The sequence below is a fragment of the Dryas octopetala genome, chromosome 3, assembly GCF_963921425.1.
Source record: "Dryas octopetala chromosome 3, drDryOcto1.1, whole genome shotgun sequence".
In the NCBI taxonomy this organism is placed as follows: Eukaryota; Viridiplantae; Streptophyta; class Magnoliopsida; order Rosales; family Rosaceae; genus Dryas; species Dryas octopetala.
The window spans coordinates 18,558,188-18,630,276 of record NC_141368.1 but is presented as its reverse complement, the minus strand read 5'-3'; the positions used below and the strand labels follow the sequence as shown (position 1 = coordinate 18,630,276).

At 36.1% G+C, this 72,089-nt stretch overlaps 4 protein-coding genes across 6 annotated transcripts in view; all 4 read right to left on the bottom strand.

The window, feature by feature from the left end:
* Positions 1-5,348, bottom strand: part of LOC147291558 (condensin-2 complex subunit CAP-D3-like) — a 6,539-nt gene extending 1,191 nt beyond the window's left edge. The window contains 9 exon segments of the mRNA XM_086237439.1: positions 1-106; positions 193-319; positions 432-546; positions 641-728; positions 866-957; positions 1,087-1,581; positions 2,281-2,849; positions 2,852-3,005; positions 3,780-5,348. The exon segment at positions 1-106 is cut by the window's left edge and continues 69 nt beyond it. Coding sequence (XP_086093565.1) covers positions 1-106; positions 193-319; positions 432-546; positions 641-728; positions 866-957; positions 1,087-1,581; positions 2,281-2,849; positions 2,852-3,005; positions 3,780-5,303 — 3,270 coding nt within the window. The 5' untranslated portion in view covers positions 5,304-5,348.
* A 2,429-nt stretch (positions 5,349-7,777) lies between these two features.
* Positions 7,778-10,437, bottom strand: LOC147291557 (MATH domain and coiled-coil domain-containing protein At3g58370-like). Its single transcript, XM_086237704.1, has 4 exons — positions 10,313-10,437; positions 9,910-10,079; positions 8,407-8,583; positions 7,778-8,277 (listed from the first exon to the last, which is right to left on the bottom strand). Exons 1-4 carry the CDS (start codon positions 10,435-10,437, stop codon positions 7,778-7,780), a joined length of 972 nt encoding a protein of 323 aa, XP_086093830.1.
* Positions 10,438-29,213: 18,776 nt separating this feature from the next.
* Positions 29,214-29,936, bottom strand: LOC147291556 (protein FAR1-RELATED SEQUENCE 5-like). The gene has a single exon (XM_086235976.1). It carries the CDS (start codon positions 29,934-29,936, stop codon positions 29,214-29,216), a length of 723 nt encoding a protein of 240 aa, XP_086092102.1.
* Positions 29,937-52,845: 22,909 nt separating this feature from the next.
* Positions 52,846-63,174, bottom strand: LOC147291555 (uncharacterized). Of its 3 annotated transcripts, XM_086238353.1 has the most exons (11): positions 63,048-63,174; positions 62,316-62,393; positions 61,661-61,870; positions 61,221-61,312; positions 60,899-61,006; positions 59,533-59,639; positions 59,277-59,332; positions 58,939-59,116; positions 57,596-57,679; positions 54,929-55,213; positions 52,846-53,847 (listed from the first exon to the last, which is right to left on the bottom strand). In XM_086238353.1, exons 3-11 carry the CDS (start codon positions 61,838-61,840, stop codon positions 52,988-52,990), a joined length of 1,950 nt encoding a protein of 649 aa, XP_086094479.1. In that variant the 5' UTR covers positions 61,841-61,870; positions 62,316-62,393; positions 63,048-63,174; the 3' UTR covers positions 52,846-52,987. The 3 variants fall into 3 exon arrangements, with proteins under 3 accessions (XP_086094479.1, XP_086094481.1, XP_086094480.1); XM_086238355.1 differs by lacking the exon at positions 57,596-57,679; XM_086238354.1 differs by lacking the exons at positions 62,316-62,393; positions 63,048-63,174 and adding an exon at positions 61,988-62,237.
* Between the last annotated feature and the right edge of the window lie 8,915 nt (positions 63,175-72,089).

Here is a 72,089-nt window from a genome sequence, read left to right as displayed (position 1 = left end):
TGCACATAACTTTGCAAAGGTAGCCAATAAGTGCTCTGGAGCCATTTGTTTTAGCAAAGAAACATAGATGTGCATTCTTTTGGACCTCGACCTTTCATCATTGCCCCTGGAAACAATAACATAAAGTAGATATAAAAGATAATCTCATTTACAAAACTATTGTACCTTCTGGTTGATTATGGACACACCTACCTGATGGAAAAAAGTCGGCTCTCTGCTCGTGAGCCATGAGCATCACTATGTCCATTGTGGGCATGGCAGTCATTCAGAACAAAAATTGCTTCTACAAAACTGTTATATCCTAGGAGAGGTGCCTTGACTGAAAAAAATAAAAATAAAAAAACAAAATCATGCAGAATGGTCAAAGCTGAATGACAAACTTATAAACCAATTTACAATTGCAATATGATAGCGAGAGGAAAACTTGTAACCTTTCAAAATGTTGCTGAAAAGAAAATTGGCAAGCTGCCTTATCTTTTCTGACTCATCAACAAGTGACAGAAGAAATCTAAGGAACAAAACTCCTCTCCACTTCACATAGTCCCTCTGAATATGACAATATAGTTTGAATATAGAATTAGTTGTCTACCTGGATTTTAATCATCAAAATGGAAATGTAAGGCATAACACCAACATATACCTGCAACAATCTTGAGAGCAGTAAAAATGTCTGTCTTCTTACAAGTTCGCATGGATCCCGCAGACACTTTGTGATCCTTGGTATGTAACTGTTGACTTCAAGAAAAACTATTCAGAAACTTAGAAAGCAAAAACAATATTTCACTTTAATTCTTCATATTTGATTTAAATATCAATGAGATTACTCAAATGTAATTCACTTAACGTAAAGTTTTACAGGTCTTACCAATCAACTAAAGCAGTATAGCGAACGCAAAAATCTGCCATCACCACTACCAGATTGTTGCGAAGGGCTGCACAATCACTCTTCTCAAGTTCCTACAGAAATCTTGTAAGATTTGGAACTCAATGGGTATTTATACACAAGGGAAAAAATTTAATTAACTCAATTGAAAATGCCAAGTGGAGGATCTTTAAACAAAAAGATGCACAAGTTGATGACCAAACCTGCACAAACAGAGGAATATAACTCTTTGCAATTTTTCCATCTGCAAGGCAAATCTTCCCCATAGTCAACCATGCTTGAATGTACAAAGAAGGGGCTGTCTGCTTTAGAGAGACTGTAGAGCCTGTAAATTTATTCACTTTTGGATCAGGATTCCCAGAAGTGATGGTGGTGTATAGTAGTGGAATGACGGTGTTCATATCAGCAGATGGACAAATGATGACCAAAGACCCAATGGTATAAACTGCTGTGACTGCTTGTGACAACAACCTGGACATGGCCATAGCTCTCTTGCCCTTTCTAGTCCCACTTATAGGCAGCGTAAAGTAGCCTCCTTTTCTGTTTGCATCTGAATCCTCCGAAATATACTTCTCTAAAATCTGAGAAGCTTTTGAGATAAGCTGGTGTACCCATTTCATAACAAGTGTATCGGCCTCCTCTGAATTTGAAGCCTTCTGCTTGCATAATGTTCTGAGTGCTTTTATATGAGCATTAACCTGTCATCAAGTAAAGCAACTAATTAAAAAAACACAAATTAAATAAAAGAGACAAGCAGAGAAGAAAACCCATAGATTTTAACCAGTTGGAGCTGACTTTGCATTTGTCTCCACGCACAGCTAATTTTATGGCCACAGTCTCATGGCTCATTGCACATCTCCCCACATATTGTCCCGAGTAGGCTCATAAAAGCAGCGCTCAGTCTAAGCATAGGACAGTTCCATTTATCTCAATTATTTGTTCAACATTTTCACCAAAATTGTTTCCCAAGTGACTCTTCTGATACAATCCCTAAAGCGAAATGAAATTCTGATTAGAGAGTATTTAATGGGGGCAATCTACTTGCTATTCGCTCTTCTTAATCATGCTAACAGGATGAACAGGAACAACTTTGCTCAGAGTGAAAAGCATGTTGTTTCCAGCTTCATAAAAAAAAAAAATTCAAAGTTATAGAATTCTGTTCATTCAGCTAGAAATCAATCAATATATGAAACAGGAATATCATAAGCAACTTCAGTCTCTCTATCCAGATAAGTCGAGCTTAACCAATGCAACTTGAGTAAGTGCACTAGCATACTCCAACCCTCGAGGCATACTAAAGGCAAAATAATGCACCAACCCATGAAGCATTGAAGAGGAGAAAAGAAGAAAAAAAAAATTATAGGAACAGATATGTTGTGATAGCAACTGATGAGTACCTCTGTTGAATGCATGTAGAACTTTTCAATTCTTTTAAGCAAGTTATGAGCTAAATTTGCTGCAAGTTCAGCAGGCAGCTCAACAGAAACATTAGAGATTGTTTGTAAGAGAAAAACACGATCCCCAGCCCAAGCAACAGAATTGGATTCTATACCCTCTTCCTCTTCAGGTGAATATCCTTGCACAAGTGGGCTCTGAGTCTCCCCTCCCACTCCATACTTGTCAAAGAGCTTCCAATGATGAAGCAGAAACTCCCAGTCCACTGCTTTCGCAAGGTATGCTGACACCTCTGATAGAAGAAACCAAGAACCAGGTGGGGCTGTCCATTTCTCTATTGGCATGGATTGACTCAGCCAGAGAGACTCAGATGTCTGTATGATATTCTGAAGTGCAATAGCAAAACTGTGCTTCAGCCGTTTCTTCTTTCCCAGGTTTTTGCAAATCTTCTTCACCCAAGGTGTCACCTCTCCATTGCAAATCTCTTTTAAAAGACTCAAAACACCTCCAGGAAGCACTGAGTCAACATCCATTTCAGAACCTTTTTCTTTGAGATTTGTATTATGAAGCAAACTACAGATTCAACTGTAGATACCCGTTCCAATACCAGTTCAAGAAACAAGTTCTCACATTCTTCTTGAATGCTAGACTCATTATCAGCTATTAAACATGGAACAGAATGTAGCCACTCCGTAGCCACGCTTGCATCCAGGAATGTTCTAAAGGCCTACAAAGTCAGTGCAGATGTCCAGCACATAAGATCAGGGAATTGCACAAGATAAATCCATACAGGCACAAGTCAAAAGGAAAAAGAAAATTGATGACGAGCAGAAACACCAACTCTAACGCAGGCATCCATGGTAATTTTAAAATAGAGAAAATTACAGATTTAGCACAGTTATTTTATCCTAAAACAACTTTTCATTATATGGAAGCCTATATGTGGGAAAAAAACTTAATCAAGTTTAAATTTTTTTTGGTGATCCATCAAGTTTAAATATATCTTGTTGAAACCATTAATATCTCAAAGTTTAGCCTAGTATGCTATCTTTCCATCAGCCAAAAGTATCAATACTAAAATTGATCCAAATTTTCAGCAAGTGCAGATGTGCTTATATGCAATGTGGTGGACAGAAATGTATCTGAGATTTTTCTATAAAACATTATCAGTTTTCTGAAAGTGTTTCTTACGAAGACAACCATTGTGAGTTGAGATTTGTGCCCCAGGTTGTTGGAAAGTAAAGGGCTATTCTTGGCATGGGAAGAAGTTAACAGGGCAACTTTTTTTAAGTACAAGATAAGTGTCTAAAAGTATATATTGTCACAAATATGAATAATCTATAGATGAGACTTGGGAGGCAACACAAAGTATTACAAGAAAATTAGATACCAAAATTTCTAACTTTAGCTACACCAATGCAAACCAATTAGATACTTCAAACTTTAACTAAAACATCAGTTAGATGAAGAACAACCAGATGAAACACAACAGAAAATTTACCACTGAAAGAGCTGAAACTGCTGTTTTACGTATGCTAACAAGTGGATCAGAACAAGCCATGCCCATAGTCTTGACCAAGGCTCCATCAAAGCCACTACCTAAAATGGCTATCAGCTTGGTAACCAAAAGAAATGCAGCCTTTCTCACAGCTGCCTTCTCATCCATGCACCTTTTCCTCAAAATTTCATTCATCCAACCCTCCGGCCTTTGATCAATTGCATTGCCAAACCCCATAACTTCTTTCAACACAGCCTGGCTCCTATCATCACTTGACAAGAAGCCCACCAGCTGTGACAAGTTTGACAAAGCACGGGCTCGAATTCCAGCACTTGCATCCAAACAGCGCTGAATCAAAGCCTCCAAGCATTTCACACCCAATGAATCCTTCACTTCACTATCTGAATTCAACCCCATTGTCTCTTTCAACGATGTCACTAGCACCAGAATAAGGTCAACAGCCAAGAGCCTCAAGCTAGCCTTCCCCTGCGTCATCTTCACTACATAATCCACAAACCCAATTTGGTCCTCAAATTCCATAACGCTTACAATCTCCATGATAGACTCCACAGCCAAAGCTCGAGGCTCAGACTTCTCCGGAGCCTTTTGGACCAAGTACCTCGGAAAATTCACCACTGCTTTCTTGACCCCATCAAGTTTCTTACTCACACTCATCATCCGATTTCTCACAAACCCCAATGCAAAAGTCCGAACTTGAGATTTATGCTGAAGAATCATTGGGGTCAATGACCTCAACACCTCGGCTGCAGTGCTTGCTTGGTCACCATGCTCAGGCAAAAACACTTTAAGCAAAATCCGTGAGCACAAATCAGTTAGTTTGTTATAACTTCCTGAATTACCACATACCTCAACTGCCATTACTGGAATTTCAGACACAGTTTGAACCAAAGACTGCAAACTATCTGGAAATCGGTCCAAATGAATCAAACCCATTACAAGTTCCAACCTTTCAAGAACAGGAAACAAGACCCTCACATCAAATTCACTCTCTTCACCATCACAGTCCTCATTGTAAGAACTCTGGGCACAATTCCTCCAACATTTCTTGGCGCGACCCTTCCTCTTCCTACTAGCGGCAATGTGGGACCCCTGGCTGGGTCCTCCAGGACCCGATTCGCCCGGTGGACGGCGCTTGAGGGACCGGCGAATGGACTGGAGGTGAGAGAGAAAAGCCATGGGAGTGAAGAGAGTGCAAACTGGGGAATTGGGTGAGAGAAGGAGAGAGAGGTAGACTTTGGAGGCTGAGAGGATGAAGTGGGTAGGACCCGAATCCATGACGGAGGCGATTGGATTGACGAGATGGGAAAGCGAGAGGGACTTGGAGGAGAGCTCGTCGCAGAGGCGGTCCATGAATTCAGGGCCATTGGCGCTGAAAGAGTCGTCTAAGAGGGTTTGGAGGTCGGAGAGGGTGGACTCGGAGATGGGCTTTGTTTGGGGGTTTGTGGGGTTTTCGAAGTGGCGGAGTTCTTCGAGCTCCGTGACTATTCGGGTTATGGCTTCTTCCATGGCTGAATAACTTTGAGGTCACCCGTCAGTGTCACTGTGAATATGAATGGCTGCAGGAAAGCCCCTCTCTCTCTGCCCTTGGCCATTGCTTTAAAAAAATTTATTTTCCCGCTTAATTGGATTGAACGTCGACTTATGAAACCAACCGTTTATTATTTTCGAAGGAAATTTTTTAAAAAGAAAATTCTGAATTTTTCTGTTAATTGTCAAGGTATTATTGGCTTGCGAATTTGAAACTTGAGAATGGATATGAGATTTTATTTCTATATTTGATAAGCACGTACACTTTAAGAATGTAATTATTTATTCTCATGTGAAGTATGGTTATGGCATTCCTATGAAATTCATTTGTGTACCAATTGGGATGTCATGTGTCACGCCCAAATTAATCCTTGGCATGTGAATACTAAAACCATTACATTTAATGAGTCAAAAAAAATATTATAAATACATTTCATAAATCATTTATTAAAACCTCTGTGTCCCACTGCCTCGTCTTTTCCACCCTGAATCCTTAACTTATTTAACCTGCAAAACCAGAAACCCTACACTACATTCATGGTGTATCGAGTTATATACAAACTCAGTAAGCTTGAAAGCTCGTATGATTGAAATATTTAAACATGAACCTCAAATATAATCAATTAATTGACATAAATCAATATTTTTTCAATTCCACCATAATCCACAATAATATGGAAACCCATTCCTGCAATTCAAAGCTTATTCAACAATAATTAACCTCAATACAGACATTTCACATAATAATCAATAACCTCAACCTCGTGGCATTCCACAATAACCCAATTATGCACTTAATGACAAGAACCAACATTCATTAATTCAATCTTAGGATCGAATCCTAGAATTACCGACCAATTTCTAGCTTACAAGAAAACAAACAAGTTAAACAACAAACAATTTCACTCACAGTGCAACCCAAGTCTTGGCTCGGTTGACCATTTCACGTTGACCACGTGAAATGACCAAAATGTCCTTCAACAACGCCTTTGCTTGGATTTCTAATCCGACAACCAAAATGGCATCGGGTTAAAATTCCCAAGCCAACACGACATGTTCAACAACAATTAATTCTCAGGGTTCACAACATAACGACTTGGTCGAAAAATTAACGGAATTAGGGTCGGTTGCCATGCACAATGACCACAAATTTCGCAAATTTGAGCTTTTAAATTAAAATTCGACCTGAATACATTAAACAAGCTGAGCAGGGATCAAACACAACAGTTATGAAACTAACCGTTCATTATTTTCGAAGAAAATTTTTTAAAAGGAAAAAGAAAAAAACAAAGTTCCACTTTATTCTCAATCTTTTCGAATTTTTCATGAATAATACGAAGAAAAAGATGATGATGTTTAAGTATTTGGCTGGCTTAAGTGGCGAGAGTGAGTGGGATAAGGAGTCAAAGATTATGATAGGTCCATGATTTGTTTCCCTCCAATGTCATAAAAAAATCGAAAATCCTGGGCATGTGAATACTAAAATCATTACACTTAATGAGCCAAAAGAAATATTATAAATACATTTCATAAATCATTTATTTAAACCACTGGGTCTCACTGCTTCGTCTTCTCCACCCTCAATCATTAGCTTTCTTAACTTGCGAAACCAAAAACCCTACACCACATTGATGGTGTACCAGGTTATACACAAACTCGGTAATTAAGCTCAAAAGCTTATATGAGTGAAATACTTAAACATGAACCTCAAATATAATCAATTTGACTTAAATCAATATTTTTCAATTCCACCACAATCCACAATAATATGGAAACCATTGTGGCAATTCAAAGCATATTCAACAATAATTAACCTCAATACAGACATTTCATATCATAATTAATAACCTCGTGGCATTCCACAATAACCCAATTATGACTTAATGCCAAGAACCAATTAACATCCATTAATTCAATCTTAGGATCCAATCCTAGAATTACCAATTTTTAGCTTACAAGCAAACAAGACTTGGCCGGAAAATGACCGAAATTAGGGTTGTCTGCGCATGGTGGCCACAGATTTTGCAAATTTGAGCTTTTAAATTAAAATTCGACCTGAATACGTTCAACAAGTTGAGTAGGGATCAAAACAACGGTTATGAAACCAACCGTTTATTATTTTCGAACAAATAGTTTATCGTTATAATTTTGGTTCTTAAATTTCGATATTCGCTAGCTAGATCACTACTACATTAAATCAAGAAATAGGATATATCCATGAAACTCAATATTTAACTCAAGTGAATGAGTGGAGAAATAAAAGAAAAAAAAAAGGAAAAGAAGAAGAAGAGGATTAATTGCAAGTTTGAGAAGGAGTTGCAATACTTTCATATTCTTAAAAGTTAAAACACAGAGGTAGGATGCAAGAATTACAAAATTCATAATAGTTGCAAGTTTGACTCCAATAACATATTGCATACATTGCCTACCTACAAGAAAATTCTACAATAAAGCTAAGGGATCGGATAACCTAGCTCACTATCCATATCCATCTCATTGGACCCTTCTTCTGCCTTTTTCAAGTCTTCTTTTGCTATCTCAAGATCCACTTCTACAGCAGCTAGCATAGCCTTCCGCCTCTTTATTTCGTTCTCCAAAACATCCACATCTTCTCTTAGCCTCTTCACTCTTCCTACCCTGTTCTTTATACCAAGAACAGATTGAACATGAGGCTCCAGCCAAGCTAAATCAAATCTAAATTTCTCAAGCTCCTCCCATAAAAGTTGAAGGCGTCCATGGGCATCTTCGGTCATATTCTTGACCTTTGTAATCTTCAGAAAATACAGGAATCGACCCAAAGCTGTGAATGCACGTTCAGTAAACATACGGCTTCTCTTCTGTTGGCACTCAATCAATGAAGGATGCCAGGAACAGGCTTCATCTAGCAATGGAACAAAAGCTTTATCTATTCGTCCTAAACCCCTAAAATCCATAAGCTTGCCATATGGGTTATCTTGGAATGGAGCCATTTGTATAGAACATGGTGCTTTAGGTAGCTTAGGTGCTGCTGAAGAGTCTGCAGAACCCACATTTGAAGGTTTCTTCTGACCTTTATATTCTTTGTCTGAGGGCTGAAAGGTACTGTTAGGAATGTCTTGGTCTTCAATCTTAACTTCAACCTTAAGGACAGCAACTGTGGCTTCAACAATGCATATGTCATTGACAAGATAGCCTGCACTGGAGTCATGAAATTTACTTAGAGGCATGAATGATGTGAAGCCCCAAGCGCTGTTGTTTTCTTTGAACACTTTTTGACTGTCTGAAATCAAAATATGAAGGATCACAAAAAGATTAGTGTATAGTACGTCTGCCCAATTGAAACGTTCCAGCTCTAAAATTAAAGTGTACGGTTCATATATACATACATGAATTCTATCAATTACGTGATACGCATAAAATTAAATATAAGAGCAGTTTTGTTCACCCCTTTAACTAAGGTGTATGTTCACCTCCCATTTAAAATACTGACATATATTTAAAAAGCTAGCATGAGTTAACCCATAAATATTTTATTATTATTTTGATTTTTTTTTTTTTCCCAAAAACCCGGTTCCCCCTTCTTTTCTCTCTCTCTCTCTCTCTCTCTCTCTCTCTCTCTCTCTCTCATCCCCAGCCCAGCCAAACACCTGCAACCATGAGTTAACCCAGAACATCTAGAAGCCAACCATCCCAAGAATGAACCAAAATATCTCCACCAGAAAAGAGAGAAAGTAGAGAAAGACAAATCAATAGGAAAACAAAAAGCCCAAATGGAAAAATCTAGCTGCAGGCTAGATATAGATAAGAAAAGACCCGAATCAAAATTGAGAGAAAAATTGTTTCTTGCCAGCAAGAAGACCACCATGCGTCAGAAAAGAGCAAGGGATGCTACAAAATCCCAAGGCAACCTCAGCCTTAACCCCTTTTGGACCAAAAAAGTCTTCAACCCAGTAACAAATTTTAAATGGTGGAAGTCATTGTTTATAGTAAAAAACCAAAAACCAAAAACCAAAAACAAAAAAATCAGATAAATAATTATTGTTATGGAGAGAAAGGAGCTAGTAGAAGAAAAAAAAAAGAAAAAAAAAAAGAGAAAAGGGGAAACGGGTTTTGGGGAAAAAAAAAATAATAAATAATAAAATATTTATGAGTTAACTCATAATTAACTTTCTAAACACATGTGAGTATTTTAGATGAGAGGTGAGCATACACCTTAGTTAAAGGAGGTGAGCAAAACTGCTCTCATTAAACATAAATTTATATTAATTTACACACATGTGTCATGTGTGTATATAAAAATAAACATGACACCAAATTAAAAAGACAGCTTCTTTCATTGTTTTATTAGGACAGGAACATTAGCCAGCTAGATGCATAATGTACGTATATATATAACAAGAGTATATATATAACAATGTGATCTGTAAGTTGGCCAACAATGTGATCTGAAGGGAGTACATAATTAACTATATATCACCAATTACATTTAGCCTTGCCAATTACCATAATGACCTCACCTCACAACAGGGTTAGGACTTAGCTAGGAGTTTAATCCTCTAAGAATTAAATTCATAAAGGGTAAAGAAATTAATCAATTAACACGTACCCTTTGTTATTGACTTGCTGCTGTCAATTTGATTAATGAGGGTCAAACTGAACTGGGCATATCCACTCCAGTCACACGGCAATGTTGAATTAGCATCTGCAAAAACCAAATACATCGCCAACTGTTTTTCTTGCTTTACATCTTTCCCCTTCGTATATATAAGGACTTGCCTGATTATCAAACCAATTACAATAACCAATTATATAATGACAAATTATATAACAACAAATATATATATATTTTTATCAAAATTTTCTTCGAACCAAACTAGAGTGTATAACACAAGATAAACCAAAGCGATAGCGATTGAGGTGGTGAGTTATGCCATTACATGCAAACTCTTGGCATAATAGAAAATGAAATAGAAAGGGAAACGACGCTGAAGAAATACGTAGCTATGTACCATTTAAAACCACCGACGATGAAAACGTCAGAGAAATGCTTGTCGTTGTTCAAGTTAGAGAAGTTGGTAATTCTCCAAGTGAATGTTCCACACAGAAGGTCCTCATCCTCTTCTTTGCTCTTCATCTCTGCTAAGCTCAAACCCACATATAACAAAAAGTGAGCTCAAACCCACATATAACACCAAGTATGGCACAACAGAACTAGCTTAGAGAGAGAGAGAGAGAGAGAGAGAGAGAGAGAGAAAGAGAGAGAGAGAGAGAGAGAGAGAAAGTATGGATAAAAGGGCAGAGAAATTAATTAGAATTTTCAGAGACACATTTTGAAATGGTGGCCTTTCGTTTCTCATAGTTTCCCTTTCCCAGCTTTTTCTTTTTGGTAAAAAGAGTGAACTTAATAATTAAAATTCAGGCAACTAAATAAAAATGCTCAAACGCTAGCTTGCACACTTTCCCAGCTTGGGAAGAGAGACAGTCAATGTTTACTATATATGAGTATTTGAGACGACGTGGGGGTAAAGGTTAATGATGGTTTTAAGGTTAAACTCTTGTACTTTGGTAATTTTTGAGTGTTGCTATTTGCACACCCTAAATCTCTCTTTGCACACCCTTTCTTGAAAAAAAAAAAAAAAAACTCAAGGGAAAAGACCATTTGGCCATTCCCTCACCCACACACCCCATCCATTTTTCTTTTTGCACACCCTCCCTAAACAGAAAAAAAAAACACACACACACCCAAAACTCACACACCCCATCCCCATCTCCCCCCCCCCCCCGTACACACCCCCTCCCCACCTCTCCACCATGCTGCACCACCCTCCCCGCGCGCAGCACCACCACCGTGGGCCCACCACCCTGCTGCACCACCCTCCCCGCGCCCACCACCATGCTGCACTACCCTCCCCGTGCGCAGCACCACCACCTTGCGCCCACCAGCATGCTGCACCACCCTCCCCGCGCGCAGCACTACCACCGTGCGCCCACCACCCTGCTGCACCACCCTCCCCGCGCCCACCACCATGCTGCACTACCCTCCCCGCGCGCAGCACCACCACCTTGCGCCCACCACCCTGCTGCACTACCCTCCCCGCGCGCAGCACCACCACCTTGCGCCCACCACCCTGCTGCACCACCCTCCCCGCGCGCAGCACCACCACCGTGCGCCCACCACCCTGGTGCACCACTCTCCCTGTGCCCACCACCATGCACCACCCTTCTCTCTCCTCCCTGCTGCACCACCCTCCCCGCGCCCAACCCAGCCCCGACCACCCCAGCCCTCCAGCCACCGCGCGCAGCGCTCTCTCTCTCTCTCTCTCTCTCTCTCTCTCCTTCCCTCTCTCCTCTCACCCAGCAGACAGCCAAACAAATTAAAAAAAAAAAAAAAAAGTTGCAGCGGGTTCGGCGGACCAGTGCCGAACCCGGTGGTTTCGTTCGACAGGTACCCGCCGAATAGAATAGGATTGTTCGGTGGGTACTTACCAAACGAAACCATCGGGTTCGGCACTGGTCCGCCGAACCCACTCCATTTTTTTTTTTTTTTTTTAAGTTATCTTCTCTCCGGCGCGCGACAGTGAGCTAGCTGCGAGGAAGGTGGTGGCGCGCGGTGGTGGTTCTGCGAGGAATGTGGTGCTGCTGGTGTGAGGAAGGTGGTGACAGGCGGAGGGAAAAAAAACAGAGCAAGGGGGGAGGAGTCGGAGAGGAGAGGAGAGGAAGGGAGGGCTCGGGGGGAGGTGGTTGGGGTGGGGGGAAGAAGAAGAAGATAAAGGGTGGAGGGTGCGACGGTGAAGAAGAAAAAAAAAAAATTTGCAGGTGAGGGAAATTTGCAGGTGAGGGGTGGGGTGTGTACGGGAGGAGATGGGAATGGGGTGTGTGGGTGAGGGAAGGGCCAAATGGTCTTTTCCCTTGAGTTTTTTTTCTTTTTTCAAGAAAGGGTGTGCAAAGAGAGATTTAGGGTGTGCAAATAGCAGCACTCTAATTTTTTTTTACTTTAATTAGCCTATGAAGTTCAAAAAGTTTCAATCCAGTTCATGTGGATTCCTTTAGTTTGTAATCAACACTAGAGCATATCCAACAGTGCTCATTATTTTTTAGCTTAATTATAGTCAAAATAACTTAATTACTTGAAAATATATAGAGAGCAATTTAAAATAAAATATTTTATATATAGAAAAGATAATAGATCGAGAACCTGTTAGAGAGGCTGCTGGAGCATGCGTTTTCCCAACATTCTCTCCAAATTAATTAAAAAACCAAAATAGAGACAGTTGGAGATGAAAATATATATATTTGTGAAGTTTCTCAATTTAATTAATGATTTGACGACATGATAGCTCCAAATTCTATGTGACCAAAAGTCTCATACTCCTGGCTGTTTATACCATTAAGTAATCTCCACCTTATTATAACTGTTAAAAAATCCCTTTTATAAATTAGACCTTGATATATTGCAAACTAAAGTAACCTACAGAGAGATTGATAGATACTTTTTAAACCACAAGAATTAAAATAAAAAATAACTCGGCCCAAACTATATATAGGTTCAAAAGTGAAATTTCACCTTTGTATTATAAACTCAAAGTTTTTTTTTTGGGGCCATATATAAACTCAAAGTTTGATATCTGGCCCAAAAAAAAAAAAAACACTCAAAGTTTGATTTTCCTCAACAAAAAAAATATGATAATTAGTGTAACGTACATATTAAAAGTGGCTACTTATTGTACGTGAGAGTAAAAGAATATTTCCTATCACCAAAAAATAATAATAATAACAATACAACCAAGGAATAAAATTTCGAGTTTCGAGGAAATTTCGAAGATTTTTTAAATTTCAACAGAAATTAGATGGAAATGACGGAAATTGCTATCAAAATACGGAAATTTTGAATGAAACTTTACCATATGTTTATTTAACATATTATCTACTAAATTGATAAAAAACATTGAAGAAATCAATTTATATAATAGGTTTCATGTGATATAAGGTGAATATAATGCGAGCTGGAGCAAATACTGTTAAATAAAATTAGTATAATGAATAAACAAAATTAGTATATTCTTTATACTGTATAATTTAATTATACACTAAAATCTAAATCCTAATACTCTATATACCCTAATACTCTTTATACTCTATAATCTATACATTAAACCCTATATACTCTATATTTTTTAGGATATTAAGTTTTAAGTCCTTTAGGATACTTATAATTATTTTTTTATATAGCAATGTATTAAAGTTTAAGGTTTAAAATAACTAAAAGAAATCTCAAACCTGTTTTTTTTTTTTTTTTTCTTTCCTTACTTTTTTTCCTCGTGCCTCTCTCTTCAGTCTTTTTTTTATTTTTATCTTTCCTTCCTTTTTTCTCGTGTCTCTTACTTAGCCAAGCTTTGTCTTCACTAAGTGTAACAACCCAAATTTTGGCTTATGGTAATTTTGTTACTTAAATTTTTCAAATTTGTTTTAAGGTTTGTTTAAAGGAATTAGAAATTTCTTTAAATTTATTTTAACTAACTTAGACCTTTGGTTGTGGTTCTAGAGCTTAGTTGTGTGGAAATGAATTTTAGAAAATGAAAATTCAGGAATTTGACGATTATTATTTTTTTCAGAATTAAATTATAAGAGTAGGATTTTTCATAATTTTTGTGAAAGCAATTTGACTATTTTTAGGTTATAGGAAATTAGTACTCATCAATACGAGTCCGTAGAATTTTTCAGTGAATTATTTGGAGTTTCGAGCTATTTTTGGTGAATTTTTGAAGTTGGAGAAAATAGAAAATATGAAAATTTCGAAAATTTCGATAAATTTCGGTAAATTTTAATAAATTTCGATAAATTTTGGTAAATTTCGATAAATTTCGCCGAAATTTCAAAAAATTCAAAAATTTCGGTGAAATCTTCCCGAAAAATTATTAAACATGTGTTTCGATTTCGACACCCTAAAAAAACGAAATAAATTTAATTCCTTTAGTACAACCACAAACATAAACAGCCTTTAAGTGGACTTTCCATTAATTCAAATGAATAACCCTGAAAATAATGTGAAGGACACATATTTTTCACAATATATTAAATATTTATATAAATATATATATATAATGCTCTAAAATTAACTGATTCATAAGTTAATATGAAATTAACCACCCTTTTGGCCCACCACACAATATAATCTCGTAATTCATACCGTTCATTTTTTAAGTCTCATTCAAAAATCATCTTTGTAAAAAATTTCTAAAATTGGAAGTCGTTTAGTCATTTGATTATCAGTTTATTGGTTGACTATTTGCAATGATCATGATATTTGAAGTATGACCTAAAAAATTTATAGTTTAAATTATGAGATTAGTCATGCGGTCAACTCAAAATAGTGATCAATTTTGTATTAACTTACTAATCAGTTATAGCATATATATATATACAAGAATGCTCTAAAATTAACTGATTAGTAAGTTAATACAATGCTAACTACCTTGTTGGGCCCACTGCACAATGTAATATTAAAATCCGAATCGTCTATTTTTTAAGCTCTACTTCAAAGATTATCCCTGTAAAAAATCTCCAAAATCGGAAGTCATTTAGCCATTTGATTATAATAACTATTTATATGCTTTTATCGAAAATACTGATCGTCTATTTATTTGATCTCAATTAGATGACTACATGATTTTCGATTTAGTTGATTTCTTACAATGATGATCTTTGAAGTAGAGCCTAAATAATTGATGGTTCGGATTATGAAATTAATTATGTGGTGGGCCCAAAAACATGGTTAGCTTCGTATTAACTTGCTAATTGGTTAGCTTCGTATTAACTTGCTAATTGGTTAGCTTCGTATATATTTAATCTTTACCTATTATAAAAATAAAAATAAAAATCTTTACCTATTATGGCCACGAGGAATCCTTACATATATACACCCAATTCACATGGGGCACATCAACTACACAACAATTGATCGATCACACTAACTTTTATTAGAGTTGGGCCGGGAGAGTACATACGCATGTTGAATATTCGATATCTAACTACGTAATTGGTAACGTGTACACATGTAAGTATATTAATCACCATAAAGTCTGTTACACTAACTTCAAAGGAAAATCACAAGAAATTAGTGAAAGGAAAAAGGTAGCCTAGCTATAACAAACCCTCAAGGCATCTCGGTTAGCACATATTTAGAGCAAATTATGATCCCAAGTTTCTTTCTCACATTTTATACTTAAAGTGTACTAATAGGTTTGTAATTTTAAGATTAAATTCAAATTATTGACAAAAAAGCATATGCTAAATATTTATGGTTTCTCACAGAGTTAAGATGGATAAACATATTCGAAACCCTTTTGGCGCGAAACATCTTAAAACTTAAAAGTACTAGGCCTGCCCATCGGTCGGAACGAATCGGTAAATGGTCTTACCGATTCGATTTCCGAAATTTTTGGTAAGTCAATTTGGATGCCGATTACCGAATCGATTTTTTCGGAATTCGGCATGTTTCGGATACTTCGGAATTCGGCATTTTTCGGAATTTTCGGAATATTGATAACAATTGTCCATCAAAGGCTTTTGAACCTAAACAATATCTGATACAACTCGAGAGAGGCAGCAATATCTGATACACAAATTCAGAGAGAAACCCTATTAATTAATCAAACCCGAACACCTCAAAACAGAAAAACCCAATTAATTACAACCCTCACTCAATTGAAACAATTACACAAAAAATCCCTAATTTCATATATGAGATCATGAGATCGAGAGATGAAAGAGTGATAGATGACAGACGAGAGATAAGAGATAGAGAAGGGAGAGGATGCTTTCACTGCATAATCAAGTAATCAACCATATATAAATTAAGTACAGAGATTGTTTATAATTTACCATTAGGATGCTCGCAAATCCCAGACCTTGCCTTCGATCTACTCTAGGCTCTAGCTGCTTTATCTTCTAAGTTTGAAGAATAGATATGAAGCAAAATCGTTTTTGAGCCCTAGTTTTGAGATTGAAATCCGAAACAACATATAGTAGAAGCATCACTAACAAAAAACTCATTCATCAAATCAACCCAGAACACGCTCAAAGAGAGAGGGAGAAGAGAACACGCTCGAAGAGAGAGGGAGAAGAGGGAGAGAGAGAGAGAGAGAGAGAGAGAGAGAGAGAGAGAGAGAGGCGGCTGAAATGAGGAGTTCACACGAAGAGAGGGGTAGCTTAAACAACTTAAACCTAATGTTCTTAATATTAATTTATTATTTAATATATGTATAAATATATTTACTGGTAGAATAACTTCAAATAGATGTGGCAATCTAGTGGTTAAGGCGTTGCCCAAGGCCTTCTGAGCTGTGTTCGATCCCCATAATAGCATATTTCCATTTTTTTATTTTTGGGTATTAAAAATTTAATTAAACAAACTTTTTTCTTTTTGGGTCAATAATTAAACAAACTAAAACATATATAAATTAGTTTAATTAGGGTTATTAAATATTAAGTTTTTAGTTATACAAACCTATATTGGTTATTAATTAGTTTAAGGAAATGTTTCATATATATATAAAGTATAAACCTATATTGGTTTAATAAGGAAATATTGATTTAATAAGGAAATGTTTCATATATATAAACCTATATCGCTATATATAAGTGTTTCCTATATAAACATATATGTTTTACAATTTATATAATAGATTTCATATAAAAATTCACTACAATGTCACCACCACCGTTCTTGTCAACGTCATTGTTTTGGACTTTGGACTTTGGGGTTTGGTGAGTGTTTGAGGTTTGGAGTTTTTATTATATATGTTTTATAAGTATACAATGCGATCGTGTTCCCAACGATTCGAACCGTTCAATTTTTAGTTCCCCACTCAAAGATCATTCATGCAAAAAATTAGCTCAATCAGAGATGTAGAAGTTAGGTGACGGTGGTCGAAATTATGAATGATCGTGGTTTTTTAATGATAATCGAATGGGTAGATGAATTCATATTTGGCCAATTTTTTGCAGGGATAATCTTTGAGTATGAACATAGAAAATGAACGGCTCAGATTGTTGTAATCACGTTGTGGTCTTCCCAATTATTAAAACGACAATGTTTAAACGAAAAAACTAATAGAATTATAGTCTTCAAGTGTATTTATATATAGAAGCTCACATCTCGATCGTGTTTCCAACGAACTAAATCGTTCATTTTTTAGTTCCCCACTCAAAGATTATTCATGTATAAATTTAGCTTAATCAAAGATGTAGAAGTTAGGTAACGGTGGTCGAACTTAATAACGATCGTGGTTTTTTTAATAATAATTGAACGGGTAGATGAATTATAATTTGGACGATTTTTTGTAGGAATAATCGTTGAGTATGAACATAGAAAATAAATAACTCTGATCGTTGAAATTAGGTAACGGTGATCAAGTAAGTTGAAATAAGAAACAGTTAAGTGTTGGTGTAATAAAAATATTATTAGCTTCAATTAAAATAAGGTATAATAATTTATAAAAATATATCATTCAAATAAATATATGGTTCACCGTTCAAGTGAAATAATTATGAAATAGCTAGTCTATATACCATATAAGAATCTCAATTGATATAATATATGCTACAATTGATATGTAAAATATATTTAATTATCTAAAATATAGCTAGGTTAATATTAATTTTATTATCTAAAATGTGTATAAATATATACATCTAAAAAATAGGTTCACAAGAGCTTGTTAGTCTAGTGGGTAAGGCATAGCAAGCTTTTCCATGAGGTCTTGTGTTTGAACCATAAGCAGTGTCATTTCAACCTTCTTATGTTTATATTTTTTATATAAAAAATAAAAATAAAAATAAATTATATATTAAATAGGGTATTAAGTTATTTAATATAGTTTAGAGTATATGGTATAGGGCATATACCATATACTATACCCTATAACTATAATAATTTTAGTATACATAGACTATAAGCTATTAAGTATATTAATGTAGTTGTATGATATATATAACTAAATTTCGGAAAATTATTCGGAATTTTTGGTAAAAATCGATTCGGTGTGTTTCGGTAATGAATTTCGGTAATCGGTCGGTATACCAACTTTTTTCGGTTTTTACCAAAACCAAACCAACTTTTTCGGTATTTTTTCGATTTCGGATTTTCGATTTTCGGCGAAGAAAAATCGATTTACCAAACCAAAAAATTTCGATCGGTAATCGATCGGTTCGGTAAATACCAAACCAATGGGCAGCCCTACTTAAAACTATATATAATCTCATTAAATATATATATTTTTTTCATTTATTTTGTTGTCCCTAAATCCTAAATTCTTAAACTAACACCGGTATATATGTAAAATAAACTAATAAAAAAAGTAGAAGAAGAAAATATTTGTGAATAAAGAATGAAATCTACACGGATAGTTCAAGACATCGTTATAATCAAGGTAAAATTCGTACCATAACCAATTCATTAGCAAACAGTAAGTACTCCATCACGTACCTTGGTTCTTTGAAGAAAGTGTGATAAGTTTAATGATTAGATACTTTAGATTAATTTGGCAAAATCTCGATCTAGTCGTTGGATTCCCTCTCCCTCTTGCAAAAATAGCACATGACATTATATTGAGCAAAAAATGGAGGGGAATGCTGATAACACGTTTGGTGAATGACATGGGGTGATTACCTCAAGAGTCAATGCTACAGCAACAAAAGCAAACCTTTATCAAAACCCTTAAAATGTGCATGTCTTAATTATATACTTGTACAAAAGTCCAAGGCATAAAGAAAAAAGAAGAGATCGAAAATGCAAAAGTAAAACAAAATTTAAGCCCATTATACAAATTAACCTGGCTTGGAATTTTTGCACATACTCTCTCTCTCTCTCTCTCTCTCTCTCTCTCTCTCTCTCTCTCTCTCTCTCTCTCTCCCAGCAGTTGTGTAAAAAAATTCAAAAGCTTACAATCCCCTCTAACGATTTTGCATGTTCGACAGGTTTTGTTCATATTTGGTGCTCCAAATTGCAATCCCATAAATAAGGGGTAAATTTGTTGACCATGGTTACCTCTGAGAATTGAATTCCACAGTACGTCACCTTGCTTTGGCCACATTTCATGCCACTCTCAACTTTTTGTAAGAAACCGTTGGTCAAATATCAGGGGTTTATGGGGCCACCAATCCAATGCTTCCACCATTTGACCAAAAAACAAAAAAAAAATCCACTGCTTCCAATTTGAAAATTTCGTTACGTGTGGTCTTAAACTAGTCCAGAGATTTAATTATTGTAGTTTTGGCTAAATGGAAAGTAAATTATTATGAGGATTTTTATCTTTTCATAAATTAAAGATTTAACAAACTGCTTATTATGACATGCAACGTGTGATTTCAGTGTTGCATGCAAACACATAGATACACAATAATATATAAATATATATATATAGGCTCCTTCTATTGAGGTATACCTCAACTTATTTATGTTGAGGTATGACCTTATTGGGGCTCACACGAGTCATTTTGTGTCGATCTGAACCGTTCGCAAGGATCATCTTCATTGATAGATCATCCTTGCAAAAAATTAGTCAAATCGGAAATCATTTGCTTATCTAATTTTGATAAAACAAATGGACGGTTTCATCGAAAAAATTTGGTTCGTCCATTTATTTGATCAAAGTTAGATAGGCAAATGATTTTCGATTTGGTTAATTTTTTGCAAGGATGATCTATCAATGAAGATGTAAAAAATGAACGGTTCAGATCGACACAAAACGACTCGTGTGGGCCCTAATAGGGTATATCTCAACATAAATAAGTTGAGGTATACCTCAATAGAAGGAGCCTGTATATATATATATCTTTACTATTATAAAGCCAGAAGAATGGTTTGGTGTTACAGGTTTCACAAAAAATGAAATTACCTAAATTACCCTTCATTCAACAAACAGTCTCATAAAAAAAACCAATAAAAGAGGATATAGTTGTAAAATACAACCATTAAAATAAAATTTAAAAAATAAAAAGAAAAACAGCCCACTACCTTAAAAGATAGAGATATCATATAGTTGTTAGAAGTTATAAAACTAATAACAAAATACAAAAAAAAAAAAAAAAACATAGCAAAAATGTCAATTGACACGTGCGGAGTACGTGCCAAGATGCTAGTATATATTAAGGGAGAAGGAGAGATTTGGTTAAACATTCAAAAACCCAACTTTGCCTTTTGTTAATTAAAAATTTAATATTTTAAGGGCAAAATAGTAAAATAGAATCATTAGAATTGAAAAATAAAATAAAATACAAAATTACACCCTTATTTTCAGCAACCCACTTCCCCCACCAACTCTTTTTTAGGGCAAATAAATTATTTATTAAAAAACTTAACTGCAGGTTTAGAAAATTCAATTAACACGCCCCATAGTATATATAATGAGAGATCCCTTATTAATTTAAGGGTAATTAAATAATTCTTTATGGAGCCCACTTCACATTAAAATTTGACTAACGGAGCCGCCAATATATTACTTTAGGTCTTCATTCAATGATCATGCTTACAAAACATTAGATCAATCGTATATAAACCATTTAATCGTTTAATTGAATGGTCATTATTTCAAGTATTTATCGAAAACATTATGTTCGTCTATATATTTAATGAAATTAAATACCTTAATGGTTTTGGATTTGTCTAATTTTTGGCAGAGATGATCATTGAATAGCACGTGCCCGCGATATAAGGCCTAATACATATCAAGACATACATGCATAAGGCTATCTATAGCTGAGGCATACGACATATCATGATCGTACCATGTTCATCAAAGTATGATTTATCTTTTCAGACACACCGAGCATTAGGGTAGTATATGGAGTTGGGGATTTGATCCTTATTAAGACATCACCTCAAGGCCCAAAATGTGCGGCGGTTGCCAAGCCCCATACATTCCAACTGATTATTTTCGTTGCTCGTGTTGGACCGACACCTGTAAACCCACCACGCTTGAATTAACAATAGTTTCAAATTTTTCCTTTTTTTTCTGTACAATTCAGTGTTTGACCCAAGCTTATAGCTAGCGACCAAATTGTTTAACGAAATTCACCTTTTGTTCCATAAAAGCAAACGAACAACCCTACGAACTATGTCCCACCCGCCCACAATCATGGCAAAAAATTGGCAAGCGTTCGTATCTAATTAAACTAAATCGTCACACCTCTTATGTAGGGCAAATAAATTATTTATTAAAAAACTTAACTGCAGGTTTAGAAAGGTCAATTGGCACACACTATAGTATATATAATGAGAGATACCTTATTTAAGAGTAATTAAATAATTTTTTATGGGGCCCACTTCACATTAAAATTTGACTAGCGGAGCCGCCAATTACTTTGGGTCTTCATTTAATGATCATACTTACAAAACATTAGATAAATCATATATGAACCATTTAACCGTCTAATTGAATGGTCATTATTTCAAGTATTTGACGAAAACATTATGTTCATCTATATACTTAATGAAAATTAAATATCTTAATGGCCGGTTTTGGATTTGTCTAATTTTGGCAGATCGAAATATAAGGCTGTTTGTATCACTAATCATCTCGACATAACGATAAGTCACATAAGACTTAGCATCATATTGTTTGGGCCTAAGCAAGGTCTTCCTAGGCCCAAAGGCTAAGCCCTTCCTAGGCTTTTGGGCTCCTAGGCCCAAAGGCTAAGCCCTTCCTAGGCTCCTAGGCTCCTAGGCCCAAAGACTAAACCTTTCTTAGGCTCCGGCCTCCTAACCCCTGAACTCCTAGGCTCCGGCCTCTTAGGTCTTGACCTCATAGGCTTCGGCCTCCCAAGCTCCAGCCTCTTAGGCTCCGACCCGTGTCAGCTCATTCGGATCCCCGAAACAGGTGACACGTAGCACTCCTACAATGCAAGTCGTCACAAGGGACACGTGTCATCACCGGATTGGTTGACATTCTTCCAAAAGTACTATAAAAGAGGTACTTTCTTGTCAGGATGAGGACTCAATCATTATTATACTATTCATTCACTCTGCTCAAATATTCTCTTGACACTGACTTGAGCCTCGGAGGAGGTTAGGCCGGTACCACATCGGTGCCCTTCCCACTCACTTTTGTGTATTTGCGCAGGGTGCACCAAACATTACGTTCTTACCATTATTCACTAGTCAGGCCCAGCTACCCGTTCCTACCCCACTTCGACGTGGCATCCTTTCAGTAGGAGGTCAACGGGTCCACGTGGTTTGACTCAACGTTGAGCGCTCTACCATTTTTGAGCATCAACAAAGGCCTAATACATATCATAACATACATAAGGCTATCTATAGCTGAGGCATACGGTATATCGATCATGACCGTACCATGTTCATCAAAGTATGATTTATCTTTTCAAACACACTGGCCATTAAGGTAGTATATGGAGTCGGGGTTTTGATCCTTATTAAGGCATCACCTCAAGGCCCAAAATGTACGGCGGTTGCTAAGCCCCCTACATTCCAACTGATTATTTTCGTTGCTCGTGTTGGACCGACACCTGTAAACTCACCACGCTTGAATTAACAGTAGTTTCAAATTTTTCCTTTTTTCTATACAATTCAGTGTTTGACCCAAGCTTATAGCTAGCGACCCAATTGTTTAATGGAATTCACCTTTTGTTCCATAACGGCAAATAAACAGTACCCCTTCGAAGTATGTCCCACCCGCCCACAATCATGGTAAAAAATTAGCAAGCGTTCGTATCTTATTAAACTAAATCGTCACACCTCTTGTTTATGGAAAATAAATTCTTTATTAAAAAACTTAATTGCAGCTTTTGAAAGGTCAATTGGCACGCGCCATAGTATATATAATGAGAGATCCCTTATTTAAGGGTAATTAAATAATTCTTTATGGGTCCCACTTCAAATTAAAATTTGACTAGCGGAGCCACCAATTACTTTGGGTCTTCATTCAATGATCACGCTTACAGAACATTAGATAAATCATATATAAACCATTTAACTGTCTAATTGAATGGTCATTATTTCAAGTATTTGTTGAAACATTATGTTTGTCTATATATTTAATGAAAATTAAATATCTTAATGGTTTTGGATTTATCTAATTTGTGGAAGAGATGATCATTGAATAGCGTGTGCGATATAAGGGCTAATACATATTGTTGATGCAAATTTCCTTAAGAGAGATGTAACAACTTAAAGAGGATGATCTGGCTGGTTGGAAGCCTTGCTGGATGATGAAGTGGATGTAGACTCTGAGATCTTTCTGCACGAAGACAAGATGAAAGGAGAATGATCGATGTGGTACCAGCCAAATACGTTCCGATGATGAAGTCAGTGATATATATTTAGAGGTTTTTGAGTAAATGCAAGTAAGAACAAGTGATGAACTTGAGAGTGTATTTTGATAGGCTTTTTTGTGAGTGAAGTTATGTTCTTAGTTTTGCCTTTTTGTGCACATAAGTCAGCTTATATAGGCAAGGGAAGTTGTGGAGGGTAAGTTATCTGCATGAGGGTGAATGATTGAGAAGAGGCCACGCATTCGGTCATGAATAGTAGCATGCACAGCTACCCACCTCCTTTACATTAATTCAATGCTGCATTCAATGCAAGGATGAAAGATCAAGTGAGATGCCCTAATAGTCATGACTGTGAGCTGAGATGTCTCATCTGTCAGAGAGCCATGTCAGAGATATTCGAATAAGGCGGTTCGTCCTGACTCCAATCTTATAGAATGACGGTGGAATTCGAGCTGAACCAGTCATGGATATCGTATGCGTGGGTATGAAACATATCCACGTTCGGATCGGGCATGGGTGAGCTGGTCCAGATGGGCTCGACGTATGATGTAACAGTCATTACTCGACGACAGTCCGTTGTCTGAGAAAATGATCACCAGTAGCCGAACAGAACCGAACTGAGATAACCAAAAAGAGATGAACACTCAGTTCATAGAAGATCCTTAGATCAGGTCGGATCAGATGTGGAGGATTCGCCGGGATGAGCCGATCCGAACTGGCAATGACAATGTGCCGAATTGATGTGGTGTCGTGGGGATCCAAGTTTGACCGTTGAAAAAGTCAAAGTTTGAAGTTGGATCTGACTAGCCACGTGTTGATCCATGATTAGTTGTTAAATCCATGTGGGTTTATCCACAAACACATATCATGACATACATAAGGCTATCTATAGCTAAGGCATTCGGCATACATTTCAGCATGTTTTTATGACTAATTTGAATTTGATCTTCAAATTACAAACTGTTTTAGTACACTTGAAATTTAAAATGTGTAGAAAGAAACTCGGGATCAAATTAGCTCTAAAGATGTGTAAACTGAGATGCCTTGAAGGTTTGTAATAGCTAGGCTACCCTTTTTCCTTTCATTTGTGAAATTTTCCTTTGTAATAGATTCTATAGTGATTTTAGTATATGTGTACTTAGTTATACGTGTACATCAATACATGTTACCGAATGTGGTTAGATACCGAATATTCATTATGCTTACGCAACGTGTCTAACTCTAATAAAAAATAAATGTGATCAATTGTTGTGTAGAAGACAAACCTTAAGTTATTGAAATCCAACACAAAACACGTGACGGGTGCATGTAAGAATTCATCTTGGGTATAATAGGTAAATATTTAATATATATATACAGTGGCCTTCAGATACGGGATCCTGCATATAAGGCTATTTGCGGGACTGCTTGCTGGCCATTGGATCTCTTTTAATGAGATCCAACAGTGGATATTTTAACCCACACTTTAACCCCTTTAACCCACTTAACCCATCCCCCAACCCATGTAATAGAACAACCTAGCTACAAAGAAAACGCGAATTGAAAACAGAGACGCTGAACTTGAAGAAGAAGAGATCCATTAACGCAAAACCCACCCGTCGAGCAGGGACGAAAGTCGGCCTTAGTGATCCGACGGTGCCGAGTGGAAGGGGCGGGGACGCGACGGGTAAGGGAAGAATGTGTTTTGTTCGCGACGGCCAGGAGGGCTCGCGATGGAAAAACGTGGTGGGTTGTTCTTCGATTTGCGCTTTGACCAAAGCAACTCAGTTTCGCCTCCATTTCATCATTTGTGTATGCTTTCAAATCTCATTCATTTGGGGGTTTTAGGGTTTTCGATTTGGGGGTTTTCGAAACATGAATTTAAGTTAAATATTGCAATAGTAAGGATATTGTTTTTCGATTTGTATGATGGGGTTTTCTTGAAATATTTAGGATATGGTTTCAAACTGATTTGGGAGTTAGGGTTGGGGATTTGGGAATTTCAAAAAATCAAGAGATTTGGGGGTTTTTATTTTTCTTTGTAATTCCAATTTGGGGGTTTTTATTTTTCTTTGCAACCAAAAGGTACCCTTTATTCCCATTTTCCAGCATTTACCTTTTACATACAACCAAAAGCCGAGGATCATCACAACCACGAAGTATGACCATCTCTGCTGACAAGAATATGCTTCTATGGTATTTCGACAGGTTTAATGTTCCATATGTCTTTAGCATATTCATGAATGGTTCTGTCACTGCTAAACTTGTGGTTGCAATTTTTTTTTTTTTTTGTGTGTGTGTAGATTTTAGTAGTTCTAAAATGTCATTGCATAGAGTTCCCTCAGTTTGGTCTTCTCATTGAATGATAAGCATGGACAAAAGTGCATAATGGTAGTTGGTAATCAGTGAAATCCACCATGTCTAATCGTAGCAGAAGCAGTAGTAGCGAAGTTCAACATAGGCCAAGACAACAACAATGTGTGTGTGGCGGTGTTTTGGAGTTGAAAATGTCTAAAACAGATAGGAATCCAAACCGTCTGTTTTGGACATGCATGAATTATGGGAAATTTATATGGGCTATTGAGAATTTAATTGATGAGGTTCATGAATTAACAATAAGATTTGATGTAATTGAGCAAGAGCTTCGAACAATGAGAAATTTGAACGAGACTGTGATTCGATTATCTGCAGAGGTAGCCCATATTTCAAGGAAAAATGTAGCACTTAAGGAAGAACTCCAGAGGAGGAACCAAGCTAGATTTGGCTTTCTCATGAAAACTCTTGTACTACTTTTGATGTTTTTTATGTTTAAATTTACTTTGTTGTAATGTTTATTCCTTTTGTAACAAGAACAAACTTGGTTGTATTATTGCTTTGGAATGAGGTATTCAAATCCTTACTTTTGCAATGGTTATGTATGAATGATGGCCATGTGTGTTCTAAAAGTTTGACAATGTTCTTGGTAGAATGATTATTGCATTACTTGGTATGAAGCTCTTTGTCTTTGTGTTGGAAACCAGAATCTCAATCTTTGTGTTTTCCATATCCAAATTACTTTATTGAAGCATGTTTGGGGGGGGGGGGGGTGAGGAATGAGAATGAGGATAGGTGCTAAATCGCAATAGAGAACATGTTTACAATACATCCAAACTCAGGAGGTGCTTTTCCGGTTATCACCAACACCGAAATGCTCTTCATCTAAATAGCTCTGAACCACATTGTCATGGTTATCGCTCTCTTCTCTTTGTTTAAAGGACTCTAATGAATAAGAAACTCTACATAGTTTCATTGATTTTTTTAATCAAGAAAAATGGGATCTGATCTTACAGCTTTCAAGAACCACATAAGCATTCATATACAAAGCACAATGGAAAACAGTTTGGCCACTTGCAGGACATCATCCCCTGTATGTAATGTAATTGTAACATCATCATAGAAACAAGTCAAGCAGCCATAACAACATTGGATACATCAAGCATTTAAAACATTAAACACCAAAGATTTCATTATACAGACTACAAAGAACAATTGGAATCAGAAAATTCAAAGTGCTACTTAGTTAAACAACACTTCTAGTACTCTGTATACTCATCTCCTAGAAAACCCTCTAGCCTTAAAAGCAGCTCCATCTTTTCGGCTCTTGTTCAGAAGTAAAGTGCGTTCCCTTTCCTTTTCTAGCTTCCTTTTCAACCGTTCTTCCCACAATTCTTCCAATGTCTTTTTTCCACTCTTGTTCTTCTTCTCCTCTTTGACCCCTTTTGAATGGATAGCAGAAAAAGGAAAACACAGCAGCCACTTATGGAAACACAGCAGCCCATCATCCTGATAAAAAAAAAAAAAAAGATAAAGAAAAAAAGCAAGTACCATTACTAACAAAGGGATGAACAAAGATCTTGGTCAGTACGTTGAAGACCTACAACAAAATAAAAAATAACTCAAATCAACTAACAAAGTCTATATTACTTCTGACGAAGAGCTATCATCATCCAAGGCCTCAACTTGAGAGTCATTAGGCTCTTGGGGATCAGAAGACCTACCAGAAAATATAAAAAAACTCAAATTAATCAAACCAATCACCTACAATTATACAAATAATGCACCAACAACAAAAAAACTCAAAAATAGCAAATGAAGAATTAGTGGCAGAAAGGTACAACTTCATACCTATTTAATAGCAGTGGACAATTTCTTTTGTCATGAGACACTCCAGTTTTCCCACAACCATTACAACGCCTACCATTTTCACGTCGCTTTCCTTTCGACTTTTCTTTTCCTTTCTTAAGTCTTTTTCCACTCCCTTTAAACTTAATTGGATCCGGCTCATTATATAGCATCACAAGTAACACTCTGTCTATTAGAAACTCCAACACAAGAGCCGGTACTACCAATGTTTAAGATGGCCTCAATCTGGTCACTAACAGAATCCATGGCCTCACAAAATATTAGTCTTGCCTCATCATTTAATATGGCCTTATCAATCACATATGAGTATCGGTGGAATAAGGTACTACGTTTTTCAAGTAATGATTTGTCAATATTTATCTCCACACCAGAGTTGTCCACCACAACATCATCTTTAGCAGATTTAGTCCATCTCCTCAAAATGTATTGATCCGGCAAGATATGGAGTTGACGTACCTTATGTAGAAATGATAAAATATGGCTGCATGGAATTCCTGCACAGTCGAACATCTGACAGCTACATGATGCAAAGTCCAGAGACTTGTCATACATAATCTCCCGAACTCTCCCACTATGATCACCCATGTAACTTTTATAAATGCAATTAGTGACACTCTCTCTGATAAGCTCTGTGTTATAGTTGTAACTCTCCCAGAACTCATCTTGAAACTTATAAAAATATTTGCGCGTGTAAATGTCAGCCATTTGCTTTTCCATCTTAATAGGGCACTTAAGTCTAGGCTTCTCAGTAATATCAGTGTGATCTGCCATAACCTCATTTTGACGCTGTCGTAAAAGTCCCCTATTGAATTGAATCCTGAAGTCCACCAAAGAATTGGTCTTGGCCACATATCCCTTGAAAAATGAGTGCCCACTTTCTGCTCGTTGACTACTAGACATGTCAGCTCCGAAAACATGGTTTACATAGGCTGGCATCCATTTAAATCTAATTTCATATAGTGATTGCAGCCACTTATTTTCTTTTAACCCACTTTTTTCAAGAATATCCTTCCACCTTGAGTCAAACTCATCTCTAGTCTCTAATGTCCAAACACAACGTTTGAAGTCATCCTAGTAATCAGTATATTTGACCGTGTCAAGTTTCTCGGAGAATTTATTTAGAATATGCCAGCTACAATATCTGTGATATGTGTTGGGGAGAGTTTCTACAATTGCTTTTGTCATTGCTGGATCTTGATCAGTTATGATCATCTTAGGAGCATAACCTGACATAACTTTCAAGAATTCTCTGAATAACCAATTGAATGAGTTTGTAGTCTCGTCACTCAAGAATGCCCCAGATAAAATGATTGTCTGGCCATGATTGTTTACCCCCATCATTGGTGCGAATATCATCTCATACCGATTAGTGTTGTAGGTAGTGTCGAAGATAACCACATCAGCATAAAAACCATATGCTTTCCTAGAATTTGCATCTGACCAAAAACAATGAGTTATCTTCTATTTGTCATCTGCTTTGATCTTGTAAGTGAATCCAGAATTTATCTCTTGTTCCAACAGAAAATGGTCCCGTAACATGTTTCCATCATGCCCCTTCAACTCAGCACGCTTATCTCTGCGATAGTTGTACATATCTTGCATTTTACAACCAATGTTTTCAATTCCTCCTGATTGCACTCCAAAAATGTCAAATTTTCGATGAGGGGGTATGTTCACCATGCTTAGTTGTTCACTTAATGATTTTTGAGCACTTGAAAATCGACGACAAGACTTCATCAAGTGGCGTCTTCGTGGGCTTACCAAGGCATGGGTGTGAGCCTCATCAAAGATGGTGACTACAAATCCACCTACTTTCGACTTCACAATTATCAATCTCGCTTTACAACTTTCTCTTCCTACTCCACAACGCCTTTTTTCAGTACCTTTCAATTCTTTTGGGCCTTCTCCCTCTTTATTGCACACAAACTCCTTCCTTGTGATCTCATTATCCTTACTCTTCTTAGTTGAGTGACTTCGAATGTCAAATCCAACATTCTGTGCATACCTAGTGTAATAGTGTTCAGCTTCTTCCACTGTCTGAAATTGTTGACCTTTGAATGGCTTCAACTCATTGTTTTCTTCATGATTGGCATTACACATAAATGAATTTCCTTCTGACTCACTTTCCAATGGAGCTACCATCTCATTAGCTTCTACCATTACCATCTCATTAGCTTCTGCCATCACTGCACCTGCATTTTAAAAACCTCAAATTCTAAGAATAAAAGCCCAAATAAATTGAATACAGGGAGCTATCCAATCCATCTAGTGTTCATGATTTCATATTCATATAATTTAGAAACATTATAGAATGTCTGTTTTAAAGGTGTAATAAAAACTGATGGACAATCTCAATAATATTGTAATATGTAATTATGTACAGGGGAGGGAAAGGTGTAATAAAAATTGATTTTAAAGTAGAGTTCACCCTCCCAGATATAGCTAGAAGTTGTTCACTTTCATTTCTTTTTTCCTTTTCCCCCATAATTTTTACTCAAACATGTCTTAGAGTCTATTAGTCTTGGTTAATCTTGCAATATTTAACAACCAAAAATGCAGCAACTCTTTCAATAGCAAGCATAAATTGTACAAGACTAACCAAAATGGAATTACAAAGAAAAAACACAAAAACCCCAAATCTCTTGATTTTTCGAAATTCACAAATCCCCAACCCTAACTCCCAAATCAGTTTGAAACCATATCCTAAATATTTCAAGAAAATCTCATCATACAAATCAAAAAACCAAGAAGAACATACCTGAAACTCGTCGCGAGCCTCTCTTCCCCGTCGCGAGCCTGGCCTCCCTTCCCCGTCGTCAGCCTGACCTCCCTGTCCCGTCGTGAGCTTCCCTTCCCCGTCACGAGCCTGGCGTGCCTTCCCTGTCACGAGCTTCCCTTCTTCTTCTTCTTCTTCACGAGCTAGCTCAGTCCCATGGTGATGGTGAAGTCGCGTTGGAACTCTTTGCTGGGAACGGTTTAAGTGCTGTAAATTTAATTAAAATTGGCCTATATGGGTTTTGCGTTCTAAGATCTTTCGTCCATGCTCGACGGGTGGGTTTTGCATTAATGGATCTCTTCTTCTTCAGGTTCAGCGTCTCTGTTTTCAATTCGCGTTTTCTTTGTAGCTAGACTGTTCTATTACATGGGTTGGGGGATGGGTTAAGTGGGTTAAAGGGGTTAGAGTGTGGGTTAAAATATCCACTGTTGGATCTCATTAAAAGAGATCCAACGACCAGCAAGGCAGTCCCGCAAATAGCCTTATATGCAGGATCCCTCATCTGAAGGCCACTGTATATATATATATATATATATATTGTGCAGGAAATGTATATATTCTTAACATTAATTAGTTTTAGGATTCATCCTTTTGAAGTAATGAAAAGTCCACGTACTCAAAGGCTGTTTATATTAGTAGTTGTATGTAGAGGTGTACAATGAGTCGGGCCGGCCCGAATTCGGCATGGGCCCGGCCCGTTAATAAGTGGGCTGGGTTGAGCCCGGTCCATACGTATGGGCCTGGCTGGGCCAATATTTTCTATCCCGTTGGGCCGGCCCGGCCCGAGCCAATTGTGTGTTGGGCCAGCCCGAGCCAGTTATGAGTTTGCCCGTTTATACTAGTATTTTTCAATTTTTTTTAAAAAATTACTATTAGCCTTGTTTCAATTTTTAATTTTGATATTGATGGTGAAATTGAATAGAAAATGGAATGAAAGCATTAGAAAATTAAAAAATTTGATAGAAAATAGAATGACATCAAAGACTATTTGATTTATTAAACAATAATAGAAACTTAAAATAATTAAAATAATTAATCGGGCCGGCCTTGCCCGGCACGACCCATTATTAGGTGGGCCATGCATGGGCTGGGTTGGGCTTAAGGTTTAAAATAATTGGGCCGGCCCAATCTTGCCCAATTATTAAATGAGCTGACCCAAGCACGACACGAAGCACGGATGAGCCGACTTTAAATGGGCCGGGCCGACCCGACCCGTTGTACACCTCTTAGTTGTACGTATATATATATTAATATCAATTATAATAATTGTTTCTATGGGATAACAGATGTCTCACTTTGTCCCCTCAATTCTATTTGGACTTACTTTGTCCCTTAAAATTTCAATTAATTCGATTGTTAAGTCACCCCAATTCATCAATCAGGTTAACTTTTTTTTTTTGGTCAACAATGTTGATGTGGCACGTACGTACACACATAGCATAATTTTGGAGGAGTATGAGGCATTTGTGTTGATGACTATGTGTGCACCACATTATCATAGAGGACAGATCGAAGAGGTAACTAGGTTGATAGATTAGAGTAATTTGACATGTGAATTAAAGTTTAACGGAAAGAGTAAGTCAAAATGAAATATTTGTGGGGTGAAGTGAGATACAGACAATCGCTGGGGAGACATTACTATAGTTAATACATGTATTAATTGGACTCTCACTACTTATTATTGTCATTCGATTTCTTTCCTAGCTAGCTAGTTTGTTGTGTGCATTCCTATAGATATATGGAACTTTACCCTTGTTCATTTCCTATTTAAAGAAAACCAAAAAAACTTTATAATAATGTGGCCAAAAGATAGCTGCAAAATGAATTATGACAAGTAGTCTTATATTTATTACAATTGCTTGCGCAATAATTTAGCATACCATCTTAAATTTTTTTTGATATTTTGTACATTTATACCATCGTCTTATGTGAGTCATCATGTGTAATTCGGATGTAGTGTGCCAGACAGATAACTATAACTTGTTAAGCCATTTGCACAATTTTTTTTTTAAATTTCTCTAAATGACAATGATACTTAATTGAGAAGAAAAATATATAAAATCATCTTCTCTGGTTAAGTCTTCTTCCTCAACCATCGATCTCCACCACCTCCATCCGTTGCCCCACCATTTCAATCCCAAGCAAAATACCCTAGCTTCATGCTTTCCCTTCATTCCATGATCTGAATGGTGGTGGAAAGAAAGTTGTTTAATTGGGTCTTCCTCAACCCTCGATCAGCACTCACAGCCACCACCGATTAATTCAATGAAATCCCAAAATGGGTCTTCCAAGTCATATTTCATTATGCTTTAAATGAGGTATACAGTATAGTACTTTGTATGTTTCATGTGATAATAGGCAGTTTCTTAAATCTTTAATATATTTTAAAAAATAAAATCCTCATAATAATTTACTTACCATATAGCCAAAACTGAAAATAATTAAATCTTTGAATTAATTTAAGACCACTTGTAACTAAATTTTCAAAATGGTAGAGGTTGATTGGTCGGCTCATAAACGTACCCCTCACATTTGACCAAAGTTTCCTTACAAAAAGTTGAGAGTTATGATATGTTGCCAAAACAACTTGACTGTGGAATTTAATTCTGAGAGCTAAATATGGTTACCAAAATCTCCCCTTATTTATTACTGGGGATTGCAATTTGGAGCACCAAATATAAACAAAACCTGTTGAGCATGCAAAACAATTAGAGCCGATTATAAGCTTTGAAATTTTTACATATCTGCTGTGTGTGAGAGAGAGAGAAGAGAAATATGTGCAAAAAATCGAAGCTAGGTTTTGTAATGGGCTTGAATTTTGTTCTACTTTTGCCCATTACTTTTCTGTTTTCTTTATCCCTTAATCTCTTTTTCCCAGGACTGTACACTTGTCATAAGATATGCACAATGGAGTTTTCAGACCATTTTGGGAGTATCTGGTTCACTTACCCCCTCATTTCTCACGCTTCAATTTAGGGTTTTGAAGAAGGTTTGGTTTGAAGAGAGAAACAGACACAGAGCTAGAGCTGGCAGCTAGCTTGTTGCTATAGCTTTGAGGAAATCACCCCTTTCATTCACGAAACAAGGGTGAAGGCAGGTACTACTCCATCAAAATCAAATCATATTAGTTGGATCTATAGACAGTTTATGATGATGATGATGAATTGCCTATATCTTCATCATCTTCAACTAGATCGATTTTACTACTGATTAGAAAATTTAAAAGCATTGCCCTCCATTTTTGGCTCAATATTTGATGTTATGTGTTGTTTTTGCAGGAGCGAGAGGGGATCCAACGAATAGATCTAGCTAGACATTACCAAATCTAAAGTATCTAATCATAAAACTTGCCACCCTTCCTTCAAATTAAGAACCAAGGTACGTACGCGCGTAATAGAGTACTGTTTGATGATTAATTGGTTATCGTGCGTATATCACCTTAATTGTGACCATATCTTCAACTATCCATGGAGATTTCATTCTTAATTCATTCACAAACTTTTCTTCCTTTTCTTCTTTTTTTTTTTTTAATTGACATATAAACCCATTTTAATTTAAGGATTTAGGATCTAGAAAATAATATATATAGACTGAGCTAAATGAATGTTCTAATTTTAAGATGTTTCGCGCCAAAAGGGTTTAAATTTGTTTATCCGTCATACGTACGTAAGAACCATAGAATTTCAGCATGTTTTTATGAATAATTTGAATTTGATCTTCAAATTACAAATTGTTTTAGTATACTTGGAGTTTAAAATGTGAGAAAGGAACTCGGGATCACAATTAACTCTAAAGATGTGCAAACTGATCAAGATGCCTTGAAGGTTTGAAATAGCTAGCTAGGCTACCTTTTTTCTTTCATATGTTGTGACTTTTTCCTTTGTAATAGATTCTATAGTGATTAGTATACTTATATGTGTACATCAATACATGTTACCAGTAATGTGGTTAGATACTGAATATTCAGTATGCTTACGCAACGTGTCTAACGTATTCGCTCTAATAAAAAATACGTGTAGAGGACAAGCTCCACGTGAATTTAATTTACTGAATTTCAACACAAAACACGTGACGGGTGTATGTAAGAATTCATCTTGGATATAATAGGTAAAGATTTAATATATATATATATATATATTATATTTATGTATTGTACAGGAAATGTATATATTCTTAACATTAATTAGTTTTAGGATTCATCCTTTTGAAGTAATGAAAAGTCCACTCAAAGGCTGTTTATATTAGTGGTTGTACGTATATATTAGTATCAATTATAATAATTGTTTCAATGGGATAACCCATGTCTCACTTTGTCCCCTCAGTTTTATTTCGTTAAGTCACCCCACCCCAATTCATCAATCCGTTGTTTGTCTCCAATTAATGTTGATGTGGCACACACGTAACAATTTTGGAGAAGTATGTGGCATCTGTGTTGATGACTGTGTGCACCACATTATCAAAGAGGACAGAAGAGGTAACTAGGTTGATAGATTAGAGTAATTTGACATGTGAATTAAAGTTTAACGGAAAGAGTAAGTCAAAATGAAAATATTTGTGGGGTGAAGTGAGATACAGACAATCGCTGGGGAGACATTACTATAGTTAATCCATGCATGTATTAATTGGACTCTCACTTATTATTGTCATTCGATTTCTTTCCTATCTAGCTAGTTTGTTGTGTGCATTCCTATAGATATATATATATATATATATAGAACTTTACCCTTGTTCATTTCCTTCCTATAATTTGTTTGTGCACATTATGTTACCCATTCTTCAAGAGCCAAAGTGGTCTATTGTTTAATGAATTAAGTAGACCACCAATATTGGTTAAGGTGCTTAATTATGACTATATCTTAAACTTAACTTGAAGATTTCATGAGTGTTTATTTACAAATCTAGATGGTTTTTTCTATTCAAAAATATGATGTCTACCAACGTTTTTCTAATAGTGCCTTTTTCTAATGTTAGCTTGATGATATATTTATTTATTGGTCAATTAAGTTGCTTGATTGGATAAGATTATGGGTTAAAAGAAAAAAATGTATTATGTATTTATTGGTGGTCCATTCTATTATATCTTTACCTATTATAGAATTCATTTTGGTCTATTCTCTGCTTTAATTTTTTTTTTAAACAAAAAAAAACTTTTAATTTTAATTACATATTTATTATCCAAAAGTAGGGAAAGCAAAGTATAAAAAGAATTCATAGTACTTTTTGAGTTAAGTGAGATTACACTTAATATGTTTATAATCCTTTAATTTATGTTATATGATGAGAATTGAAACAAGTAAAAACAAAGATAATAGAGAATTCAAATTCATTAACTTGAATTATTTTTAATACATCTAAAGTAGAAATTTGAAAAGTAGAAAAAACTTGTGATCATTAACTTTAAGAGGTGAAAAATTAAATGAGATGCACTTAAGGGTTTGTTACAAGATCCTTTGGATATATATATGTAGAACGGATCCGGATTCTCTCCTAAGGTAGTTAATCTCTTAACTTATTTAAGTTTTTAATTAAAAAACGTCATGTATCCATTATAGGATCCAACTATTTACAATAATTTTGAGATTTTCTCTTCTTCCTTTTTTTGATGGCAAAGGCCATCTCATTCCTTACTAATCCATGTAGAACCTTACTAATCTTGTTTATTTCCCAAATATTTATTTTGTCTGTGCTCTATCATATGTAATATGTTCATTAATTTCGTACCTATTGTTTGGTATTGTGTTTTTGCAGGAGGTACTATAGTCCTTAATTTCTCCATCAAGTTTGTACATTGATGATGATGAACTCAAGCGACAACTTCGGTTTTCCTCCTTCGTTGAGTCATTCACTTAGCTCGGACCCTAGCAACGACTCTTCTTCTCTAGAGTTCTTGAATGATTTTCCCATTCATCCAAACCAATGTCATCAAGGTCTATCACTTCCCACATTCCAAACACAATATTGTGGTAATGACCCAAATGAGGGTATTACTGTTCACAACAATATTATTACTTCAGAAGCAAATCAAAGTCAGTACTCCTTGCAGTACCTTACTGGTGAAAACAATTTTATCGACATGGGTGGAGAGAGTCAAACTAGGTTGGACTTACTTCTTTAATTTATAATGTTAGTTTTGAAGAAAAAAATTATGTTCATCTATTTATAATATAAATAGTTACTCTTTCACAATCAGTTATAATTGCAACAATGAAGAGACAAATGGTAGAAGGCCTCACAAAAATTCTACAGAAGTGCAAGATGACTGTTGCGGTGAAAACTCTGAACACATGACAATTGGCCAGAAAAGAAAGTATCACGGAGTTACTGGGTATGTTTCAAAAAACACTCTCCACATTAAATCGATTTGCTATAGTAAAATATTTATAAATAATTTTAGATAAAAAATACAATAGTTTTTGAAAAAAAATTGATCAATAAAAACAAAAAGTAACAAATATTGACAATAAATTTGGTACAGGAACATGGGACGTTTTGAAACATTTCTATGGGATAACACTGATCCTGAAATGAAAGGCAAGACAGGTACCGAAATTATTTGATTATGCATTTCCTACTTTTTTTTTAATAATTATGAAACATCTAAACTTATCTACTAACTTTTTTGCTCTATCTCTTTTGCTTCGTCCATCAATGATATATACGACATGCAGTTTATGTTGGTGAGTACACTCTTCTTAATTTGCATAACTAGAAAATCAGATATCCTTCCTTATTTAACAAAAAATAAAGTCAAAAATTAAAATGGTGTCTAGCCCTATAGGGAGTGATTAATATTTCTTATGCTCTACCTAGTTAAAGCAATTATTAACTTACTAATTATTAATTGGCAATTGTTTCTCAATAGTTTTTAATTAAATATCCTTTTAATTTAATTAGCAGGTGGATTTGAAAAAGAAGAGGAAGCTGCTAGAGCTTATGACCTTGCTGCTCTGAAGTTATGGGGCGAGTCTGCTCGATTAAATTTCCCTGTATGTTAATCAATAATTAAGATATAATTGTCAATTATATATATATGATTTGCTTATATATAATGGGCTTGGATATAAGTCATCCTGCACTATGCACATATATTTCTGTAGCTGAGCGACTACAAGAAGGATTTGGAGGAGATGCAATATTTATCCGAGAAAGACTATTTGCTCCAAATTAGAAGGTAATTAATTAAGACTGTTAATCTGTTATGGTACCAAAATGGAATTTTGATGTCCACAGAGGACAAATAAATCTCAGACCAAAAAAGAGAGAAAAAATTGATTAATTTGTGTCTTGTTATTGGTCTATGTTTGAGTCTTGTTCTTTTCAGTTTCAATATCGTCTTTGGAATCCCGTAGCTCACTTGTTAGCTCGTCATGGTTTACACTCTGATCAGCAGCAATATGTTTGATTGGAGGAAGGGCCATATTCTTGGCTTCTTCCTGCTTTTTACATCATGATGTACTATAGATGCTTTGGCTAATTAAAGTTTAATGAATGTGTGGCCTACAATTAACTTTTTGATAAAATAAAATAAAAAAATTGTATGATTTTATTTTACTTCTTTATTGATCTATTTATTATGTTTTGGTGTGTTAATTTGTAGCAAATTCAAATGTTTGAGGTCCACCACACAAAATTAGCCCCTACGTTGCCTTGTTGAATGCTCTAATATATTGTACCAAATAAGAGTAGTATATATTAGAAGCAACAATTATTATTCTAATTACATAAATCTCATAATGTGACAATTTTCATTTATGTATTCTCACTCTAGAGCTCATTTATTTATAAATAAAAAAATGACTATATCATATATATACCACATCAGTTGATGACCAAAAATTGAAATAATAGTTAGTGAGTCTATTATTATTGACCGAATTATCTTTGGTGTTACAACTTACAAATACAAGACCTGTTCTCATTATTATTTGCCTTTAAAGGTAGAAAAAAATTGAGGGATAGGACGAGATAGAGTCAAACTCATCAGAGCTATTACTCTTTGAGTATATTTTAACTTAATCAATTGACAAATCATTATTAGAAGAATCCAATGGATTTTAGCTCTAGTGGTAAAATGGATGAATTTAGAATGATCTGAATTAGAATTAATTCAATAACTAAATTTTATTCAGGCAATACGTGATATGAACAATTAATGGGAAAGTGTTCTTAACAAAAGTGCATTTGATTTTTCAGTGGGTGCTAGTTACGTACGTACCCTTGTTTTTCTTGTGATCTTATGACATGGTGATCTATATTAATTATCTTAAACTTCTCAAAATTTCAGAAGAAGTACAGGCTTTAGCAAAGGCTCATCTGAATATCGAGGAGTTTCAAGGTATTATAAGTTATAACTAACCTCTCTCTCTCTCTCACTCTCTCTCTCTCTCTCTCTCTCTCTCTCTCTCTCTCTCACTAATGATAGCCAAGCCTTGAACAGCTTGAACAGGAATTCGCACAATAAGAAATGGCAAGCTAGAGTAGGGAAAGGTAAAGGATTTAGAAGCCTTTATCTGGGAACATTTGGTAAGTCCTATGACCCATTTAATATATTTATGATTATTAATTTTATTCAATGGTTTGTTTTTGTTTTGTTTTTTTTATGAATCAATTATTTTCTATGAGATTTTAACTCAGAATTTTTTTTCTAAATGATCTACTAACATGAGAAAGACTGAGTATAATCTACTAAAATTAATTGATTATTGACATCCAAATATCAATGATAATATTGCTTTCATAATGATATATATCATTGATCAAGACGTACTGCATTAAAATTAAGAAATTTATTTAGAAAAGAACTAATTAATTTGTCTACGTACATCGATATTAATTAATAATATTCTCTTGCTCTCTCTATCAATTGGAATAATCAGATACTGAAGAGGAAGCAGCTAGAGCTTATGATATTGCAGTAATAAGGATGAAAGGCACGGATGCTGTTACAAATTTTGATCTGGGACAATATGATGTCAAAAGCATTCGTGAGAGCCCAAAGTTTCCAATTGGCAAAGGTGCTTCAAAGTCGTTATTATCGTCTTCAGTTGATGATGTACTTAAAAGGAGAAGAAAGCCAAGAACCCTATCATTTGGTCAGGAACCAGCAATTCATCAAACCCTCAATAATTCAAACCCACATCACCAATATCCAATGCCTAGAACCCTATCATTTGGTCAGGAACCAGCAATCCATCAAACCCTCAATAATTCAAACCCACATCACCAATATCCAATGCCTAGAACCCTATCATTTGGTCAGGAACCAGCAATCCATCAAACCCTCAATAATTCAAACCCACATCACCAATATCCAATGCCAAGAACCCTATCATTTGGTCAGGAACTAGCAATTCATCAAACCCTAACAACCCTCAATAATTCAAACCCACATCACCAATATCCAATCCCCTTCGTCTTTCAAGCCCAGCAAAATCTTGAGGTCCAAAACAACCAATTCCTGCAGTACTACTACAACCCTATAGGTAGCAGCTCTCAAGTCCATGACCTTCATGGTAATCATAACCCTAATTCTCAAGGTTACCCTAGTTCCAATCCTTGGTTTGCTTATGGTGGTGGTGATTCAGAGAGGAATAACATAATTAGCGGAGGAGGGACGACGACGTCTGATCAAATTTATGGGACTTGGGATGGTTCGTCGGCTGGTTACATTAATTTTGGCGGGCAAATTGAAATGATGGAGCCATCAGAAGACCAGTTTATTCAACCTATCCTATCCACAGAGAACCATAGTTCATCAGCTGGTTACACTATCGATGCCTACCAGCAGTACCAGCTGCATCAAAACCCTAGCTCCTGCTACCTTCCTGACCAAGACTCCATGCAGAACCCTACTTTTGATCTTCATGGGTTGATCAGTGACGAGAGTCCTCCTGGTGGCGGCGTAAACGATGATGTGCTTCCGGTTGATCATGAATTACCTGCACCGCTTATGGAGGGGATGAACTCAACATCAGGAAATGCAGAAAATGCAGAAAATGGAAATCTTGTTGAAGACTTTGCAGTGGACAAATCTGGGTCGGGCAACAATATTCCATCTAGCTGGATGGAGATTTTCTTGTTGAGCTCATCAGTACGCATCTGATTCTAATGTATGAAATATTTAAGACTTGAGCTGGGTTTCACCATCTACCTAGGACTCGATTTAATTTGACTTTTTTTATTTAGCACCAACAAAAGAACAGCTATCACAATTTTGGTAAAATGACAGGATTGAAGTCTTGATGTATGAAATTAAGACTTGAGTTGGGGTTCGCCATCTAGAACATGAGGATTGAAGTATAAATATTTATCTATTTTTATTAGTAACAATTCTATATCAGAAGGGCTATAATCAAAAGTTGATTAAGGCTGAACTACTACAAAAATCAATATACCCAAGGGCGGGGTGGCGACTATATATATATATGTTCAAGGGGTTTAAGCTATTATGTAGGAAGACTATAAAAGCATCTCCAATGGGCCTCAAAATTGAGGACCCAATTTACAGGGAGGCCAATTGCATGTGCTGATGACCATTTAGAAAGTATTAGTCATGGGTTTGATTTGGGTCTACGTACATCTGTTCTCCTCTCCCCTCCCTTCTATTGTTTCTATACTGGATGATGATCGTGTAGGTATTGGTAGGATCAGATCTCTGATGTTGTAGTTTTCTTCTCTTTTTTCTGGGCCTTTGGCCCGCCCTTTTAACAAAAAAAAAAAAAAAATTGAGGATCCAGAAGCCATTGAGTATTATGTGTAAGAAACCCAGTCCACGGACTTGACCAAGTGGAGTCAATTAAATCAGAAGACCCAAATTCTAACCTTAATGAGGTTTTTTTAAGTCAGACCCAAAATCACGAGGCCCACATGAAGAAACTCTAATTAAAAGTTTGGATAATTTCTAAAAGAGTTAAATGCACCTTTGGTTCACTTATTTTCACGGTTTTTTCAAGTTAGTCCACAATTTTTTTTTATCAAGTTGGTCCACTTTCTTTTCGATGTTTACCTACTTGGTCAATTCCGTCAATTTTTAAATTTTTTTGTCAAATTGGAGGGCATGTTTATGATGAAGGACACTCTTAGGATTGGAGATGGAAAATTTTTGACAATACTTCAATTCTTGACGTATGATTCCTCCTTCGTGATTCCTTGACATATGATTCCTCCTTCGTGATTCTTGACAATACTTCACTCTTAAGCTTATGGGTTTAAGTGCCAAAAAATAAATGCTTATGGGTTTACTGCTTCTTCATTATATATTGTTTACTGTAATATTTATGTTAGTAGAATGGGGTATAAAGAAGAGGAGGATATTGTATCTACAACATATATTATATTAAGAGTAAATTGCACCGTTGGTCCAGTTATTTTCACTTTTTTCCCAACTTAGTCCACGATCTTTTTTTTGTATCATTTTAATCCACTTTTTTTTCAAATTGCGCCTAATTAGTCCATTCCGTCTATTATTGGCTAACTGCCGTCAAATGCCCACACGTGACCAACATGTGAGGCCCATAATGGTCTTTTCCTACCAAATATATAGTATCCCTAACCTTTAACCTAATTTCATCCCGCCATTTGCATAATTTCCACCCGCCAAATGAAGTTGAGGCTTCCATCCTCTTTCTTCTATTCAACCCAGTAGTTAGGGCTACCAAAACCTCAAAATCTCTCCACTTCTTTGTCCTTCGTTATGTCATCCTACTCGACATCATCAACTCACAGCCCCCATGCACCAGGTAGGTATTGCGATTGCGGAAGGCTTGCCGTTGTGAGGACGAGTTGGACGGATTTGAATCCGGGAAGACAGTTTGAGACCTGTTTAATACCAAGGGTAAGGAAATTTGGATAATGGGTAAATGTAATAATTCAAATTGAATGGGTATTGGAATGGGTATTTTTTTATGCTAGCAAATTGTGTTTTTTTTTTTTTTTCCAGCGAAATGGAGGATGCAATTTTTTTAACTGGGTGGACCCTCCGATGTGCCCACGTTGTAGACAAGTGATGCTGAGATTGCGAAGAAGGATTGATCCACTAGAAGTGCAACTTCAATTGCATCGGAGAAGGGAGAAGATGCTGCGGCTTTATTTGATTTGCTCTTGGGTTTTCTTCTTTATGGTGATGGTAATGAAATAGAAAATAGCTTGTGGGTATGCTATTTTAGGTAGTTGTGTTAAGTGATGTAGGTTGTGTGGAACTAAGAATTAACTTGTTTTGTAGTTGTATGGAACTAAGCAGTAAGAATTAACTTGTATGGTAGGAGTGTTTTGGTTGTATTCAACTCCTCTGTTTTGGAAAGCTCAGTGCAGGGAAGCAAAATGTGGTGATATGGTAGTGTTTTGTAATATAGATTTGGTGCATTTCTTTAATGGTTTCAATGAAATGGCAAGTGACATTTTATATTCAACTGGAAGGGTAGCAAATATATACAAAACTACCTCCAGCAAATGTATACATTTGATGTAATGGTTTTTGAATTTTTGTCTCCCAGAAAATATACACAAAAACCACTTCCAGTTAATGAATTTTGTCTCCCAGAAAATATACACAAAACTACTTCCAGCAAATATACACATTGTAATTGACCAAAAATGCCAATACCATATTTCATGTGTCATAAGTATCCATCAAACATCCTTAGTACAATTCCATCAAAACACACATTTTAAGGCCTCAAAACACATTACAGCAAATGGCCTTAAGCTAAAATTACATCAAATGCAACATTTAATTGACCCAAAATGCCAATACCATATTTCATGTGCTATAAGTATCCATCAAATATCCTTACTGCAATTCCATCAAAACACACATTCTAAGGCCTCAAAACACATGTCAGGCTAAACAAAATGCACATTTAAATCAAAACTCATAACATAGAGTTCAAAATCCTTTCAAGAAGCACGAACACCAATCTTGAGTCAATGTTCATGGGGTTTCCAGAAGCTGCCCCTTTTTCCATTCCTCCCTTTGCCTCTGCCTCCATTATCAGAATCAGATATAGATCTTCCTCTACCCCTTGCAATGCATTTTCCTCGCCCTCGCCCTCGCCCTCTCCCTCCATTATCAGATGCAGACACAAATCCTCCTATTCCCCTTGCATTGCTTCTTCCTCGCCCTCTCCCTCTCCCTCTTGTCATCTGCCAATTCAAGCATAATCAACAACATGAACATTTATTTCATTAAGCAATCATTACACAACTAATATCTCTTGTTTACCCTTGAATTATTAGGTGGCTGTTGGGCTTGGGAAGGGTGTGATTCAGTTGCTGGTTGGGCTTGAGCTTGGGATTGGGCATGTGATTGTTGATGTTGACCTGCGGTCTGCATAGTTGCACATAAGACCAGATGGTACAGTTTGAAAATCACATTAATATTAGGAAAAAAAAGACTTCATGCAATTTAACAAACAACAAACCTGTTGGTTGCTTGAGCTCCCAATCTCTCTTTTACATGTCCTGGTGTTATGATTCTCTCCCCCACACTTACTGCATCTAATGGAAATCCACAACCTTCTCAACTTGAGTGGTGGTGCTGGAGCCATTGGATTTGCATTTGAATTTTCAGGAATAGGATGTGTGGCTGGGACTTCACCTGGTCCTTTTGTTCTTACCATTTTTGGCCTCCCAGGTTGTTTCTTGAATGGTGGAGGCTCAAGTTTGTCATTGGCAGTGATTGCCCAAAGATCCATACTTGGCATGGGTCTTATCATAGGATCATAGGCATCTAGGTAAGATTTTTTACTATAACACTCATTGACATAGTCAATAGGGTTTTCCTCTAGGTCCCAAATGCAAGCAATTGCATGGGAGCAAGGAATCCCACTAATATCCCACCTTCTGCAGCTGCAAGTCCCTTGCCTAAGATCAACACACATCCTTGTCCCACCAGGTGCTTCAACCTCAAATTGCTTATCTCCTGCAAGTTGAACACTGTGCATTCGACTGTCAGCTTTTCTCTTCTCCATGATCTTCAAGATTCTTGGGCCAACATTAGTCTTCCAACTTCTACAAGCTGCTCGCCTGTTCGCCATCCTAAGCATGAGATAGTGTCTAATTCCCTCAAGCAAATCTAGTATTGGCTTGTCCCTTGTGTTAAGTATAGCACTGTTAAAACTTTCACACATATTATTTAACAATAAATCACACCTTGCCACAGTCCCAAAGTGTGATCTACTCCACTGTGTTGCAGGTTTAGCATTCAGCCATCCCCAAGATTTGTCATTTAATCCCCTCATCTTCTCCATCTCAACCTTCCACCATGGTACACAAGTTGCTCTAGCAGCAGCCCACAGGGCATTCTTTAACCCCAACCCTGGATAGGTCATTTTGAAGTTATTATGAAGATGCATGTCTAACACACATTCGATGTTCAACATCAGGTAAGAGTTCCTCTATTGCAGGAACTAGACCCTTTTGCTTATCACTCATGAATACCCAGTCTGCCCCCTTGTCAATCTTCAAGTCATCTATCAAAATATCCAAAAACCACTTCCATGAGTCCTTATTTTCAATTTCTACTACTGCATATGCCACTGGGAATAATCCATTGTTAGGATCTACACCAACTGCTGTCAGTATTTGACCAGGATATGGACCCTTTATATGAGTCCCATCAACGCCAATCACCCTCCTACATCCATTTAAAAACCCATCTTTGCAACCCTTCAAGCAGATGTAAATCCTTTGAAATACTTTTTGGCCATTAGGTGTCTCTCTTGAAGCAATCTTCACTGTCGAACCAACATTGGTTCGTTGCAACTCAGCTGCATAATCATCTATTCTTGCATACTGCTCTTTGTAAAATCCCTTATTCAAGCCACGAGCCTTCTTCTTAGCTCTATACGCTTTGTTCCTTGAGACAGTGAGGCCAAAGTCCTTCTTGACTGTATTTTGGAAGCTTAATAAGCCCCAATCAGAGTCATCTCTCAACCTCTCTTGATATTTTTCAGCAATCATGTTGTAATCTGCATGCTTAAGTTTTCCAGAAGTGGAACAATGGTGCTCCATCTGTAGGGTCTTGATCACCCATGTATCAGAGCCACCCTTCTGTGGGTGGCATCTAACTTCGAAGGGACAGCCCTTTGTGCCAACACAAACTGCATTCAGCCTTATCCTATCATTTTTTACAAACTTTAATTTTCGGCCATTTAAGATCCCCCATTCCTTAATGAACATAATTGCATCAGCTTTGCTTGGGAAGTGTTCTCCTATTTCCATTTGTGGATCTTTCAAGTCTGTCTCTTTATTGAAAACTTTGAACTTTGGAATTTTTTTCTTCACTTTCTTTTCATCTTCACCATCAGTTGATGACTCACTGAGACTCTCAAGCTCATTAGATCTCTCACATTCATCTGATATTTCATCAGCATCGTTAATTTCATTCAGAGGGTCAATTTGTGGGTCAATCTCCTCCTCAAATACATCATCATCACTATCTTCCTCTGAGAACTCATAGTCACTATCTACAAACTCATTGTCTTCATCACCATCATCAGCATCCACATCAACTTGCTGCTCATTGTCTTCATCACCATCATCAGCATCCACATCATCTTGCTGCTCATTGTCTTCATCACCATCTTCAGCATCCACATCATCTTGCTGCTCATTCACTGAATCAGTACCTTGTTCATTATGTTCCTCATGATCTGGCCCATCCCTTTTGCCACTCACTGCACAATTATCTTGTTCATTCACAGAAGCCTGTGTTAGAAGGTTGAGTGTATCAACATCATCTATACCTAACTCATACTCTGCACCATGCAAGCTGGGCCACACAGTAGCAGACTGACTAGCATCAATATCATTCCTTGATGTAATTGGCCCTTCGTAATAGACAACAGCAACCCTAGATGCTGGTACCTTTGCAATCATTGTAAGCACTTGACTGTCAGACCCAAGATACAGAAATCCAGCTGGCCCATTAATATCTGGATCCTTGTAGTACACTTTCCATTTATTGGGCTCGATCTTTTTCCTATTCACCTCATAGCCCAACTCTTCACCAACCTTCATAAGGTCCAATAAGGAAAAGAGGTCTGCTGAAAGGTAGTCTAGCCAGCAAACAAAACCCCCCTTATATCCATCACCAATAACCTTACCACCATAGTGGATTTCTAATGTCAGCCCATCAGGATCACCTGCAAACATAGTCAAAAAAACCAAGTGATGAAATTATGAGTTATATTTGATGGTGAAACTATTAAAGTCCTTGTGGTTCCACATAAAGCAAATGTAAACCACATAAATCCTAGGTTGTGGACCAAAGATAGACCTTGGATTGAGGATATATAGGAGTTCCTAAATTCAGATACTTAAACATTTAATGAATAAATTCAACACTCAAATAAGAAAAATATAAAATTCTTACATAGTCAAAATTCTTATATAAGCAGTTCATCACCCATCAACCAAAATTGAAAACATAAAAATCAATATAATAATACAAAAGAACATAAGTGTGTTGTTTGAATGGGAACACTGACTACACATGTTAAGGGTCGGATATTATAAAACTATGGAAAAAACAAACATTCAGGACCACACCACAGTTAAAAAATGTAGATGTGGCAAACAATTCCATCCTTTTCCCTCAAAAGACTCGCTGTAACCAAATGCCCAAAAGATTCCAGATGAAAAGGACACAAAAGTCACACTGACAAATACCCTAAACCCACCCAAAACATTCACAGCAACCAAATACAATAAACCCACAACCAAATACCATAAACCCACAGTAACCAAATACCATAAACCCACCCAAAAGATTCGCAATAACTAAATGCCCAAAAACAAAATGTAATTGCAGTAACCAAATGAAACCTAAGACAATTCCATACTTACTGTAGATGGGATTGTCTCCCTCCATTCGAAAATCAAGAACCATGCTTGATAAATGCCGAAAATGGGATTAACCCTCTGATTGGATGCCTCAGATGCCCAAATTCCAGCAAAAGGCGCGAAATTGCTTATCTCCTCCAAAACCCTCTGATTAACCACGATGAATAACAATGTGATTAACTCAGATTTAGGCATTCCTGTTGGGAGGAAAAGACCATTATGGGCCTCACATGTTGGTCACGTGTGGGCATTTGACGGCAGTTAGCCAATAATAGACGGAATGGACTAATTAGGCGCAATTTGAAAAGAAAGTGGATTAAAATGATACAAAAAAAAGATCGTGGACTAAGTTGGGAAAAAAGTGAAAATAACTGGACCAACGGTGCAATTTACTCATTATATTAAATTTAAGCAAATTATAACTTACACCTTGAAGTTTGGAGCGATTCACAACTTATACTTTATTCTTTCAATTTAGTACCCTATATCTAATTGCGCACTAACAAACGTTAAATGTTGACTTGTCACAGAGTTATAAAGCACGCAATACCTTGTTGTTGGAAAGCTTAGCATGTCCTATTTCCAACTCGCTGAGACCACCGCCACTCGAGCTTGCATGAGCCCTCACGCGCTGCCACACAGTGACGCGTCAAGGCTTGCAGTTTTCCTATTTTGTCCTTTTACACTTCCTTTCTTATTTTATACTTGTGTAGCTATTTGGGCCTAATGTGTTGACTTTTCTCAGACTATCCCAAACCCATAAAATGGTCTGGGTCTCAAGATGAAATATTCATGAAGATTATAATAGAGGGCTGCTATTTGCACACCCTCTTTTTTTTTTTTGCACACCCTTTCTGAAAAAAAAAAAAAAAAAAAAAAAAAAAACTCAAAAAAAAAAGACCATTTTGGCCCTCCCCTCACCCACACACCCCATTCCCATCTCTCCCCCCCCCCCCCCGGTACACACCCCATTCCCATCCTTTTTTTTTTTCTTCACCATCAACCTTGGCCGCCGCCAACCTTGGCCACGCCTGCCATCGCTGGCCACCTCCCCGCGAGCAGAGACCACCAGCGGCTCTCTCTCTCTCTCTCCTTCCATTTCTCCTCTCTCCCTTTCTCTGTCTGCCTTCAAGATCGGCGACCACCTCTTCGCAACTGCCTGCGCGCAGCACCCAGCCCGCTGTCTTCCACACGCTGCTACACCTCCGCCTGCAGCACCTCGTCTTCCACCTCGAAACCCAGAACCAGCCACCATTAAAAAAAAAAAATTCAGTTCGGCAGGTTCGGCGGACCAGTGCCGAACCGGGCTGTTTCGTTCGGCAGTCATCCGCCGAATATAATAGAATTGTTCGGCGGATGAGTGCCGAACGAAACAGCCCAGTTCGGCACTGGTCCGCCGAACCTGCCGAACTGAAATTTTTTTTTTTAATGGTGTTCGGAGGGGAGGAGAGAGAGGGAGGGTGGTGCTGCGGAAGAAGAGAGAGAGATAAAAGGGTGGTGCTGCGAGGAGGAGAGAGAAAGGGAAGTGGTCGGTGAGGGAAGGAGAGAGGGAGGGAAGTGGTCGGGTGAAGGAGGGGGAGGGGCTGTGTTTTTTTTTTTTTTTTTGGTATGAGTTGATGAGGTGTGGTGGGTGAAGGGGTGTGTAGGAGAAATTTTAAATTTTGGGAGAGAGATAGGGGGTGTGTGAAATGTATAAAATAGGGGTATTAGGGTAATTAGAGGGGTGTGTTAAAGAGAAATTTTAAATTTTGGGAGAAGATGAGGATGTGTAGGAGAAAAGTGTGTGCAAAAAGAAAAAAAAAGGCTGTGCAAATAGCAGCCCTCTTATAATATTGGGTGTCCAAATCCTTTTCTAACATATTTTATTTTCCATCGACTTTTGGGCCTTTAATAAATTGAATAGATTTTTTCTAGGGCACTTAAACAATCATGGTGTAGAAGACACTGACTTTAAGGTAACTGTATTTTGTATATGACACTCATAACTCTCTAAGAGCAACAACAGCTAGCAAGCTAATTCAGAAAAGCATCTAAGCAACGAGACAAATACACCAATTCAGAAAGACTTTTTATCACCAGTAGTCTCTTTATTTTCACTCAAACATCAAATTGGTTTATAAAATGTATTTTTAATCAATTTCATCCCTCATTTTTGTCATCAAACATCAATTTGGTCCCTAGACACATTTTGAAAATTCGCCAAAAATAGTTCTGGATATGAAAAAATTCATATAGACTTGTCTTGACTACTACTATTTTTATAAGGGGTCAAATTATCAAATTGATTTTTCAAAAAATTCAGAATTCTCAAACTAATTCCCCGAATTTTCTAGAAAATCCTAAACGTCAATTTGATAATTTTACCTCATATAAAAATAGTAGTAGTCAAGACGAGTCCATATAAATTTTTGGAGAATTTTTTCAAAGCCTAATTAAACTATATTTGGCGAATTTTCAAAGTGTGTCTAGGGACCAAATTGATGGTTGGTGGCAAAGAAGAGGGATGACATTGAGTGAAAATACGCTTTAGGGATCAAATTGATGTTTTGGTGAAAGTTGAGAGATTATTTTTGATAAAAAGCATTCATAAAACCACCAAATAGACTTATTAATTAATTAATATTAAGTTAGAACAAAGAAAGTCAATAGAACTTTTTATACAAAATAAAATAAAAAAAAGAACTCTATTACTATCATAAGAAAAAAAAAATAGACTATATTTTTAAACAAATAGAAGATAATAATAAAATTATACAAAAATTCCCTTTAATTATAAATCAACTTTAAAAATAGTTACAACAAATACAATCAATTTAAAAGGAATTAGCATAACAAGTAGAAACTTTACATAGGTAGACAAGTTAATGAATTAATGCAAAGTGCAAAAATTAACTTAAAATATATAGAAACACTACGAGCACTTTCAAAAGCATAATCAAATGCTGAACCAATATGATTTTCAGATTATACATCTAGTATACCAAAACAAAATATTCCTATTAGACAAAAAAATTTTATAATTCAACTTTTAGTAAATATAAGTAAAAGATTAGACAATATTGAAAAACAAATTGTAGATATACATAAGCCCTTAGCAAATAAAAAAGCTATACTACCTCCAAAATTAGTACAAAAATTAGAAGGATTAATTCTAGGAAAAACAATAACAAAACATAAGAAAATCAATTCATTTGATAATACTTAATTGAACTATTCAGAAAAAAAAAAAAAAAAAAGACAAAGAAGTGGTCAGAACTGAAAACATCTATACCCAACAGAAATAGAAGCACAAAAATTTCTTAATTAGAACAAGATTTGGAAAAACAAAAAAAAATATAAGAACTCATTATATCATTTAAGAATGCTAGAAAGTAAGAAAAACATAGTCAGTAGTCAACAAGAAATTAGTTGTATAGACAAAAAAGTCATATTAAATTTTTTTAAGTCCAAAAGCAACTAAAGAACTTCGAAAACAACAATATAGATTAATACATGTAAGAACAATTCTTGTAAGAATGACAGGATTAGCAAGAGCACAAGTAGGAACTAAAGCACTAGTATATATTTATTATGATAGATGAGAAAATCATGAACAAGCTGCCATAGTTACAGCTGAAGTAGATCTTAATAAGAACTTAGCAATAGTAAGATGTATACCTAATTTTCCAATGAAAGTCAATGAATTTAGTTAACACATAAAAGTAAGTATAAGAACAAAAAATTATAACATGAAGGGTGAATATAAGAAAGAAAGGTGAATTAAGAATTATAACAAAGAAATTTGTAAGCTGCAGGTTGACAATGAATGTGAAAAGAAACAGTGGAAGGGAGTACTTGAAGTGAAGCTCGAAGACCATGTTCATGTGCCCATTTTCCCCTCTGGACTATCACCTCTCTTATATGATAAGTACTTTGATGACTACATATCAAGCATAGCAGCAGAGAGATTCCCACAAAAGAGGCCATTGTGGGAAAATTCACATCATCAACCTCAAGCAATTCACCCTCCAATGTAACAAAATAGAAATATATCTCTTTAAGATATTGGACTTGTATCTTAATTGTTTTGGAGGGTGTGGCTGGTTATAAATTCATGTAGCTTTTATTCATTATAACAATTAATAAGATGTTTCTTTTTTCTTTTTGGGCTTGCAGAGTCTTACTATAACAGCACTTAGTTATATGGGAAATCTGAGAGTCGCCTTCGGAACTGAAAGTGGTTTCATAGATTCACAAAAATTGAAGGCATGCATGGAAAATGCCCTTGGTATGATAGTCCAGGCCACGAATGAAATTCCTACCCAACTTACTTGAAGGGTCACTTATCGATTGCTTGGTCTGCTTCTGTTAACTTAATTCAATATATTATTTTAATTATTTTTTGTTGTATTCCTCCGTATATTGCAGTTCAACAATAAACACTTTCAATCCCCTGGTCATGCTCTCTCTTTGCATGAGATGTCAGTAGGGATTGAGGAAATTCCTCATTATTTAAATAAAATGAATACTGTTTTCAATAAAATAAAATAAAAGCGCGCCCCGATTGGCCCCAAATCTACGTATTAAGAAATCTATTTTTCTTTTATTGCGAATAAAACTATTTGAACTAAATTTACATAGAGTTAGATACTAGAGTAAGATTTTGTGTTATTATCCAAAAAATTGCTAGTTGTGGGTAGAAGAGTTTTTCATCTTAAACCCTTAGGTAACTTTTTCTCCCTCCAATATATGCTTTTCTCCTTAGTGAACTGAGACCACATGTGTGCATTCTCACTAGGAGGACTTGCCTACCACGGGATAGGAGAGGTAGCATATACCCCTCCCTCTCATCTCTGTCTCTCTCCCCGGCCCTCTCCCCCTCTTCTCTTTCTCTTTCTCTCATTTCTATCTCTGTCTCTCTCTTGAGAGGGATGCCACGCCCTTTATCACGGGGACATGCAAGTTTTATTCTCTCACTACCACGGGATAGGAGAGGTAGCATCCCTCCTTCTCATCTCTGTCTCTCTCCCCCTCTCCGTCTCTCCACTTTCTCTTTCTCTTTCTCTTATTTCTGTCTCTATCTCTCTCTTGGGAGGGATGCCACGTCTCCTATCACGAGGACATGCAAGTTTTATTCTCTCACTAGCGAAACACAATGAGCTGCAGTGCTACAGTGATGCTGGTGTATTGTGCCTGATGTGTTCTCAAGTCGCCCCTGCCGAACTTTCCTTTACCACAGATTGAATTGCCGTAAATTTGATGGGACGATAGTGCAAGTATGTCATGCCAACCACCGCCTTTGTTTTTTGGAATATTCGTCTTTAGATTATTGTAATTAGTTGCCAAATTTCAGGGGTTATGGGAGACATTTGCACTAGTATACAAAGAAGAGATATCCACCAAGGACTATAATCTAATTTGTTATTTTTGCAATTCCTGCATATGAGATTATTCAAGTCTGGTTACCATTTCTTTTATAGGCCTGATGATTGCATAGGTCGCTAAAATATAAGTTAAATATTAACCAAAACTGCTTCGGGGGCAAATCTACCACCACTGTAACTCAGATTTTAATCTCATGCTGCAAGCCAGAATTGATGCTCACAAAAGCTTCCAAAAAATTAAATCTATTCAGTGACTAAATTAAAATCCTGACTGCAGACTTGATGGCTAGTAGCTCTTCTTCCCCAACTTTCTTCCACACTCCACCTATCATGAGATGGCCATTGACATCTTCCGAGGATAAAACATCCTCACCGTCTGATACATAACCATCAACTGTCTCTCTCATCTTCTTAACACATTGGTTATCTAATAGCTCCATATCAGAACTAGCGTCTCTCTTACCACTGCACTGGTTCAGTTCCCAATTCTCTTTTCTTCCTAGTAATTCAGGAACCTTTTTCTGAACATAATTAAAGTCCAGAACAGGAAGGCAGCCAGAAGACCCGACAGCACGAGGCAACATTCCAATTGGACACGGGTTCCATGATTTTGACAGAACCCATCTGTTAGAATTTCCGACATCAGCATCTGTTCTCTTCACTACTTTTCTGTTCATCCGGTAACGTTTAATCAACTCTAGCTTCTTCGCTGCTTGACTTATAGATTTGTCTTGCTGGATGAAGAGATTATTTGAATTTATAAGAGAAGCATCTTGTTCAGCAACATCCAAATTTGATGAAACTAACGAACAGAGATTTTTAATTTTTCCCACTAGATAGTTGTCTCCCGTCAGCTGTGCAAGATGGAGGGCAGAATCCATGAGCTGGGTATTAGCAGAAGCTGAAACAAGAAGACATTTACGTAGGAGTTCCATCAGAATTGCTTTCGATATAGTTTTTTCTGCTGAAGAAACGTTTGTCTCAGCTGCAGGATTTATTTCATGGTGAGGCTTTAATCCTTTGAAATTTCCAACAAGCCATGTAAACAGAGAAGAGAGGTGTTCAACTTGGTGTATCTCTGCCCTACAGTCTAATGATGAGCGGAACTCTCTACCTGAACAAAATTCACAAAAACAGAAACTAAGATAAGGAGATAAAAGTCTTATTTAGATCATTTCAAGTTTGGAGCACATTTGAAATCCATCACATGCTCAATTTTGGAGAAGCAGAAGACTTGGTATGTCTGGCTGTACCACATATGGTTGTCTTCGTACTATGTATTAAGAATACCAAATTGTTGTTGAACACAAATCAAATCATTCAATTAAGCGAAGAGTTAAACAAAAAATTCAAATTGGAAATATATAGGTATAACCGAAAGTAATGTAGTCCAAAAGAAGTGTGTGTGAACCTGTGTTGTGAAATTATTTGGTAGGAAACTAAATATATAATCACTATGCACAAATAAAACAAAAAAAATAGTCCAATATATACAAACACTGTGCACCTAATATCTGCATCTGGCTTAGCTGATTATACGTAGCTTACAGGAACATGCCTTCAAGAAAGCAGCAACTATTTATAATTGATTAAGGATCTGATATGAGGCTCCTCTCTAAGAGCTGTTGTATAGTATTTTCTACCGAAAAAAGGACACCGACAGAAGGTGAAATTCTTACACAGCAAGTGTATGGCCGCAGCCCCTACATTGGAGATGCTGGGAAGACTGAATGTTGATTTTATATTTAGCCAAATTCAGTAGCTTATAATTAGAGCTTCTTGTAACCAAAGAAAAATGCTTAGAAGTTGCTTTTTCAACCTAAAGGAGTAAAGGTCCACATTGCTTTTAATTGCGACCAAATATATATATATATATATATATATTGAGAAATGTAATTTTCCAGAGGCACCCAAAAGAATTATATCACCACAATCCAACCATTTCATCTTTTTCTTTTCTTTTCTTTTCTTTTTTTTTTTTTTGTCAGAGCAGTCCAAAAATTTCATGCAAATGCAGAAATTATCTCTAAACTCAGACATCACAGATCCATGTGCAGTGTAAAAAAGCATCCCAGCTGTAACCAAGTAAATATAATTACATTCTATGCACAACCACACCATAAATTTACCAGCATATATCTGGATATGGAGCAAAGAATGAAAGTATACAAAGAAGGAACAGGCCATGTGGTTACCTGTCTCGTCTGCTTCTTGAGTTTCAATCAAATCAAGAACTGCATTCAGAAGAGCCAGAAGCAACTCAGGTTCCTTATTTGAAAATTTTGTTATCACAAGCTTCCATTCATTTAACGAAATATGTAGGCTTGGATCATTTTGGGTGTTTACTGGAAGCTCCGATGGATCTGAGGAATTTATAGCCTTCAACAAGTACTCCAACAGTACAGACACAACTTCTGAGGAGAAAGAAGAATACAACCCAACAAGACTTTTCAATATCTTGGTAACGTCTTTTTTAGCACCTGAAGTAAAGTACCATCATTAACAACCATACCCATAAAACATGCAAGTATTTAAAGGCATATTCAAACACTAGCTGACAGATTGGGCTCCTCTCCATTTGCCTTTCAAATGAGGACAGCTTGTTCTCTAATCATGGACATCCAATCATGATTTAGACGGCTGTGAGCATACTAAGAAACTAAGTGACTTGCACTGACACATGCTTTTAAACACACTTCAATGATATCTTATAATACATGCAAGTATTAAAAGACATATCCTTCAAAATTAGCTGACCGATTGGGTTCCTCTCTATTTGCCTTTCAAATAAGAGAACCTGTTCTCTAATAATAGAGAATTAGAGAGCGGTGAGCATACTGTAGAAATAAGTGGCTTTCTCTAATGCATACTCTCAAACATTCAAATTATGATTGGCAGTGACAGGGGCCATTAATTCATATCCCCCTATCTATTTTGGAGTTCTCTAATCACCCCCAACCTTTTTTCCCACTTCTTTTCTGCCCTCTAACGCCGATGAAACAGTTACAGATGAACTCTAACTGTCAACTATAATTGTGTCACAGCTATGTACACAAATTGTGGCACAGCTATGTACATAAATTGTGGCACAATTACATCTCTAGGGTTGCATTTTTTCTTATTTTTGTTAGAATCTCATTCATCACTAATGGTTTAGGATTTACCTATCAAGTTTTGAGCAAAATCCAAAACTTGGGAACTAAACTATAAACCATAAGCTCTAAAATGATGATTCTACACCCTAAAGTAAATAACCTTAAACCCCCTAAATTATGCTAAATCCTACACTAATAAACCCCAGTATCCCCTAATAAACCTTATAATAATTAAAAGAAATTAAAAATAATTAAAAATGAAACTGTAACTTTCTCAGGTGGTGGAAGATAAATGGAAAAAAGGCTGGGGGCTATGAAATAGTTTGACTCCCACTTGGGGGGTTCCAGTTTACTTGTACAGTAACAGTAATACACAAGGTCTTCTGCATTCAAAAGTTAACGGGAAGGAGCACAATTCTTAGCTCAATAATGTATTAAATGCATCCCTCACAATTCATGAGATAATTAGATACAAAAAGGAAGCCAAAACTTGCAAGTGAATATGAAACTAAGTTTTGAATTATGTTGTACACAATAAAAAACAGAGGGGTAAAATATAGGTTCAGCTGCATGATTGTTTTTTTGAAACTATAACCAATCCTCAATATGTACTCTGTTCTACCACTTACCCATTCAAATCCACATTTTCCATTACATAAAAAATCATACCATTTCTCACTACACATCATTAACAATGATATTATACATACAATACTCTTCAACTCAACTAAGTCATTATACCAAACATAAATGGGATAAACTACAAATCCATTTTTCTTTTAACTACTTGGGGCCTCAACATTAACTCCAGTCCACCATACGGACATATCCAAAGCCAAACTCTCCTCTATATCTCCCATAAACATGTTCTTGTACCAATAATATGGTTAAATAGCAAGAGCAAGATAGAAATCAATACTTAGCCTTGAAAGCAAAATCCTATCTAGGTTACATATAAATCCTTTACACTAATATTTCAAGAGCCAAGTCCAGAGCTTTGTTGACATAAAGTTGCATAGCCAACAACAGGAAGGTTTTGCCTGGGCCCCACCTACTCCACCTGATGGATTTGGAAGGCTTCCAGACAGGTTAGATACATAAAATCTTGGGTTAAGTTGAGTTCTGGGGTAGTCGGGGTTTGAGGTCGCAATGTTGAGATTCCAAAGTGAAACCCACACCAAACTGAGAATGTTTATAACTCTAATTGTCACATTTCTGACTAGTATAACATATATGATGACCAGGTTTAGGTATATATAGATACATGAATTTATGATTTATGCTATATATCATTTATGATTTGTGACCAAACTTTCCAAAATACTTCAAAACTTCAACCGCATTTAATTTACATATTATTCTTCAAGCTATGTTTGGTTCAATTACAACTACAGAAATTAAAAGAGAGAGAGAAGATAAAAGAAAGATTTTCAAGTGTTTGGTTATGGGGGAAAGTGAATGTAACATAAGACAAGAACATGTAATATTAGACAAGAACATGTAATATTGGTGCTCTATAAGCAACCTTTCTCTCAAAACCTAAACTCTTTTAAAGAGAGAGTTTGAGAGCAATCTAGACTTATATTCTCTGCTTTTTTTTTTATTTCATTCCTACTCTAGAGCCAAATGTTGGTAAGTTGGTAGGTATTGGAATTTAATTATTTTCTTTTCTTTTCCTTCAACCACACAGAAACCAAACAAAATGCTAGTGTACACTAGAAATTACCACCTTCTAATTCCACCAAATTAATATAATTAGTATCTTACTTCCAGATTTTGATGAATGGGTCTCGCCAGCCATTAGTGAGAAAAACTTATTACGCCCACAGTGCCACTTACTATGTTTGCCACCTATAGAAAGAGCAAAATTCGATACAATAAAAAACAGTAACAAGTGATAGTAAATGTTGTAAACCACACAACTAAATGAAATCCGAACTTATAAAGAATTTTTGTCCATGACACATCTGCTTATATGGCTTGCCATGCATATCACTCATACCCACTGGTAAAAACTGGACCAGTGGCAAGACACATGGTTACTCATATCATGGAGCAAAACTCAATAAATGCATACATATATAGAATAGTTCTCTCCTCCACACTTCATGTTTAAGTTAGTATCTGGATCTTACCTCAACTTACTACCATTGGATACATACAATGAATGAGACCTCTTCACTTTAATAGATAATAAAAAACTGACTGATGTGGTTTTATTGCCCCCGATGCACCCACTGACCCGCATGCCTTTCCCCAATGACTACGGAGGAAGTTATAAGAGAGGGATGAGAAGCAAGGGAAAAGTAACTTGGGGAGGTATGTGGGTGTGTCAGGGCAGCAACTTTAGTAACAGTTTATTAAAAGTGTCATCTGTTTGATATATCCAACGGTAGTGAGGTAAGGTCTGGATGCTAGCTAAAATATGGAAGTCCGGAAGAGAGAACTACTCTATATTACATATATATATAGGGCATTTCTCTAATCCAGATGTCCGGATTATTGTTAACATCAGATGGGTGTTGTTCCACAGATTTTTCCTGCATCAGACTGGCTGTTAATTGATGAATTTAGTTAATTGCTATGATGATAGTGCATAGTGCATAGTGCATAGTGCATAGGAAGTATGAATAGTTGACCAGATTTACAATATTTTATAAGTTCTGACTTTTTACTTCAACCAATGGCTAACACTGCAGTAGAAATCTAAATCTTCACCATTTTTTTATTTTATTTTTAAGTTTTTGTATTTCCACTAATATGACTGCAACATCCGCATGTTAACAGTAATTCAGAAGTCGGATATAATATTTCCATCTAGGCTTGTGACACAGCACAAGGGAGCTTAGATATGTGTAATTGTGTATATATAAATATTGGTTCTTATCAAAAAGGGGACTCTCTATATTAAAAGTTTTTGGCTCATGGCACAAGCACAATCCCTATTCCCTAATGTGGCTGCAATTATATGAAATGTTCCATATTCATAGGTGCAACCCCATATTGCACTCTATGCAAAACCATTGAAATATTAGCAGATATTTCCTATAGATCAGAGACTTTAGGCACTATAATCAACACAACTTGAAAAAGAAAAGAGATTCTCATACCACGTTTTTCCTTGGCTTGTGAAGAATGGGATTGGGGAGTCTTCTTAACTCTCAAGCAGAAGGCCAATTCATGAAATTTAGACTTTATTTCATTTCTGATGTTAGCAATTCCATTCCCATGAAATGGAATTGCCTTCTTCTGAGGCTCCCAATAATAAGACTTCAACCAATCAAGTGCCTAAAGACACCAACCATGAACATAGTTTAACTTTCCAAATTTAAATTGAGTCCTTTCCTTCCAAATATAATTAGTAAATGATGCAGGGGACAAGTTATGATTTGAAATACTAAGCATATGATGCATACCTTAATTCGACCAAACAAAAATAGATGCATACCTTAACTGAAGCACTGCGAACAACCTGAAGTGCAGGAAGTTCACGATGAGATCCCTCTAAAATCAAAGAACAAAGAGAAAATCAAAATAACGTCAATCCGCACTATGTTCAAAAAATTATTTGAATACTCAAATCCCCACATAGAGTATGCAAGGGCTTAATGGAGAAGGTTGGTATCTCAGACTACTGAAAAAGCCTAAAGGCTTAACCAACTAACAAAAGATAAATGTACAAATTCAAAGTTGGGGTTGCTCACCATGACGGATATCAATCAGCGTACGTGGAATGCCAATTGCATCAGCAGCCACAGCAATTGAAACCTCTGTTTTCTTACGTGTCTTCTCAACAACACCATTCACAAGCCTTCAGAAACAAGACAACTAGTGTGAACCTAATTTGTTCATGTAGCATTACATGTGACACACATAAACAGTAGACAAAAATAGATGTGAGCTTAAAGCCTTAATCCTCTACAATTTCGAATCAAATACATATATAATTATATACATATGAAGTGCAATTTTGGAATGGTCAATGAATTACAAAGACTTAAGTTATCTGTTCTATGCCTAACTATGCGAAACTTTAAAAGTAGAAATTCCAAAAATGATTTTTTTTTTTTTTCTACAAGAAACAAAATTTCATTAATAACAAGGAACAATTACAAGCACTGTGGACAAAATCCACCACAACAATAAAACCCCTCCCCTCTGCAATCCTCAAAAATCCTTATGTCCATTTCCAACCAAAAACCCCGAAACACCGTTACCACACCACAACTCCATAAAACCATTGCCTTATTCCCGCCCACAAACATTTTTCTCATCCACAAATGAACTATCTTGATACATACTATAATCAGTTATGTGATGCAACATCGGATTTACAACAAAAATTATGCATGTTACAAAGAACCCATTTCAAATGAAATCTTAAATTGAATGATAATATAAGCACTGCATACATATATGATAATTCTAAAGAATAATCACCTCAAACTTGATTTAAATTCCTGACAAGATTTTATGATCTTACTGAATCTTTAGGACCTTCCAAATGAGGAGTACTGAGAACATATACATCTATAGTTCATCCCTAATATCACACTGGAGCTCTTTCCGAGACCTATCAAATTTTAGTCATAACCTTTGTCCTACAAATTTATCTAATAAGTGCAAGGTTCTAGGTGCAGCTGAACCTGTAATGTAACTGGGACAAGTGAAGACTCAAAAAATTTCAAATTGGTGAAGATACAAAGCATATGGCGAATTGTTAAAGAATGACAAAAGACAACACATGATGCAACTAACCTATACATCTTATGGGTAGGTTGCTCAGTTACAAGTTTAGCATACTTGCTGCCCACGTATGGGTCTAAGTAGTCTACCTCTTGAGATATCAGTTTATCCCCACTCCAAACTACCTCCCAAAGGAGGGAGAGAGAGAGAGAGAGAGAGCATTATATAGTTGATCAACGGAATTATTTGTACAAATCATTGTATTGTGGTCACTATGGTAGTACTACTAAGCAACTATATCCATACATTACAAGATGATAAGGAGGAAAAAGATAAGAATGCAGACATTTAAGAACCAAAATCATTATATTTAGGGAACCTCACCTCATGATTGCCATGCAATATAACATGGCCAGCATTTCCTCTGAAAGTGAAGCATCCCTGGATTGATCTGCTCTCCAATTATCTAAAGCATCATTTGACTGGTCCTTTCTATAATTCACAAAACACATACAAGTAGTAGTATTCAAAGTAGGACAAATACATATCTTTGGCTAGAAAATTTGGAGATTATTAAGGATCGCCGCCCCCCCCCCCCCCCCCCCCCCCACACACACACACACACAAAGCAAAAAAAAACAAAAGGTATAAAAAAATTTATCAATCTGACCTACAGTAAGCTTGTGAAGTTGGGAATAAAAGGTACCTTAAGTGAGGATCTTTTTGCTGAACTTCAATAATTGAAGCCGTAACTTCAATCACAACAGGAAGACATCCTCTGCTTCGCCATGCTGATATCTGTAAACAATCCAAAGATGAAAAACACATATAAGATTGCCACAAAACTCAGAAATTTAATCGAAAGTAAAACCCACTTCAACAAAATAATTTCTTCCATTGTTTTCAAAATTTTAGCAAAAAATACATAATTAAATTCAAATAAATTCAATGATATGCTAAGAATTCCACTGTGAGCTTTCCAAAAGATTATTATTTTTTTTTTTCCTGATAGGGACTCTTCCAGAGAAATAAACAGAAATAAGGCATTCCACACGATTTTTCAGATACAATGCAGCACAAACATAACATTTTCCCAGAAAATGATTTCCATGGTAACAAAGAGCACATAAGTTGGGTTTCTCTTACTCTTCTCAAAGCAGAGGCCACGGAAACAGGTGAATTCGAAAGGAGAGATTCGTAAACAAAGAGCCATTCATCCCAGCTTAACCAGGGCACCAATTTGTGGCTGTACGATGGTGATGATGATGATATCCCCAATTGCTCATAATCTCTTGATTCTTCCTTAAACCCTAAAAGTGACTCCATCAGAAAACTCTTCCACTTGCTTTGCTTGACCTTTAAAAGAAATTTCAATAAAAATAATAATTAATGACAACACAAATCTCAGATGAGAAATTATCAAATATCAAATAAAAATTGTTTTAAAAAAGATAAAGATTCTAAAGGGGTTGCCTTAGTTTTGAGCTCTGAACCTATCCCTTCTTACTGCGAGAGAGAAAGAGGGAGGTGCTGAGGTGGTTGTTTGGTTTTGGAGGCTGAACCTCTGGACCCTGGGAGCTTTAAATAATTTGAGCAACTCCAATAGAGTTGCTAATACTACTAAAACTCAATTATCTATCCAGGGACAGATCCAGGATTTTAAACTGGGGTGGGCTAAAAAAAAACCTTGACAGTACAAGGACATTTCATTAATTAAAAAAAAAAAAAGATACAATTAGCAACCTTACTTCTAGCAAAATGCAACTAAGATTTTAAGATTGAAATTTGCAGCTTAACAAACCAGCAATAATGAAATATACAACTTGTTTTCCAAACTTCCACTTCCAACAATCAAGATTGAGCTTACTGAACTTGGCACCTGAAATTTACAAGCAATCCCACATCAATCAATTTGATCAGATATGCTTTTACTAATGAAATCTGTGTTCATATATTCGGACATCATATACTCTCTCACACTCTACGGGACCAAACTTCGTCTTCTTTTTACTAGAATTCTATGATTGCTTTTATGGCCATCGGCCCATGGCTTGTTCTATTCAGAAACTGGAGACTATACTTATACAAGTTAGACTTTACAACGTAAAGGCATATAAATATACAATACAATTTAACTGGAGTAATGGACTTGCTCTTTCTTCCTGCCCCTCACCAGTCAGTCAGCACTCCCACCCCATATACATATACAACGCAAGTATTGTAGCTGATCATTGGTAATGGAGAACCAAAAGCTATATGTTTAAAAAAAAAAAAAAAAAAAAAGTGATTTGTTAAGAATTTGGGTAATATTGAAATGGGTATGGGTCTGGTGATTGGGAATCTGGGCATAAAATCCAACAAAATAAAAATTCCTAAATTCAAATGGGGTTCTCAGTTCTCACATTTAAACCTAACCTAAATACCCAAATTCAATCCCTAAATAACTAAATTCATACCTAAATTCATCCCCAACCATTTTAAACTAAAATTAAACTTAGAAACAAAAAAAATAATAGAGATTCAAGAGAAATACCTGCCCATGCCGAAAATAAAAATTGAAGGCGATGATTTGGATGGCTGGTGAGTGAGAGTTGAGACAGAGCGAGAGACCAGAGACCAGAGAGAGAACGATGAGTGGTGTCGTTTTGTTATTATTATTATTATTTTTTAATCAGGGTGGGCTGGCTTAGTTTTCACTTTTCAGTAATATAATAAATTAGGTTTTTTGAAAAAAAAAAAAAAAAAAAGGGTTAAATGAGTCTATGTACTTTTAGTCTTTTACCAAATTTTCAAATTTTTATTTTGTACTTTTATTATTGAGTGATGCTATTTATACATTTTTTATTTTTTTATTTTAGAGTTGTTGTTATTTGCACTTTTTTTTTTTTGCACACTTTTTTTTTTTCTTTTACACACCTCACATACTCACTTCAAATTCAAAACCTCTCAATACACATCCAACCCATTACCAAAATACTCTTATTTCATTACACACCTCATCTTTCTCTGTCAACACACACCACACATCCGCCATCATCTCTCACAAGCTCTCCCTTTCTCTGTCAACACCACACACCTCCTCAACCTTCTTTCTCTCATCCCATCTTTCTTTTTCCCACTCTCTCTCCTTTCCTCTCTCCCTTTCTCTGTCAACACACACCCACACACCGTGGCACCCTTCCCCAACCTTCTCCATTTATCTCCTCTCTTTCTCCTCTTCTCTGCATGACGTGCAGCACCACCCCACATCAGGCAGCACCACCCCGTACCACTCTCCTTTTCCTCTCTCTTCTCTTCTCTACATGGCGTGCAACACCACCCCGCACCACTCTCTTTTCCCTCTCTCTCTCCTTTTCTCTAAATGGCGCACAACCACCACCACTTCTCTCTTTCTTTTTCTCTTATTTCCTCTCTCCTCTCGCCCAAGCAGACAACAAAAAAAAAAAAAATTGGATGCAGGTGGTTCGATGGACTAGTGTCAAAAGGTACCCCAATTATTGTCAAAAGGTACCCCAATTATAGGCCATTTATGATCCATTTTGGTGAAAAAGAAAGGGATGGAACTGAGAGGGTGGGACCTTCAACTGATAAGGACTAGGATAAGGCATTTGCCTTTGTGCATTTCTAAAAAAAAATTCTATTAAGGCTACTTTGGTGCTTAGTGCAACCAAGATATGTACAAGCCCTTTGTTATTTGTAACATTAAGTGAGTTACGAACATGGATGGATGGACAGAGGGACAAGGGTGGTCGCCTGACCACCTGCCGTTGGAAAATCCTTGCACAAACCTTGGATTTGACCTCGCGGACTGACCACCCCACCTGTGAGTCTGCGACCACCTGTAGTTTTTTTGTCATATCTCTTTCCATATGCATATGTCTCTACATGATTGAGTTTTTAACCATTGGCCTCTTTCCTCTGCTGCTTTGTCTTAGTTTCAAATTTTGGGTTGACTTGAGCTTTTCTCAGTGTCTAAACATTTCCCAAAAATTAGCTAGCATCTAACCTCTTAGCTTTGTCTTTGGATTTTATCTTCCTTTCTTGCTTTGTTTTGTCTTACCCCTCTGTTTTTGAGCTGGGCCTTGGCTGTTTGTTGTTTTTCTCTTGCCCTTTTTTATGATTTTAATGAAGCTCCTTCTAACCAAAAAAAAAAAAAAAGATCATTGGCCAACCTTCAGGGCCGACCAAGCCTAAGGCGACCAAGGCACATACCTTAGACCAATTACCTCATTTACATATAAAGTCTTTTATACCTTTTTCTCTAATTTGTGTATTCTTTATGCATACAATTAAGTTTGATCATCGCATGATTATGGCTTTCTAATTTCTTAAATGTAGGAGTGGAATCCAGTTGATGGTGAATAGGCATAGCTACTAGGGGTGGGCGCGGTGCGGTTCGACTCACTTTTCCCTTGGAACCGTGCACCGCGCCAGACATGAATAGACGGTGCGGTTCGGTGCTTAAAACCGTGAAAAAAATAAAAAAACCGAACCGAACCAAACCAAACCATCTTGAATGCGGTGCGGTGCGGTTCTCACCACGGTTCTGGGCCTAATGGGGCCTCACACTTGTTTTTTTAAGCCTAAGCCCAATTATTTAATGATGCAAACCCATCCTAATTAAAAAGTATATAAAAATGTACAAAAATGTGTACAAAAAGTGTATAAAAAGTATATAAAAATGGTATAAATATATATAAAAAAAATATAAAATGGTGTATATGACAATGTGTATAAAAATATATAAAAATATATTTTTTGCAAGTATGCGGTGCGGTTCGGTTCGGTGCGGTTAAATAAGGTGTAGAACCAGAACCGGAACCGGAGAGAAGCGGTGCGGTTCGGTTCGGTTTTTTTGGCGGTGTTGACTTTTTTTGGTCAACTCGATTTTTTTGCGGTGCGGTTCGGCCGGTTTTGGCGGTCCGCGGTTAATATGCCCACCCCTAATAGCTACAGATAAAGTAAACGGAGGAAATACAATCCTTTATTTGTTTTGAGTGATCTTCTCTCTAATTAAAGAAATAAACGTTTATTAAAATTCTAGACTGGTGAAGATAGTTGACTAGTTGAGGGTTCTATCAGGTAAAGTTTTTGCCTGAATTAATGTAGTATGTTTGTGAAAGATGTAAACATAGTATTAAGTTGCTTAAGTTAATTAATATAGAGAGCTGCTATTTGCACACCCCATTTTTTTCTTTTTGTACACACTTTTTTCCTCCACACCTCTTATCAGTTTTTAAAATGTAAAATTTTTCTTTAACACACCCCTCTTATTACAAAAATACCCTCAATCTCATTAATCTTACTAAATTTCTCTTACACACTCCACCCAATCTATTCAAACAATACACACCTACTCAACCCTTTTAGACAATACACACCCCTACCCCCAACCTCACGCCCACCCAATCCTAGCCAAGAACACATCCCTGTATACCAACATCATCATTAAAGCCGTCACCACTGCTGTCAACTCAGTCGTCGAAGTCGTCGTCAACTCACTACCATCAATCCGTCGTTGGTGATCTCACCACCTTACTACAACACCATAGCCATTGTTATCAACCCATAGTTATTTCTTAAGCTAAATTATTTTAATTCATATGCAAATCTAGGTTTTTTTTATTAAATTTAAATGAGTTAATTCATCTCAAAACCTATTTTTTTCTGTTTGAGATCATTTGGAGTGCGGGTTTTCTGGGTTTCAAGATTTAAATTTTGAGTTTGAGTTATAGGGTTTCGCAGGTCGTTCGGCACTGGTTTACTGAACATTTCGGTTTCGTTCGGTACTAAGCTGTCAAACTTTTCAGTTTCGTTTGGCAGCTTACTACCGAATGAAACTGAAAGGTTCGATAGCTTACTACCGAAGGAAATCGAAATGTTCAGTAGGCCAGTGTCGAACAACATGCGAATCTGAAAATAAATAACCAGAAAATTCACTCTTACACTCTAAAAAACCTTACTCTAAATCATCGTAAACAAACGAAAAAGGTATTATGATTGATTAACCAATTGAAATTAGATAAGAAAGCATTCGATTTACATTCAAATCCAAAAATTTTAGGTTAGGGCATGCCTCCAACTTTCAATGGCTATGGTGGAGAGAGGATGCATGGGCGGCAATGAGGGCAGGGTTGATGGCGGGAGGTGGGTGTCAGCAATTTTGGGATGGAGGTGAGGTCAAGGGTGGGGTGTGTTTTAGTTGTGATTGGATGTGAGGTTGAGGGTGGGGTGTGTAGTTGTGGTTTAGGAGTGTTGAGTTTGTGGTGTGTAAGGAGATTATTATTTTTTATTTTTTTAAATGATGTGGGTTGTCCTTTAAGATAATTTCTCTTTGTGTCAATTAAATAATTTCTCTTTGTATCAATTAAGTAATTTCACAAAATAAGTTGGTGAGGGTGTGGAAAAAGAAAAAAAAAAAAGAGCGTGCTAATAGCATCACTCTTAATATATATGCATAAATGATTATTAATTGATTAATTAGATTTTTAATTGATTATTTTGTGAATGTAATTGATTAATATATATGGTTTTTATTTTGTTTATTGGTTAAATATGTATAATGTGTTTTAAGTGAATTGAAACTATTATCATTTAATTTTTTAGTGTTATTTTCGTAAAAAAAAAACTGGTTACAAATGGAGATTATGGAGAAAACACAAGCTCTTTGCTATTTAATTTTATAAGAGTTATTCTATTTATTTGATAATAGTTATATAACCAAACGATTTTTTATTGAATTAATTTTTTATAAAAATAATTTTTAATAAATAATCTAAAAAATAAACAATTTTAATTCTGAGCTACACCGATGAACAAGCATTTTTTTATAAATTGGGTGTATATAGAACAAGCATTGTCCTATAAAGCAATTGGTAGAGATATGAATAGCATTACTCCTTATAAAGTGTACTATAAAGACAATAGTGATGATGTCCAATTATTTCTCCACGTGAATTGAGTTGACGAGTAATAAAAAGCACCACGTGAATTGACAGATTTATGCCAAACTTGTTTTGTACTACATTTCGGACAAAGAATCACTATTGTGCTGTCGAAGCCTATTATAGAATTTATAGCTTTTACATTACTTTGTAATTTTTTTAAAAGATAATTAGACTTAAATTTTTTAAAAATATAATTTTTAAATAAAGATTGAAGGTGTTTTAAAATTTATAAATTTTTTTTAATTTATAATAAAGTTATTTTAATTTATAAGAAAATTCTTTTAATTCATTCTAAAGTTTTTTTCCGATTTGAAGGGTATTTTTCCTTAGAGTGAGTTTTGTAGAGACTGTATGTTAGATTTTAACTCCGAGATAAAGCCGTCAAAGAAGAAAAATAAAAGAATTTAATTAAAAACCCTAAATCACTATCGGTCTTAATCTAAGAAAGACTCATAAAATAGACTGGACTCTAAGTCTCGTTTTTTTTTTTTCTTTTGCTTGAGATTACTGTTGTAGTTTGATAATATTGTGAACTCACAACTTTTGTGTAACAAAAAAAGAAAAAAAAAAAAAGCTCATAACTTTTGACAAAAGCCTTTTCATGCTGGAAATATGACACACACACACACACACATATATATATACATTTTGTTTTTTGAAATACTTTAGGTCTTCAAAATTGAGGACATTCTCATTTTCAGTATCAATAATCTTATAGTATGTGTCAATATCTTGAAAAAATAATAACAATTACTAAATTATGAGATACACTTATTTAAAAAAATTACACATGTTACTAAGGATGAGAATATCCTCAAAATTGAAGACCCAAGTATTTTCCTTTTTCTTTTGGTACAAATATTAGACATATATTTGTAAACTAAATTCATCTTGCTAAAGTGTGTTGTTTGTAAACTAAATGATGAGATTTGTTAAATTCAAAATTAAATTTGAAGATGAGATCTGAAAATTCCAAATCTCATATTAAAGTTTCACCTAAATGTGAGAATGTGGAATGTGGTTTATAAAGATTTTGGACATTTTCTCCTATTGGGTATTGATTTTGGGATTAAGCTTAAATTCCTTGGTATTAGAGGAGCTAGCCTATCCACATTATTTTTATCGCCAATCTCAAATCCACCTAAATTCACACACTCATCCCCTCAACAAAACAAACAAATCAGCTTCACTTTGAAATTACCTATATACAAAAGAACAATACTTGGGTCACCCCACCCTCTCAAATTCTGATTTCGGCAATGCCGGCGCATAATCGAAACCGTTCACTTTTTAGATCACCTATTATAGATCTTCTCTATAAAAAATTAACTCAATCGGAAATCGTTTGGTTATATAACTGTTGTCAATTAAATTAAAAAAATCAATAGTTTGGTAAAAAAATCACTCTTTAATTAAAAACCATCTATTTTTTCTATTTAATTAACAACAGTTATATAATCAAACGATTTCCGATTGATTTGATTTTTTGCAAAGATGATCTTTAATATGTTATCTAAAAAGTGAACGGTTGTGATTATGCGCGTCTGCATTTTCGAAATCAGAATTTGAGGGAGTGCGGTGACCTTGAGGTACCCCCAAGGGGTGACCCAAGTATTGTTCTATACAAAAACTGAACAATCGGTTTACTGTAGCTTAGGAACAGTACTCTTCATCGTAAAAAGACTTTTTTATCCCTGTGTTTTTTTATTTCAATCACTTGCCATTATAATTAGTGGGATTAGTTGGGCCTGTTTTGGTCATTCACCACTCTTTGTTTTCTACCATTGCCTTTTCATTTTTTTACGGTTGTGCCATCCCTTTGGTTTTGCCTCACATGACTTTTTTTTTTTTTTGATCTGTTTGCCATCTTGAAATTGTGGGATTTGGTGTACCCTTTTTGGTCATTCATCTTGACTTTTTTTGGACAAGTTCTCTTCTTTTTTGGATGACTCGCTCTCTTTCCTCACTCTCTTTTCTCTTCTCTCCCGACAATGTCTCTCTCTTCCCCTTCAGTCTCTCTCCCTCGCCGTCACTATCTTCGGCGCGTGGGGGTGCGTCCGGCGGCATATGGGGGTGGTCTTTGGCCCATATTCTTCGTCTCTTCATCCTCTTCCTCTTCATACCCTTCGTTTTCCCCAGAACTCAGCCAACTCGAGAACCAAGTTCGTACCAATTTGGATTCATCGGCGTCATCAAGCCGGACCACCTAGGCTTCGTTCCCCTTGCCGCGGGGAGTCTCTCTGTGCCACTCACTTGCGCCGAAGATGCTTCACGACGGAGGATCGAGCCTCCAAAGGCCGGTGGTGGATCGAATCGATTCCGGTCCTGTTCATCTCCTCTTGGCGTGGGCTTTCTGCTGATGTTCTCGATTCAAACTCCAGAGCAAAAATGAAGGTATACTATTTTGCAACTGGTTTTCTAGGGTCAGACTAGGAAGTTCCCAAATAACAAAAATGAGGAAATTGATTGTGTGAAATGGATATCTATTGTTGTTTCCGTAGCTTATGTTGTTAGTAGTCCCATGTAAATGTTGAGAATAATCTAGACTTCTCTAGTTATTCTGGTAGTTGAAATTAATTAAGTGTCAACTGTGTTTTGTTTTTCTCTATGTGTCTTTTCAGTTTTCTATGTAATATTTAATGTTGTGTGGGAAGTCTTATCCAAGGAATAAAATTGGGGGGGTTTCAAGGAAATTTCGATGAAAATTTCGATGAAAATTTCGATGGAAATTTCGAAGATTTTTAAATTTCGACAGAAATTTGACGGAAATGACGGAAATTGCTATCAAAATACAAAAATTTTGAATGTAACTTTATCATATGTTTATTTAACATATTATTTACTAAATTGATAAAAAACATTGAAGAAATCAAATTCTATAGTAGGTTTTATGTGATATAAGGTGAATATAATGTGCGCTGGAACAAATACTGTTAAATAAAATTAGTATAATGAATAAACAAAATTAGTATATTATTTATACTGTATAATTTAATTATACACTAAATATAAACCCTAATACTCTATATATTCTATATACCCTAATACTCTTATACTCTATAATCTATACATTAAATCCTATATACTCTATATTCTTTTGGTGAATTTCTGAAGTTGGAGAAAATAGAAAATATGAAAATTTCAATAAATTCGATAAATTTCGGTAAATTTCGCCGAAATTTCGAAAATTTTGGCAAAATCTTCCCGAAAAATTATTAAACATGTGTTTCGATTTCGGCACCTTAAAAAAACGAAATTTAATACCTTGGTCTTATCTGTTAGAGAGTCTAGCTATTTAAAGCTTGTGTTGTATGCTATTGCAGTATCAATATCAGAAGCATTTTCAGTTATACAAAACTTTCTACGTAGTCAAGAGAACAAGTTTCTTCTCTTGGACTCTTAATATCAATATCCATTCCATCATAGTGGTATCAGAGCTCAGTAGTAGATCCATGGCTTCAAACAACAACATGTTGCAGCCCCAACTTCCAAAGTTCACTGGGAAGAATTATAACAGTGGAGCATTCAAATGAAGGTGTTGTATGCTGCTCAAGATCTATGGGAGATTGTTGAAAGTGGTTTTGTGGAGCCAGAAAATCAAGAAGACCTCACTCAACAGCAAGTCACTAAGTTGAAGGAGATTCGCAAGAAGGATAAGAAGGCATTATTTTTCATCTTTCAAGCTGTGGATGAAGTCATTTTTGAAAGAATTTCTACTGCTACTACTGCAAAGCAAGCATGGGACACTTTTTATGCATCCTACAAGGGTGAAGATAAGGTCAAGATGGCAAGATTGCAAACTTTAAGAGGTGAGTTTGATATGTTGCGTATGAAAGAATCTGAATCAGTTGAAGATTACTTTAATCGTGTTATCACTCTTGTTAATCAATTGAGGATTAATGGAGAAAAAATTGAAGATCAAAGAGTTGCTGAAAAAATTCTTCGAAGCATGTCTCGCAAGTTTGAGTATATTGTGGTGGCAATTGAAGAATCCAAAGATCTGTCCACTTTGTCACTTGACAGTCTGATGGGTTCTCTTCAATCTCATGAGCTACGCTTGAAGCAATTTGATTCTAGTCCTATTGAGCAAGCTTTTCAATCTCAAGTCTCTTTCAGAGGAAGCTTTAGAAGGGGAAGAGGCAGCTTTACTCGTGGGCGAGGAAGAACTAGTCCAGGTCGTGGCTATATGAATGATAAAAAAGAAACTAATTTTCAAGGCTCTCCAAGCAATCAAGTTCCAGCAAGAGGAAGAGGACAAGGACGTGGAAGAGGAAGTGGTCAAGGTTCCTTTCTCTCAAATATTCAATGCTACAATTGCAAGCAATATGGGCACATAAAAGCAAACTGCAAAAACATGACAAATGGAGGAGATGAGTCCAGCTTTATGCATGAAAAGGCTTCAGACCATGAAAATGATGATGTGGTTCTACTTGCTTGTGCAGCTGCCAAGGAAGGAGGAGTTTGTGCAGACACATGGTATTTGGATAGTGGTTGTAGCAATCATATGACAGGAAATAAAAATGCATTTATCAATTTTAATGATGCCATCAGTTCTGAAGTAAAAATTGGTGATGGTGGTAAGCTTGTGGCTAAAGGATGTGGAGATATCCTATTTCTTTCCAAGTCAG

Excerpts from the sequence above, each read along its gene's own strand:
- LOC147291557 (XM_086237704.1), bottom strand. The coding sequence starts at position 10,437 with ATGAAGAGCAAAGAAGAGGATGAGGACCTTCTGTGTGGAACATTCACT. Across the intron at positions 10,080-10,312 it reads ATCGTCGGTGGTTTTAAATG|GCAAGTCCTTATATATACGA; the intron begins GTACATAGCTAC and ends TTTGATAATCAG. Across the intron at positions 8,584-9,909 it reads CAGCAAGTCAATAACAAAGG|ACAGTCAAAAAGTGTTCAAA; the intron begins GTACGTGTTAAT and ends TTTTGATTTCAG.
- LOC147291556 (XM_086235976.1), bottom strand. The coding sequence starts at position 29,936 with ATGGCAGAAGCTAATGAGATGGTAATGGTAGAAGCTAATGAGATGGTA.
- LOC147291555 (XM_086238353.1), bottom strand. The coding sequence starts at position 61,840 with ATGGAGTCACTTTTAGGGTTTAAGGAAGAATCAAGAGATTATGAGCAA. Across the intron at positions 59,640-60,898 it reads TATTGCATGGCAATCATGAG|GCTTGTGAATGGTGTTGTTG; the intron begins GTGAGGTTCCCT and ends TTGTTTCTGAAG. Across the intron at positions 59,333-59,532 it reads GCTGATTGATATCCGTCATG|AGGGATCTCATCGTGAACTT; the intron begins GTGAGCAACCCC and ends CTTTGATTTTAG.